The sequence below is a fragment of the Halichoeres trimaculatus genome, unplaced genomic scaffold (genome assembly GCF_033239565.1).
Source record: "Halichoeres trimaculatus isolate MK-OKI-2021-1 unplaced genomic scaffold, fHalTri1.1 fHalTri1_scaffold_2, whole genome shotgun sequence".
NCBI classification, from domain to species: domain Eukaryota; kingdom Metazoa; phylum Chordata; class Actinopteri; order Labriformes; family Labridae; genus Halichoeres; species Halichoeres trimaculatus.
The window spans coordinates 187,207-257,415 of record NW_027437180.1 but is presented as its reverse complement, the minus strand read 5'-3'; the positions used below and the strand labels follow the sequence as shown (position 1 = coordinate 257,415).

General features: G+C 46.5%; 3 protein-coding genes across 4 annotated transcripts in view; all 3 read left to right on the top strand.

Moving 5' to 3' along the window:
• The window catches only part of LOC141801656 (uncharacterized), a 24,477-nt gene extending 3,105 nt beyond the window's left edge, over positions 1–21,372 (top strand). The window contains exons 3-24 of one of the 2 annotated variants that reach the window (XM_074684801.1): positions 900–961; positions 1,173–1,202; positions 1,421–1,617; positions 2,148–2,353; positions 2,476–2,688; positions 3,057–3,155; positions 3,268–3,302; positions 3,400–3,440; positions 4,599–4,630; positions 5,602–5,721; positions 6,005–6,136; positions 6,330–6,371; positions 6,653–6,790; positions 7,742–7,906; positions 7,996–8,460; positions 8,744–9,244; positions 9,332–9,517; positions 12,074–12,251; positions 12,367–12,612; positions 14,079–14,204; positions 14,283–14,404; positions 21,150–21,372. In XM_074684801.1, coding sequence (XP_074540902.1) covers positions 900–961; positions 1,173–1,202; positions 1,421–1,617; positions 2,148–2,353; positions 2,476–2,688; positions 3,057–3,155; positions 3,268–3,302; positions 3,400–3,440; positions 4,599–4,630; positions 5,602–5,721; positions 6,005–6,136; positions 6,330–6,371; positions 6,653–6,790; positions 7,742–7,906; positions 7,996–8,460; positions 8,744–9,244; positions 9,332–9,517; positions 12,074–12,251; positions 12,367–12,612; positions 14,079–14,204; positions 14,283–14,404; positions 21,150–21,203 — 3,390 coding nt within the window. In that variant the 3' untranslated portion in view covers positions 21,204–21,372. Of the gene's footprint in view, positions 1–899; positions 962–1,172; positions 1,203–1,420; positions 1,618–2,147; positions 2,354–2,475; positions 2,689–3,056; positions 3,156–3,267; positions 3,303–3,399; positions 3,441–4,598; positions 4,631–5,601; positions 5,722–6,004; positions 6,137–6,329; positions 6,372–6,652; positions 6,791–7,741; positions 7,907–7,995; positions 8,461–8,743; positions 9,245–9,331; positions 9,518–12,073; positions 12,252–12,363; positions 12,613–14,078; positions 14,205–14,282; positions 14,405–21,149 lie in introns of both variants that reach the window. The other variant, XM_074684791.1, reaches the window with a different exon arrangement.
• Positions 21,373–39,332: 17,960 nt separating this feature from the next.
• LOC141801529 (E3 ubiquitin-protein ligase TRIM21-like) lies at positions 39,333–65,977 on the top strand. The gene is made up of 10 exons (XM_074684581.1): positions 39,333–39,904; positions 42,799–42,979; positions 43,482–43,577; positions 50,664–50,753; positions 50,857–51,000; positions 53,128–53,275; positions 61,960–62,004; positions 62,124–62,150; positions 63,173–63,348; positions 65,307–65,977. Exons 1-10 carry the CDS (start codon positions 39,333–39,335, stop codon positions 65,670–65,672), a joined length of 1,845 nt encoding a protein of 614 aa, XP_074540682.1. The 3' UTR covers positions 65,673–65,977.
• Positions 54,931–55,896, top strand: LOC141802206 (uncharacterized). Its single transcript, XM_074685717.1, has one exon. It carries the CDS (start codon positions 55,000–55,002, stop codon positions 55,894–55,896), a length of 897 nt encoding a protein of 298 aa, XP_074541818.1. The 5' UTR covers positions 54,931–54,999.
• Positions 65,978–70,209: the final 4,232 nt, after the last annotated feature.

The window sequence follows — 70,209 nt, the reverse complement described above, 5'->3', positions numbered from 1 at the left end:
TAGCCACACACTGCTAACCACTTTGGCCTTGTCTAACCACAGATTTAGTGAGCCTGTGTTTAGCTGTGTTACATTGTGCCGAGTTTGACAGTTTAAAATACGTTTTTTTTTTCACCTTTAGACTAGTCTGACAGTCAGGGTTTATATTTCTGTACAAACAAAAAGAACATCTGTAGTTCTGGTTTTAATCTCAGAGTTCTGACTTTTTCTATGTTCTGAAATTAAAGTGGACTAAAAAAAAAGACAAATTGAAGAGTCAGTGGCCTTTATCCTCTTCTGTAAAACCAGCAGGTTAGCTTGTGTTGGATTTTCTAAAGGGCATTTAGTCATTGTTATTTCACATGTTTTCCATGTAAGGTATTGATCTTGTATCTTAAATGTTTTAAGGTTATAGCTCTCAGTCTGCTGATTTGTTTGAGTTAAACATTGTTACCCCTGGATGTTTATCCTTGTGCTCTGAATTCAGTGCTCTGCATTGGTAAAGGGTTGATAAATGAGCAGCCAGTGGACTGAAGGTCTCTGACAACAACAGCACTTTATAAAACCTGTTTCGTTTTGTGTGTGTTTTCTTCTTTGTGAGTATTGTATCATGTGCTCATCTTGGAGGTTGGTAGTTACTCTGACATAATGGTCTGTAAGAGAGATTCAGACATGTTAAGCCAAAAACAAATGACTGAATATCCAGAGTAGTCGGTCAGAGGCTGTAACTCAGTTTGAATGTGAATATGATAGCAAAACGTTGTTGGTCAACAACAACATGATGAAAGCTCAGAGCCAGCTGACCCTTTGTCTCAGAACGACTCTTTGTTTGGTCCTCACTGTGCAACAAGTGCGTGAAGCTCTGTTTAAATTGTGTCTGATGATGTTTTCTTCCCATACCATTTGTTGTTTTTCTCCAGGACTGGGTTGACCACATTAACACTGTCAACCACACAGCTGCCTGCAGAGATCTGCGCAACAAGTGAGGACCTTTTTATACTACAACACACCTGTCCTATCTGTCAACCAGCCCTCTGTGCTATGGGTGCTAAAGAAGCTTCATGCTATTCAACTTTAGATCCTCGTTAGCTAAACGTAGAGGAAAGATGGACAGAGAGATGGGGTTTACAGTTTGGGGTTACCTCTGAGCAGGTCTGTGATTGTGATGGATGTTTGTGTGTGTGTCTCTACAGGTACCCTGACTGGAAGCTAAACACACCAAGGTCAGTTGGGGTCTGAGAGTCCTGTCAGCTGACAGGTCATGTGTTTGTTATGGTTTTTAAAGTTCCACAGGGTGGGAGAAATACCTGCACACAGCATGGAACTATGAGTGGAAATAATGTAACGTAACGTAACGCTGTGTAACGTCCCTGACTCTGAGTTAACCTGCATCAGTCTGTTCTGCAGTCCCGTCACTTAATTGAAGTTCTCTCTAATCCAGTGGGAGTGGGCAACATGGCAGCAGAGGCTCACGGGAACCCAAGACTCACTCTCCTTCTCAGTCTGTGTCCCCATCTGTGTCATGTTCGCTTTCCCCGAGCCCGCCTCACAGCAAACACAGGGTGAGGCCCCCCCACCACAGACCGCACGAGAGGCCGTACTTACCTCACCATCAACCTCGCCATCAACGCTACCCAGGTACACCCTCACTTTCCATGGGTGAATGTACAAATACATTTAGTTTAAGCTTCAGATTTTTTTTCAGATAACTGACGTGTCCACCTGGTTTGATAAGAATTCAGTTTTATCTCCTGAAATGACAACCTGACAACACCACTCCAGTGCCAGAGACAGGGAGATAAGCACAGAAAAAAAGATGATCTATGAAGGAGAAAAACAAAGAAAGAGTGAAAAAAAGACTTACTATGATAAGGTGAATGAAAAGTCAGCTTTCTTGGTTTACCTCTTTTTGGAACCTTTTTTTAAAAGGGTGAAGAGAGATTTGCAAAGGGGTTTAATGAATGTTGAAATTTAAGTGAGGCACACAGTTTATCATTGATATGCAGTGGATAAGTCTTCAGGTGTTAAATGTTTATCTGGGTTTCTTGCTGATGTTGCGGGCAGCGAGCAGTCTTTTTGGAAATGTGTATTTTTTACCTGAACCCTCTCTCCACGCTGTTTCGTTTTGCTCTCCCATGTTCCTCTCCTCTGTTATGGTGTGTCTTCAGGTGGTGCGTCCCACAGTGGACTGAAGCGTACTCATGATGAATCAACAAAGTTCTCCACTGATGCCAGCCGACATCCATCCTCCTCCTCTAGGGCGGGTCACGGCTCCAAACATGGACCGTCACAGTCCTCCACCAAGACTGCCAAGAGCGGGACAAAACCTGGAGTCAAAGCAACAAAGACAGCAAGTGGCAAGGCTGCAGACTCAGTGGGTGTTACTCCAGCTCTGTTAAAGAATCACTGTTTCTTAACCACGTTTGCTCACCAAGAGATGATTCATTAGGTGAACCTCCTCGTAAAACCCCTAAATTCAAAGTGTTTTGTTTCCAGTCTGCCAAACCTCCTCCTACCAAGAAGAAGAAGAAAGTGGTGGCTCCAGCCCAGGACTTGTCTGTGGCAGATCGTCTGGTTTATCTCACAGGAATACCAAACGATGCATCAGAACAGGAAGTTACAGATTTGGTGGGATCCTTTGGCAGAATCAACAATGTGATCCTCATGCCGTGCTCAGAGGAAGATAGCGAAAAGAGCGAGGGACAGAAGGTGCATTTCAAAGTTGCAGTTGTACAAAACCTTTTTGATGCATTTTACGGGAAATTTAACTTTGGTTTGTTTTTTTTTAATTCTCACAGTTACTTAGAGTTTAATATTTGTCGGACATTTTAAAACCAACAGTCAAAAACATGCAGTTATAAACAGTTCAAACTCCAGCCACTACCTGCACAGAGGCAATAAGAGCAGATCAAGGATCAGGCTACAGCTCTCTGCATTTATTCATTTAAGGTGCCATGGGATCTTGTTAATGCATGGACCCCCTTATGTCACAGTCCTGCTCGCCCGGTCAGGGTCCTGCTCACAAAACCCCCTGCTCATCACACACTGTCATTTATCATCTTGCTCCTCTGTTTCAGGCATCTGTGTGCATGATGAAGGCTGAAGACGCTCAGGCTCTGGCTAACTCCACAAACCTGTCCATCAGAGAGCAGCAGATCACTGCAACCACAGCACAGGTGGAGACACACACACATTGCTCTGATCATCCTAAAATTCAGTCTGAGGAGCACACGTCTTTTTTCAGGCCCTCACTGTCGAAAACTGAAAAAGGTTTTTTGTTAATTTTAGAAATCTGGAGAAAAGAAGTCCTCTGAAGACAGCAGGTTTGTTCCAGTCACTTTATCTTCTTATTCATGTAATGTGCACACTCACCTCATTCCTCACGAACCAACTCAGGCATGAACACTTCTGTCTTCACAGAAGACCAGCTGCAGAAGCAGACAAAGGTGATGCCAAGGAAGGTATGAAAACAATGTCTCTCTGTCCGATTCCATGACGACTGGTTTTTACATGTGAGATATATAAAATGACTATGTTGCAACCATCGAGTACAAACAGCAACCTAAATGTTTTCAGATGTCAGAACGTACTTCTCTTCAATGAATCACTCGTTTCACTCTCTGCTGCTCGTGCTCCTCTCACAGCGAGCACCACACTCCCCCACCCAGAAAAATTCTCCTGTGCCTGCATGTTTTGGTACTGGGAGAGGAGGAAAAAAGTCGCCTGCAGGTCTTATCAGTCACAGGTTGTGGGTTCCAGGGCTTGTTTTCTAGAGTGGACCTGCTTATTTGGGTTTGCTATGATCCCTGATTCTCTCCCAACTCTTTACAGCGAGAAATGCAGGCAACATGTTTTTGAGTTTCACTTTCGCTTTTCAGCCCACTCAGAATGAATTCTTTTACTGGAACTAAAAGTATTTACCTACATAAAGTTTAGTTTAAAGTAAAAGGTTTGCTCAACTCTACCTGATTGAGATTTCCTCTTTTTGCATTCAAAGGTTAAAAATCCAACTAAAAGGTCTGATTGAATTATTATACTGATGTCATTTTATGCATCAAAGGGTTGGATTTAACAATAATGAAGTGATTCAGAGGCAAAATCAGGATATCGAGATATATATCGTGTATCAAGATATAGCCAACAATTATTGAAATATTGGATTTTGGCCATATCATGCAGCCCTAAATATAGATCAGTATGACCTAAGGTCAGTCTGAACCAATGTATGGCTGTTCCCAAGTCAGGCTGATCCCTGGTCAGTCAAATCAAAGTTCAGTCTGATCCTTGGTTAGTCTGATCAAAGTTCAGTCTGATCCCTGGTTAGTCTGATCCCTGATCAGTCCCCTTGTTTGTGCATCTTTAAAGCAAAGACTTTTTAGGTGTAGCTGCTGGTTGCTCACGGAGGATTTGGTTTCTTTGTGTTTCAGTTTTCTAACCCTCTCTGTCAGCTGAAACCGTCCACTCTAAGAACTGTTTTCACCCTTAATTTTCTTCCACCGCTGTTCATCCCTCTTTTAACTTAATGTCTAATTGAAAATCGTTGCTGAATCATGAAGTCCTTAAAGCATACTAACTTGCTATTCTCTGGGTTTGCCTTTCTCTCCCCCTCCCTGCTGCAGGATCTGACGCTGAGATGAAAACTACAGAAGAGGTAAACACAACCCCCCCAAAAAAACAAAATGAAGCTCCAGGTGTTCAGGTAGGACAGTCAGTTAACCTGCTGCTATCATTTAATATTCAAACGGAGCTGTAGCTTCAGGTTTTCATTCAGTTTCAGGTAGGACAGTCAGTTAACCTGCTGCTATCATTTAATATTCAAACGGAGCTGTAGCTTCAGGTTTTCATTCAGTTTCAGGTAGGACAGTCAGTTAACCTGCTGTTATCATTTGATATTCAAACGGAGCTGTAGCTTCAGGTTTTCATTCAGTTTCAGTTAGGACAGTCAGTTAACCTGCTGCTATCATTTAATATTCAAACGGAGCTGTAGCTTCAGGTTTTCATTCAGTTTCAGGTAGGACAGTCAGTTAACCTGCTGCTATCATTTAATATTCAAACGGAGCTGTAGCTTCAGGTTTTCATTCAGTTTCAGGTAGGACAGTCAGTTAACCTGCTGTTATCATTTGATATTCAAACGGAGCTGTAGCTTCAGGTTTTCATTCAGTTTCAGTTAGGACAGTCAGTTAACCTGCTGCTATCATTTAATATTCAAATGCAGCTGATGCTCCAAGTGTTCAGGCAGTTTCAGGTAGGACAGTCAGTTAACCTGCTGCTATCATTTAATATTCAAACGGAGCTGTAGCTTCAGGTTTTCATTCAGTTTCAGGTAGGACAGTCAGTTAACCTGCTGCTATCATTTAATATTCAAACGGAGCTGTAGCTTCAGGTTTTCATTCAGTTTCAGGTAGGACAGTCAGTTAACCTGCTGCTATCATTTAATATTCAAACGGAGCTGTAGCTTCAGGTTTTCATTCAGTTTCAGGTAGGACAGTCAGTTAACCTGCTGCTATCATTTAATATTCAAACGGAGCTGTAGCTTCAGGTTTTCATTCAGTTTTAGGTAGGACAGTGAGTAATGCCAGTGTTGGGTTATGTACCTTGTACCCTGATCTTGTTTTCCTGCAGAGAGGCCTCGTGCTTATAACAGGACTACCCGATGGGGGCTGGTCAGAGAGTGACATCATCTCATTGGTCCAGCCGTTTGGGATGCCCTTTGACATCATCATGGCAACACAGATTGGACGGGTTAGTTCAGCTTTATCTGAAGTGTGTGTCAGGAAATACTACATATCTCCTCTCCTCTCCTCTCCTCTCCTCTCCTCTCCTCTCCTCTCCTCTCCTCTCCTCTCCTCTCCTCTCCTCTCCTCTCCTCTCCTCTCCTCTCCTCTCCTCTCCTCTCTAGTAATCGATGGTCTCTCAGGGAGGGTTTGGAGCATTTATATTCTCCTCTCCTGTCTTAAGAGCAGATAGTGTCTGAGTGTAACTACTCTAACTCAGCCTGTTGATGTGGAACAACCTGTGTTTGTAGGTGCTGCTGTCAGTGCCAGATGGGGAGACAGCACAGGAGATGGTGAAAGTGCATTCATTCAGGCCTGCAAAGATCAGGGACAGTGAGGTGAAGATGACCCACATCAAACAAAACATTGGCCTGAGCACACCGGTAAGGTTCTGTGTCCTTTAGGAGTTCTGCAAATAAAATCCTATTACTATTGCCCATTGTCTATTACCTAACACTACTGGATGTCTGTCAGTCACAAGTGAACTGTTAGCTACCTGGAGCTACCTGTTCTTCTTCCTGTGTTTAGTTTTGAAAATAACTGATGATGAAAGTAACAATGACTCTTTTCACTTAGGTGGCTCTTTACAATCTTCTGATGGCATCAGGGGCTCCATTCGTGAGTATTCCTCCAAGGAGCTTCATGGGCCTGAACTTTCCTTTGAAACAAAATAAATCAGGTTTCAAAGCTGTGTGTGTGTGTGTGTGTGTGTGTGTGTGTGTGTGTGTGTGTGTGTGTGTGTGTGTGTGTGTGTGTGTGTGTGTGTGTGTGTGTGTGTGTGTGTGTGTGTGTGTGTTTGGAAATAATAAAGAGTCTGAGTAAGCTGGCAGCACTCAGCTGGTCCTGAGTTTAATTAAGATGCACTGATCAAGAACCAAATGTTCGTCTGGGTCCTGCAGGACAGTCCTGCTCCTGTTGGCTGGAGCAGCCTGTTGGTGATCAGTAATGTCCCCAGCACCACGTCAGGTCCCTCTGAGGTCCAAAAACTGGTGCGACGCTTCGGCACCGTTATAAAGACCCTGGTGCTCAACAGCATGGTGAGGCTGCATTCACACCTTCACCTGTACATTACCCTGTACCTTGACCTGTGCCTTAACCTGTACCTAAACATGTACCTTAAACTGCAACTTAACCTGTACCTAAACATGTACCTTAAACTACTTAACCTGTACCTTACCCTTGACCCTACCCTAAACCTGAACCTGTACCAAACCCTGTACCTTACCCTTAACCCTACCCTAAACCTGAACCTGTACCAAACCCTGTACCTTAACCTTACCTTACCCTGAACCTTAACCTCTACCTTACCCTGAACCTTACACTGTAATTTCACTTTTACCTAACTCTGTTCCTTACCCTGTACCGTAACCTGTTCCTCGACCTGTCTTACCCTGTTCCTTACCCTCTACCTAAATCCATTCCTTAACTTGTGTCTTACCCTGAACCCTAAACTAAACCTTAAACTGTACCTTAAACTTTACCTTAACCTATACCTTAACCTGTTCCCTAAACTTAACTTTCACCTGTACCTTACCCTGTGTTTTAATCTTTGCCCCACCTCGTACCTTAACTGTCCCTTTACCTTAACCTGTCCTTGGGGCGGCTTTTGCTCAGTGGTAAACCAGTCGCCTTTCAACCTGGAGGTTAGGGGTAGGATTCCAGCTCCTGCAGTCATATGCCAAAGTGTCCTTGAGCAAGACATTGAACATATGTGGATGGGTGTGAATGTGTTAGATAAAACTGATGGTTTCCATTGGAAATCCTCTACTATCAGTGTGTGAATGTGGCGTGTATGGGTGAATGAGACCAGCAGTATAAAGGGCTTTGAGTGGTCTGAGAGACTAGAAAAGTGCTTTTTACGTGCTGGTCCTTTTACCATAACTTGTACCTGGTCCTGCGTCTACTGATCACCTTAGGGGGCACTTGCGGCCCACCTCTCCTCAGGTGGAGTGTTGCTCTTAACCTGGCGCTCTTTTTTTGTCTTTCAGGTCATTTGTGAAATGGCCACAGCAGCGATGGCTCTCTCGGTCTACAAACGTTTCCAGACGTTTCCGTGCATCATCCACAACAAACCTCTGTTCTTCTCCCGCAAGGCTGACCCCAGAGCCAACACACAGTCCAAAGTCATCTCTGCATACCTCGATCCATCAGAGGTCAGTAGCTTTGAACATTGTTTAGCAATGATTGTGAATTGACTGTCATTAAACCCTGACATGAAAAGTTGTCTGCAATCTGGTCTCAGGAAACACCTGCAAATGGAAAAAGCAGCAAAACATCAGCAGCTGGAGAAGAAGAAGAAGAAGAAAAGCATGCTAAAGAGGATTCTGGACCTCCATTGGAAGTGACGGAAAAAGGTTTTAACAGAAAGGAAGAGAAGATGGGGGGCACCGAGGAGAAGGCACTGTTTGTTGGGGACAAAGCGTTGGAAGAAAACCAGAGCAAAGACCAGGAGCAGGAAATCCCAAAAGAAGAGCTTGTTTCTGAGTCTTTGGTTCCACCAGACACCACGCCTGAACGAGACTCTGAGACAAGCCAGATGAACAGAGCAGAAGAGGAGAAAGATGGTGATGAATCAACAGATGAAAGAGAGAAAGCTGCTGCTGGTGACAAGACTGAGAGAACCACCCCTGATGGTGGAGCAGCTTCCAAAGAGACACCTGTGCCAGAGCCTGCAGAGGTCAAGAGCACCCTGCAGACCCCGAAAAAGGCAAGTCTCTCTGGAATCTGTGGTCACATTTGAAGTCAAGTGATGGAAAACAGGTTGATTCTCTCAAGTTGTTCCTACACATCTCTCTCCAGAGAATAGGTTTGTGTTTCTGATAGTGCACAGGTTTGCACTATCAATGTAAATGGTTTTAAAGAACTGTGCTATTTGTATTTATGATTAGTGTTTTTTTATCAAGGCCAATTTAAAAACTCAGCCTGTTAATGTTGATGTGCCTCCCCTCACAACACCAACTGACCTAACAGCCTTTAATCTGTTTGACCAGGCAAGTCTGGAGACGGTGGACACAGTGCAGGAGGAAAGCAAAACCAGTACAGTCAGCAGCTCCAACAACCGCTTTGAAGCTCCAACCAAAGGCAAACAAGAAGAGACTCGAGGAGAGAAAAAGCAAGCCCAGAAACCAGCACCAGAGCCTCAGCAGCCAAGCAAAAACCAGGCCGAGGACGAGGCCAAGAAGCAGGAGAGGGAGCTGAAAGAAAAAGAAGCAAGAAAGGAGAGGGACAGGAAAGACAGGGAAAAGAAGGAGAGGGAGAGGAGGGCCTGGGAGAGCAAGGAGAGGGCCCGAAAAGAGAGGGAGCGGGATGAAAGAGCCAGGAGAGAGAGGGAGAGGAGGGAGGAGGAGAGGAGAGAGAGAGAGAAGAGGGAGAGGAAGAGGATGCACAGTGAAGGCTCCACAGGACGGAGGTCGTCCAGCAGGTCAGAGGGAAACAAGCAGAACTCTGAAAGGGATGGACAGAATAAGAAACCTGAAGCTGCCGTTAAAAAGGTGAGACCAGGAGTCAGACCTGAAGCTGGAGGATGGAGTCTGCTCTGTGGAACGCTCACTGCTGTCTCTGTTCCTCTCCTGCTTTAGGTGGAGGAGGAGGAGGACTTCGACCAGTTTCCCTTCAACATGAGTGACTTTGTGACAGTGGATGAAGTTGGAGATGTGGCGGACCTCCCTGACTCTCCTCCTCCTCCTCCTCCTGCTACTGTTTTCATGGAAAAGCTGGAGGGGGAGGCAGGAGCTGCTTCATCAGTCCAAAGAGATGTTTCTGAGGTACAACCCCCACCCCCACCCCATTCAGAACCTGGAGGTTAGAGTCTGTTGAGGAAATTTCAGGAATCTTGACCTCTTTGACCTTTGTAAATAGCAAACGCTGCAGTTAAAAAAAAAAATCATGTACACAGGCCTGGAAGGAATATGGTGACCAGTACTTGTTCTTCCTTAAAACCAGCAAAAGTTAATCTGCTGTTTTTTGTGGGTGGCTTTGTTCACTCTATTCTGTTTGGTTTGTTACTCTCACTGACAACTGGAGGTCAGTGAAATTCCACTGTTCCCTTTTCAATTAAGAAGTGCAGCAATGACTTGTTTACATGTTGACAGTATCCTTTGTCGTGTTGGTCGTACTTTACTACGTACTATAGGATGACTGACCCCCCCCCCCCAAAAAAAAAAAAAAAATCAAAAAAAAAAAAGGGAGAAATCACATGCTGAATCGCAATCACAATATTAGAGCCAAAGTATAGCAAACAGATTGTTTTCCAAAATCATTCAGCCCTGGTCCGAGGCTTTTTAAGAAGTCTAGTTGTGACTTGTAGCTGATTTGAATGCAGTGACAGGTCCCCCTGCTGGCTGATAGGAGGAACAATAAGAGGTGATGTCCTTTGCTTATCGTGTAGATAGAGGTTTGTTTTGAGCTGCAAAACAAACTGGTCATTTTGAGGTTAATCCACTTTGTTCTATCGATTGGGCTTACTTGTTGTCTCCTCTACCCAGCCCCTGCTTTAACTGGTTTTAGTGGTCCCTGTTTGATTTCTGTCTCATTATACTAAGCCCTTGTTGTGAGCCGAGCTGACTCTTAAGTAGACGTGTTAGAGCATGTGAAACCTTATGCTTTCCTGGGTCTTGATCATGGAGTTAGCTGTCTCTGTGAGACCCTCAGACGGCCTCTGCCTCAGCTCCATCCAGGTGTCTGGTTGTGCAGATTGTCAGAATTGGGCCGTGGGGCCCGGTTGGTGCTGGGGTTGAGGGTGAGTCGCTGAGGCTCACTGGCATTAAAAAAACTCTCGTCATTTTGAGCAGACTCTCCCTTTATGACCTCATTCAGATGTATCCAAACAGCCCAGTCAGGACGGTTTGGACTCCTGAGTAGGGATGGGTGCCTTTCACATTTGAAACAATACAGTACATATGCCTGGTACCTGGTATCGATACTCAAAGGTACCGATTTTTGGTACTTGTTTGTGTTTATGTGGTAAAAAATATTGATTTGTTTAATAATGGTATAAAACAAATATATATATATATATTTTTCAATTTAACATATTCATTCTTCAGTATATAACCTTGCAAAAAAGATACCTAAACATGGTATCTTTTGATTTTACATAAATCGGTACCTGGTACTTTTCGGTACCTACAAAAGAACCTAATTTGGTACCCATCCCTACTCCTGAGAGTGACAGTGTTCACTACTAACTACAAATTGCTGTGTGATGCTGAAACAACAACAGTAATTATAATTTATTACGCCTCCCCTGGGTCGGCTTTTGCTAAGGGGGGAGGAGTGTAGCGCTCCTGTCACAAACCCACTCATGACATAGCCCCCACCATCCTGTGCACAGTCTTCACTACTCAGTTTTCCACACCCACGGGCTGGGCAGCACCACTCCCATTCACCAATGCCGCGCTGTTCAACTGCGCGATGAGGAAATGGATAAAGGAGCATGTCCAGAGAGTCCAGGGGGGAATAGTCAGTGAAGGAGAAGAGACGTGTGCGTCGAAGCGTCGGAAAGTTTATGCAGTCCGCGACTCATACTCGTCGGGAGGACCTTGCGTCGTTTAACGAGGCATCCGCCGAAGTAGGAGTTAAGTCCGGAGCATTCATTCGGGGTGGATTATTGAGAGGAGCGCCTCGTTGCTGTCCAACAGGTGGAAGAAAAGACCTCTGACTTACTGACTGACCATAACTTACGAAGGCTCCGTGAGTGATACCTGAGTGTGTGTGTGTGTGTGTGTGTGTGTGTGTGTGTGTGTGTGCAGATTAAAGAGAGAGAGCGGAAAGACGCTCTCATATTATTTTCTGTTTCGGGCGAGTCGGTCTGTGGTAAAACCCGGACTGGTTTTAAAGCCCAGGGTAATTTTCAGTGGTTTTTTTTACTGGACCGAGCTGTGTGGATAATTTATGTTGAAGACTGGAATGGACTTTGCACTCAAACTGAACTGAACTGAACTGAACTTAAACTGAGTTTACCTGGCTCACACCGCTGGTTTTTGTTTGTTTTGAGGTTGTTTCTTCTTGCATGCTGCATTGAATATAATTTGAAAAATCTACTTTGCTCCATTTGTTTTTCATTTCTGGTTGATGTGCACATAATTTCTGGTTTTTGCTCCTTTTTTTAATTTTGTGCGGGTATATAAAGATTTTCTTTATTTAATTGTCAGATGTGACTCTGACTGGCACCCCAGACTAACCTGCCACAGTTTATGTTTCACCCCTGGTTCAGAGGCTACAGAAAGTTCTCAACTTGTTCATGAATTCACCCTCAGAGCTCAATTACGGCCTCGTCCCTGTCATGGCGTTGTGGTTGTCTCACTGTGACCTCATTCCAGGAAACACCTGCTGAGGGAAACACTGAACCACACACCACTGCAGCCCCAGTGGGGTCCGATGGGCATGAGCCGGAGCCTGAAGCTGTGACGGAGCAGGCATCCTCGACTCCTGACCAGCTGTCTGACTCCCCCAACAGTCAAACGCTGCAAACGTATCAACCTGCTGCACCCGAGACAGGTACCAGCCCCAAGTGCTTCAAAGGACAAAGGAGGAGCCACCTCTCAGGACATTTTTCTGATTTTAACTCCAACATCACTCCATGTCAAAGTGTTCTTTCATTATTGTTCAGCAGACCAGGCAGACCCAGAAACCCAGCGGACCATACTGGAGGTCGACCCCCTCCCCATGCCGGCTGACTGCTCCTCAAACAGCCCAGAGGTAGTGATAGTAAAGGGGGCAGAGGAGGAGCATGACGCCTTCAGTAAGGTTAACAAAGATGAGGAGGGGGAGGAGCCAGTGAACAAAACAGAGGAGAGCAGGAAAACGCTGGATGAAGATGAAGAGGACGACAAGGCCAGAGCTGTTGCTGCGCAGACAGGTACACGTTCTAGTCCTGTTAGCGTACAGCGAGACTGAAGGACCCAAGTGAGGAGATCCAGAGACCAGGACCAGGACTCTGCTAACTTAAAAAAAAGATGATAATAACCTTCCAGTACAGTATCTGCATTTGGACCCAGTCCCAGTCTCAGTTTGGCACAGGGGTCAGTCTGTAGTTAAAAGATCTACAAGAGCATAAAGAAGCCCGGTCCCGGTCCTGGTTCAGAGGGGCCAAAGTAGAGATCAGCAGGTCAGACCAGGGATGCACGATAATTATCGAACCAATAGTTATGGAGCCATTAACAGGAAATTATTATGCCATTCCTATCGGTTCAATATTACGGTGGCTAGCCTCGATAACATGTATCTTTGTCAGCGTGCTCCCACTGTAAGACATGAACGGCCTGCAGTGAGTTATGCGTTGAAGCCGTTTTTTAAGAGGTTTTAAATCACAGTGAGTTTTTCTTACCTGGTTAAATAAAGGATATTATTATATTATTAAGCGGCGTCGGCATAAAAAAACAATGCTCCTTGACTGGTAAAATTTAAGTTCCCTCTCACATCGGAAAAGACTTGTTAACTCGGTCATATTGTGGTAGTTACAGACTTGAATTGGCACCCACAGTGTTTTTTTTCGCATGTTACGCATAAACAATACAAATACAAACTCAAAAAGGCAGAAAGAAGGACTAGCAAGCATGTGAACCGTGATTTTCCATCACACCCTAAATGCATCGCAACACAGCCCAGCATGTTGATAGATAGATAGATAGATAGATAGATAGATAGATAGATAGATAGATAGATAGATAGATAGATAGATAGATAGATAGATAGATAGATAGATAGATAGGAACTTCATTAATCCCTCAGGAAGGTTACCCCAGGAAATTCAGATTCCAGAAGCAGTTGCACCAAAGAATAGAACCAGCACACAAGTAGGAAAAAATATATAGGATACAAACTCAAGTTATATACAAGCACTATACTGTACACAGTAGCTGCAGTTATAATAGTACTTTGGTTTTATTTATAGAATTCATGTCATGTTCTCAGGTTAATATATAAATGTTTGAGAGTGTGTGTTATCAGTGATCGGTATCGGCCTGTAGAAGCTGAAAATTATCGGTTATCGGTATTGGTTCAAGAAAAAAATGATCGTGCATCCCTAGGTCGGAGTTACAAAAAAAAAAAAAAAGAAAGTTAATGCTGTCACTGCATCTCTGTTAATGTCTGTGAATGTGTGAAAGGTATGAAATGGGATGGTACCAAGTCCATCAGGGTTTCTGAGGTTTGTTAGCAGCTGAAACATGCCTATCAGAGATCTGTTTCACGTGAGAGAGAGTCAGGAGAAAGTCCTGGCCGGGACGTCCCATGGAAAACAGAGCAGCTGGGGTTTACATCGTGAGCACCAGCTCCTGCTCCTCCACATCCCTGTAGCCCTGTAATGAAGTGTGTTTCTAACAGGAAAACACAAGAGACCTGACGACAACGCAGACCCTGAGGAGGAAAGTGTGAGGAAGAAACTGAGAACAGAGATGCCTCCCAACACAGACCACACCCTCCCCCCTTTTGACCCCAGCTCCCCAGTTGGTAAGCCAGCCTGTCTCAGCTCCAAAGACTTCATGATCTGATCCTGGCCAGCAGCTAAGGTCCTGTCTGTGTCCACAGGTTTGGAGTTCTTGGTCCCAAAGACAGGGTTCTTCTGTAGGGCGTGTAACAGGTTCTTCAGTGGGAACAAAGAGGCAGAGATCAGCCACTGCAAAACCCTCAAACACTACCAGAGCCTGCAGGTAAGCATAAAACACTGATACACTCAATCAGGACTATAAGGAGGAACAATCGAAATCTGCTCTCAGATAATCCTCCTTAGTCCATACACCTCCATCTCTGAGGTCCTGCTCTGAGATAGTCCCCTATCTCTGAGGTGTTCCTCCATCTCTGAGGTGGTTCTCATACTCTGAGGTAGTTCTCCTCCTCTGAGGTGGTTCTCCTCCTCTTAAGTGGTTCTCCTACTCTGAGGTGGTTCTCATACTCTGAGGTAGTTCTCCTCCTCTGAGGTGGTTCTCCTCCTCTTAAGTGGTTCTCCTACTCTGAGGTGGTTCTCCTCCTCTGAGGTGGTTCTCCTCCTCTTAAGTGGTTCTCCTACTCTGAGGTGGTTCTCATACTCTGAGGTAGTTCTCCTCCTCTGAGGTGGTTCTCCTCCTCTTAAGTGGTTCTCCTACTCTGAGGTGGTTCTCCTCCTCTGAGGTGGTTCTCCTACTCTGAGGTGGTTCTCCTCCTCTGAGGTGGTTCTCCTCCTCTGAGGTGGTTCTCCTCCTCTTAAGTGGTTCTCCTACTCTGAGGTGGTTCTCCTCCTCTGAGGTGGTTCTCCTCCTCTGAGGTGGTTCTCCTCCTCTGAGGTGGTTCTCCTACTCTGAGGTGGTTCTCCTCCTCTGAGGTGGTTTTCCTACTCTGAGGTGGTTCTACTTCTCTGAGGTGGTTTTCCTCCTCTGAGGTGGTTTTCCTACTCTGAGGTGGTTCTACTTCTCTGAGGTGGTTTTCCTCCTCTCAGGTGGTTCTCCTACTCTGAGGTGGTTCTCCTACTCTGAGATGGTTCTCCTCCTCTGAACTAGTCCTCCTCCTCTGTGGTGGTCCCCCTCCTCTATGGCTGTCCTTGAAGACAGTCCTGTCTGATCAATGTGAGCAATAAAAACCAGGCTGCTACTACCTGTTGGGACCTGAGAGCTGTTGATGTGAGGAAGTGGATCCAGGCTGCTACTACCTGTGGGGACCTGTAGAGCTGTAGGTGTGAGGTAGTGGATCCAGGCTGCTGCCTGTGGGGACCTGTAGAGCTGTAGGTGTGAGGAAGTGGATCCAGGCTGCTGCCTGTGGGGACCTGTAGAGCTGTAGGTGTAAGGAAGTGGATCCGGGCTGCTGCCTGTGGGGACCTGTAGAGCTGTAGATGTGAGGTAGTGGATCCAGGCTGCTGCTGCCTGTGGGGACCTGAGCGCCTTAGGTGTGAGGTAGTGGATCCAGGCTGCTGTCTGTGGGGACCTGTAGAGCTGTGGGTGTGAGGTAGTGGATCCAGGCTGCTGCTGCCTGTGGAGACCTGTAGAGCTGTGGGTGTGAGGTAGTTGATCCAGGCTGCTGCTGCCTGTGGGGACCTGTAGAGCTGTAGGTGTGAGGTAGTGGATCCAGGCTGCTGCTGCCTGTGGGGACCTGTGGGCTGTAGGTGGGAGGTAGTGGATCCAGGCTGCTGTCTGTGGGAACCTGAAGAGCTGTGGGTGTGAGGTAGTGGATCCAGGCTGCTGCTGCCTGTGGGGACCTGTAGAGCTGTAGGTGTGAGGTAGTGGATCCAGGCTGCTGTCTGTGGGGACCTGTAGAGCTGTAGGTGTGAGGTAGTGGATCCAGGCTGATGTCTGTGGGGACCTGTAGAGCTGTAGGTGTGAGGTAGTGGATCCTGGCTGCTGCTGCCTGTGGGGACCTGTAGAGCTGTGGGTGTGAGGTAGAACATCCAGGCTGCTGCTGCCTGTGGGGTCCTGTAGAGCTGTTAGTGTGAGGTAGTGGATCCAGGCTGCTGCTGCCTGTGGAGACCTGTAGAGCTGTGGGTGTGAGGTAGTGGATCCAGGCTGCTGATGTCTGTGGGGACCTGTAGAGCTGTAGGTGTGAGGTAGTGGATCCAGGCTGCTGCTGCCTGTTGGGACCTGTAGAGCTGTAGGTGTGAGGTAGTGGATCCAGGCATCTGTCTGTGGGGACCTGTAGAGCTGTAGGTGTGAGGTAGTGGATCCAGGCTGCTGCTGCCTGTGGAGACCTGTAGAGCTGTGGGTGTGAGGTAGTGGATCCAGGCTGCTGCTGCCTGTGGGGACCTGTAGAGCTGTAGGTGTGAGGTAGTGGACCCAGGCTGCTGCTGCCTGTGGGGACCTGAGCACTGTAGGTGTGAGGTAGTGGATCCAGGCTGCTGCCTGTGGGGACCTGTAGAGCTGTAGATGTGAGGTAGTGTATCCAGGCTGCTGCTGCCTGTGGGGACCTGAGCGCCTTAGGTGTGAGGTAGTGGATCCAGGCTGCTGTCTGTGGGGACCTGTAGAGCTGTGGGTGTGAGGTAGTGGATCCAGGCTGCTGCTGCCTGTGGAGACCTGTAGAGCTGTGGGTGTGAGGTAGTTGATCCAGGCTGCTGCTGCCTGTGGGGACCTGTAGAGCTGTAGGTGTGAGGTAGTGGATCCAGGCTGCTGCTGCCTGTGGGGACCTGTGGGCTGTAGGTGTGAGGTAGTGGATCCAGGCTGCTGTCTGTGGGGACCTGAAGAGCTGTGGGTGTGAGGTAGTGGATCCAGGCTGCTGCTGCCTGTGGGGACCTGTAGAGCTGTAGGTGTGAGGTAGTGGATCCAGGCTGCTGTCTGTGGGGACCTGTAGAGCTGTAGGTGTGAGGTAGTGGATCCAGGCTGATGTCTGTGGGGACCTGTAGAGCTGTAGGTGTGAGGTAGTGGATCCTGGCTGCTGCTGCCTGTGGGGACCTGTAGAGCTGTGGGTGTAAGGTAGAACATCCAGGCTGCTGCTGCCTGTGGGGTCCTGTAGAGCTGTGGGTGTGAGGTAGTGGATCCAGGCTGCTGCTGCCTGTGGAGACCTGTAGAGCTGTGGGTGTGAGGTAGTGGATCCAGGCTGCTGATGTCTGTGGGGACCTGTAGAGCTGTAGGTGTGAGGTAGTGGATCCAGGCTGCTGCTGCCTGTGGGGACCTGTAGAGCTGTAGGTGTGAGGTAGTGGATCCAGGCATCTGTCTGTGGGGACCTGTAGAGCTGTAGGTGTAAGGGAGTGGATCCAGGCTGCTGCTGCCTGTGGAGACCTGTAGAGCTGTGGGTGTGAGGTAGTGGATCCAGGCTGCTGCTGCCTGTGGGGACCTGTAGAGCTGTAGGTGTGAGGTAGTGGACCCAGGCTGCTGCTGCCTGTGGGGACCTGAGCACTGTAGGTGTGAGGTAGTGGATCCAGGCTGCTGTCTGTGGGGACCTGTAGAGCTGTAGGTGTGAGGTAGTGGATCCAGGCTGCTGTCTGTGGGGACCTGTAAAGCTGTAGGTGTGAGGTAGTGGATCCAGGCTGCTGCTGCCTGTGGGGACCTGTATAGCTGTCGGTGTGAGGTAGTGGATCCGGGCTGCTGCTGCCTGTGGGGACCTGTAGAGCTGTAGGTGTGAGGTAGTGGATCCAAGCTGCTGTCTGTGGGGACCTGTAGAGCTGTAGGTGTGAGGTAGTGGATCCAGGCTGCTGCTGCCTGTGGGGACCTGTAGAGCTGTAGTTGTGAGGTAGTGGATCCAGGCTGCTGCTGCCTGTGGGGACCTGTAGAGCTGTGGGTGTGAGGTAGTGGATCCAGGCTGCTGTCTGTGGGGACCTGTAGAGCTGTAGGTGTGAGGTAGTGGATCCAGGCTGCTGTCTGTGGGGACCTGTAAAGCTGTAGGTCTGAGGTAGTGGATCCAGGCTGCTGCTGCCTGTGGGGACCTGTATAGCTGTCGGTGTGAGGTAGTGGATCCGGGCTGCTGCTGCCTGTGGGGACCTGTAGAGCTGTAGGTGTGAGGTAGTGGATCCAAGCTGCTGTCTGTGGGGACCTGTAGAGCTGTAGGTGTGAGGTAGTGGATCCAGGCTGCTGTCTGTGGGGACCTGTAGAGCTGTAGGTGTGAGGTTGTGGATCCAGGCTGCTGTCTGTGGGGACCTGTAGAGCTGTGGGTGTGAGGTAGTGGATCCAGGCTGCTGCTGCCTGTGGAGACCTGTAGAGCTGTAGGTTGAGGTAGTGGATCCAGGCTGCTGCTGCCTGTTGGGACCTGTAGAGCTGTAGGTGTGATGTAGTGGATCCAGGCTGCTGCTGCTTATGGGGACCTGTAGAGCTGTAGGTGTGAGGTAGTGGATCCAGGCTGCTGCTGCCTGTGGGGACCTGTAGAGCTGTAGGTGTGAGGTAGTGGATCCAGGCTGCTGCTGCCTGTGGGGACCTGTAGAGCTGTAGGTGTGAGGTAGTGGATCCAGGCTGCTGTCTGTGGGGACCTGTAGAGCTGTAGGTGTGAGGTAGTGGATCCAGGCTGCTGTCTGTGGGGACCTGTAGAGCTGTAGGTGTGAGGTAGTGGATCCAGGCTGCTGCTGCCTGTGGGGACCTGAGCGCTGTAGGTGTGAGGTAGTGGATCCAGGCTGCTGTTTGTGGGGACCTGTAGAGCTGTTGGTGTGAGGTAGTGGATCCAGGCTGCTGCCTGTGGAGACCTGTAGAGCTGTAGGTTGAGGTAGTGGATCCTGGCTGCTGCTGCCTGTGGGGACCTGTAGAGCTGTAGGTGTGAGGTAGTGGATCCAGGCTGCTGCTGCTTGTGGGGACCTGTAGAGCTGTAGGTGTGATGTAGTGGATCCAGGCTGCTGTCTGTGGGGACCTGTAGAGTTGTAGGTGTGAGGTAGTGGATCCAGGCCGCTGTCGGTGGGGACCTGTACAGCTGTGGGTGTGAGGTAGTGGAACCAGGCTGCTGCTGCCTGTGGGGACCTGTAGAGCTGTGGGTGTGAGGTAGTGGATCCAGGCTGCTGCTGCCTGTGGGGACCTGTAGAGCTGTAGGTGTGAGGTAGTGGATCCAGGCTGCTGCTGCCTGTGGGGACCTGAGCGCTGTAGGTGTGATGTATTGGATCCAGGCTGCTGTCTGTGGGGACCTGTAGAGCTGTGGGTGTGAGGTAGTGGATCCAGGCTGCTGCTGCCTGTGGAGACCTGAGCACTGTAGGTGTGAGGTAGTGGATCCAGGCTGCTGTCTGTGGGGACCTGTAGGGCTGTGGGTGTGAGGTAGTGGATCCAGGCTGCTGCTGCCTGTGGAGACCTGTAGAGCTGTGGGTGTGAGGTAGTGGATCCAGGCTGCTGCTGCCTGTGGGGACCTGTAGAGCTGTAGGTGTGAGGTAGTGGATCCAGGCTGCTGCTGCCTGTGGAGACCTGTAGAGCTGTTGGTGTGAGGTAGTGGATCCAGGCAGCTGCTGCCTATGGGGACCTGTAGAGTTGTAGGTGTGAGGTAGTGGATCCAGGCTGCTGTCTGTGGGGACCTGTAGAGCTGTAGGTGTGAGGTAGTGGATCCAGGCTGCTCTCTGTGGGGACCTGTAGAGCTGTCGGTGTGAGGTAGTGGATCCAGGCTGCTGCTGCCTGTGGAGACCTGTAGAGCTGTGGGTGTGAGGTGGTAGATCCAGGCTGCTGCTGCCTGTGGGGACCTGTAGAGCTGTAGGTGTGAGGTAGTGGATCCAGGCTGCTGTCTGTGGGGACCTGTAGAGCTGTGGGTGTGAGGTAGTGGATCCAGGCTGCTGCTGTCTGTGGGGAACTGTAGAGCTATGGGTGTGAGGTAGTGGATCCAGGCTGCTGCTGCCTGTGGAGACCTGCAGAGCTGTGGGTGTGAGGTAGTGGATCCAGGCTGCTGCTGCCTGTGGAGACCTGCAGAGCTGTAGGTGTGAGGTAGTGGATCCAGGCTGCTGTTTGTGGGGACCTGTAGAGCTGTTGGTGTGAGGTAGTGGATCCAGGCTGCTGCCTGTGGAGACCTGTAGAGCTGTAGGTTGAGGTAGTGGATCCAGGCTGCTGCTGCCTGTGGGGACCTGTAGAGCTGTAGGTGTGAGGTAGTGGATCCAGGCTGCTGCTGCTTGTGGGGACCTGTAGAGCTGTAGGTGTGAGGTAGTGGATCCAGGCTGCTGTCTGTTGGGACCTGTAGAGCTGTAGGTGTGAGGTAGTGGATCCAGGCTGCTGTCTGTGGGGACCTGTAGAGCTGTGGGTGTGAGGTAGTGGAACCAGGCTGCTGCTGCCTGTGGAGACCTATAGAGCTGTGGGTGTGAGGTACTGGATCCAGCCTGCTGCTGCCTGTGGGGACCTGTAGAGCTGTAGGTGTGAGGTAGTGGATCCAGGCTGCTGCTGCCTGTGGGGACCTGAGCGCTGTAGGTGTGATGTATTGGATCCAGGCTGCTGTCTGTGGGGACCTGTAGAGCTGTGGGTGTGAGGTAGTGGATCCAGGCTGCTGCTGCCTGTGGGGACCTGAGCACTGTAGGTGTGAGGTAGTGGATCCAGGCTGCTGTCTGTGGGGACCTTTAGGGCTGTGGGTGTGAGGTAGTGGATCCAGGCTGCTGCTGCCTGTGGAGACCTGTAGAGCTGTGGGTGTGAGGTAGTGGATCCAGGCTGCTGCTGCCTGTGGGGACCCGAGCGCTGTAGGTGTGAGGTAGTGGATCCAGGCTGCTGTCTTTGGGGACCTGTAGAGCTGTAGGTGTGAGGTAGTGGATCCAGGCTGCTGTCTGTGGGGACCTGTAGAGCTGTGGGTGTGAGGTAGTGGATCCAGGCTGCTGCTGCCTGTGGGGACCTGAAGAGCGTTAGGTGTAAGGTAGTGGATCCAGGCTGCTGCCTGTAACCTTTCTGACCAGCCTGCCTGGTCCTCTGGTGCTCAGCTGCTCCACAACAGTACTCCTTCTGGCTTAGGATTCAGCGGCTCTGTAGAAACACCTCCTCTTCTCTGTTTTAGATCAAAACCTGTGTGTTCTTGTTCTGGGAGGAGAAAACATCCTGGACTAATGTATGGACCTGGTTCTTTCTTTTTCAGAAATTCCTGCAGACCAGGAAGACAGTGGATGTGAGCCATCAGGTGTCGAGCTGAATGAAATTAACTGTGGACTGAACTATCCATTCCCTTTATTTTGTGGTTTCTCTGAGGGTCCAGGTTCTGTGGTTGATGTAGAATAATCTGGTTTGAATTTGTGCTCATGATGATGGATTTCTCTAAATGTTAAAGAAATGAGTGTACTGTAAAGATGTTTGCTTTCCTCCAAACAGTGAATAAATTGTTTGTACTTATTTGTTGCTTCTTGTTTCTTTTTTTACAGTTAGCTCTATGTCACATTTCCACTGGTTTAACACTAAGGCTCTGTCTGTGGAACATTACTAACATGTTAATTACAATTACATGTCATTTACATGTGAGTGACTTCTAGTTATGATGCAGGGCCGACAGGTTGCACTTAACTTGGCTGTCCACTAACTTTATGGCAAAGTCTTTTTTAAAAGGACCAAGGTATACTGTCTTGACTACCTGCAGAGGCTTTGTGGAGGATGATGCCATCCAAAAAATGTAAACCGAGTCAAGAATCTATGAGGGAGGTGAAGACAGGTATGATGACAACACTTGCCAAAGAAGCAGCAGGTGAAGCAGGCGCTGTTACTAATGAAGACGAAGTTACTAATGATCTGCCTACAAACAGTGATATTCTGGGGGCTTCTGTCTGAATCTGTGTGTCTCTCTCTTCCTTTCTGTGTGTGTGTGTGTGTGTGTATCCCTCTCTCTCTGCCCCCCCCCCCTTTCTCTCCATACTTCTCACTCCCACTCTCTCTCCTCTATCTGTGTCTCTCTAACCCCAACGGTCTCCTCAGATGTCTGTCTAACATGAGTCTGGTTCTGTCTGAGGTTTCTGCCCGTTAAAGAGAAGTTTTTTCTTGCCATTGTAACTTGCTAAATGCTGTTAAGTCCTGTACTCATGGTGGATTAAGATAAGATAAGACTCCTTATCTTGTCTTGATGTTGGGTTTCTGCTAATAAAATTTTATCAACCTCACACTCAAAACAAATGACAAAAAAAAGTTGAACAGAAGGCACTGTGGAAATGCTGAAAATAATATCCAAGGACAAGAAGATCAAGCAAGATCTAGTTTGAGACTGGTTGGCCTCCCTGAAAAAGCAGAAGGTCCAAATAGGCGCAGCTTTCTGGAAAACTGGCTACCAAAAGTGCTGGGGGCGTTTTCATCTCTAACCCAGTTCCTGAAAGGGTGCACAGGATAAGACGGGTGGATCTGAACCCACCTCCAACACCCAGATCAATTTCTATGAAACTTCTTAATTTACTTATAAAGGGACCGTGTACAATTTATCATAAATGTCACTATTTGATTCATTGTGCTAGAGTTAGCTTACGGCTAATTTACATCTGCAGTCACTTGGCAGGTCTGTACCAAAAAACAAACTGTTCTGCTCAGAATTTGAGATGTTTCTTATCTTTTTCCTTGAGTTAATAGTTTTCCTGACATTTTTCATGTCCCTGACTTTTATAATGTGCCTGATGTGTTTCATGTTCCAATTGTTTCTCATGTTTTTCATGTTCCTGATGTTTCTCATGTTTTTCAAGTTCCAGATGTTTGTCATGTTCTTGATGTTTTTTATGCTCCTGATGTTCCTCATTTTCTCCGTGTTCCTGGTGTTTTTATTCTTGATCTTTTTTTGCTCCTGGGGCCTGTACTACGAAGCTGGATTAGCTCTTAGCGAGATAACTTCCTGGATAAATTTCGGGTTTTCCGTGCTACGTATGTGGATCTTTTTTTATCCAGACACGTTGCCCCAGTAACTGATGCTGAACGCCAAACCTGGTCCGGAGCAGGTTAAGTTCCAGGATAAGAGCTCACGGGGTGTGACAGACCACCCGCTGACCAATCGGTTCTCTCGGACGGGCATAAAAAACTGCACAGTCACCAATTTGCTGAGTCCTGGGACCACCCCCTGTCTTTTTGGCCCAACATTTTTCTTATGGGCTGTGAACAAACAATATCTTACTGATCATCATAACTGAGACATTGTCAGGGAGAAGTAGAAATGTGTGCAAATGGAATCTTTCATACTGAGCACTTTGAAGGATGTTTTTATATTTATTTTTAGTTGCTCCCACCTCTTTTTTTCCCCACTGCTACTGCAATTGCAATACAAACTGCCTATGATGAGCGTTTTCCTTGGGATTTGTAGGATAGTGGACTCTTTCTAATTACGAGGTCGGATATGATGCTGATCACACACACACTGACTGACAACATGAATGAATAAGGACCTAACTGCCCGTGTCGTCACACGATGAGATAGGTCTATTAATATCAGCATTTTGGAAATTTACTCATTCACAGAGTCTGCGATTTTTTCCCAGCAATCCCTCCGGCTTCGCCGCAGTCGTGTTGCTCCTAGCCTGGATAATACTGTAGTACTCCTCGCATTTTTGCAGTATTATTTGCTGTTCCCCCGCCTTAAAGTAGGCTGCTCTCTTCTCCATTGTGGAAAGTGCTCCGGGGCCGCTAACCACATCCATTTTATGTGTGCGCGCACAGATCCCAGCCAGATTCACTTGTCGAGTTGATAGCGAGCTTCGTAGTACATCAGATCTGGATAACGGAGATCCGGTGAAGTTCAGCGAGTTGACGCAGAGTTATCCTGGATGACTTCATCCAGCTTCGTAGTACAGGCCCCTGATGTTTCTCACACTTTTTATGTTCCAGATAATTAGGTTTTTGATGTTTTTTATGCTCCTGATTTTTCATGTCTTTTATGCTCCTGATGTTTCTCATGTTACTAATGCTCATGTTCTTAACAATTTTTTTGCTCCTTATGTTTCTCACGTTTCTCATGTTCCTGATGTTAATGTTCTGAATGTTTTGTTTTTTTGCTCCTTATGTTTCTCACGTTTCTCATGTTCCTGATGTTTATGTTCTCTTAAATACAACTGATGTTTGTTGTTTCTCATGCTTTCATGTTTCTGATGTTTCTCATGTTGCTCATGTTTTTCATTTCCCTGACAATTCTAATGTTTCTGATGTTTCTCATGCTTTCGTGTTTTTTAATGTCCCTGATAGTGTTCATAGGTTCCAGAATGAACTCGGGGACTATAAAAACCCAGCCCACTGACCAATGAACCCTCACCAAAAAATGGCTTGTCCTTTTTTAGAGGATCCCGTGGCCATCGGAGCCCAACCCACTCTCTTTTTCTGATGACCACCTTTATGAAAGGTACCAGTTTTCCAGGGAGGGGTTGGTAGTACATGACACTTTCTACAGGTAGTTAAAGGGAATGAAGAACTCTCATTGCCGTAATAAGATCTTCAATGCCAACACTTCCGTTCCATGACAATATTTGATTGCCTGTATTAAAATTGTGACAGGAATTCATGTAGGGCTCATGTGGGCTACATATCACACAAAAGATGTAAACAGGATAGGAATGAACAAATGAATAAATTCATTTAAGAAATAATTTAGGTATGGTGCATGTTACAGTAAAAGTGCATGGTGAACAGTGCTATTTCAGGATGATAATGGCACAAAAGATTTTTTTTGCACAAAACTTACACATTTAGACTGTCAGCCTTATATGTGTGCATGCGCTCATTGCCCAGCTGGATCCACTTATGAGGTTGATAACCAGCGTCATAAAACCGTGTAGCGAGACCGCTGGCTACCGCGCTCAGTTCAGTGAGGTGGCTCCAAGGCTTTCTCGCTAAGCTGAACTTGCTTCGTAGAACAGGGCCCTGCTTTCATGTTGTTTTGTTATGTTCCTTATGTTTCTCATGTTTTGAAGTTTCTGATGTTTCTCATGCTTTCATGTTTTTAAATTTCCCTGATTTTTGTCATATCTCTTATATTTTTCATGTCTCCTCTGTTTCTTTTGATGTTACTGATGTTACTGATGAGTTTTTGTTCATGATGTTTCTCATGTTTTTTATCTGTTTAATGTCCCAAATAACTTTCATGTTCCTGATGTTTCTGATATTTCACATGCTTTCATGTCTTTTTAATGTCCCAGGTGATTCTCATGTTTTCAATGTTTTTTATGTTTGTCCATTCATCCATCCTCTGCGGCTTATTCGGGGTCGGGTCACAGGGACAGCAGCCTAAGCAGGGAAGCCCAGACTTCCCTCTCCCTAGCTACTTCTTCCAACTCTTCCCGGGGGATCCCGAGACATTCCCAGGCCAGCCGAGAGATGTAGTCTCCCCAGCGTGTCCTGGGTCTGCCCCGGGGTCTTCTCCCGATGGGATGTTCCCTGAACACCTCACCAGGGAGGCGTCCGGGAGGCATCCTCATCAAATGCCCGAGCCACCTCATCTGGCTCCTCTCAACACGGAGGAGCAGCGGCTCTACTCTGAGCTCCTCCCGGATAGCCGAGCTTCTCACCCTATCTCCAAGGGAGAGCCCGGCCACCCTACGGAAGAAGCTCATTTCGGCCGCTTGTACCCGACATCTTGTTCTTTTGGTCACTACCCAAAGCTCATGACCATAGGTGAGGGTGGGAACGAAGATCGACCGGTAAACAGAGAGCTTAGCCTTCCAGCTCAGCTCCCTCTTCACCACGACAGACCTGTGCAGAGCCCGCATTACTGCAGACACTGCACCAATCCACCTCTCGATCTCTCACTCCGTCCTTCCCTCACTTGTGAACAAGACCCTGAGATACTTAAACTCCTCCACTTGGGGCAGGATCTCCTCGACCTGGAGAGGGCAGTCCACCCTATTCCGGCTGAGGACCATGGACTTGGATTTGGAGGTGCTGATTCTCATCCCAGCCGCTTCACACTGGGCTGTGAACTGATCCAGAGAGAGTCGAAGGTCACGGCTTGATGAAGCCAACAGGACCACATCATCTGCAAAAAGCAGTGATCCAATCCTGAGGTCACCAAACCAGACCCCCTCGACACCCTGGCTGAGCCTAGAAATTCTGTCCATAAAAGTTATGAACAGAATCGGTGACAAAGGGCAGCCCTGGCAGAGTCCAACCCTCACTGGAAACAAGTCCGACTCACTGCCAGCAATGCGGACCAAGCTCTGGCACAGGTCGTACAGGGAACGGACGGCTCGTAACAAGCAGCCCGACATTCCATACTTCCGGAGGACCCCCTACAGGACTCCCCGAGGGACACAGTCGAATGCCTTCTCCAAGTCCACAAAACACATGTGGACATGTTGGGCAAACAACTGTGCACCCTATAGGACCCTGCTGAGGGTATAGAGCTGGTCCACACTTCCACGACCAGGACAAAAACCACCTTGCTCCTCCTGAATCCAAGGTTCAACTATCCTACAGACCCTCCTCTCCAGTACCCCTGAATAGGCCTTACCAGGGAGGCTGAGGAGTGTGATCCACCTGTAGTTGGAACACACTCTTCGGTCCCCCTTCTTAAAAAGAGGGACCACCACCCCAGTCTGCCAATCCAGAGGCACTGCCCCCGATGTCCACGCGATGTTGCAAAGTCGTGTCAGCCACGGCAGATCCATAACATCCGGGGCCTCAAGGAACTCTGGGCGGATCTCATCCACCCCCGGGGCCCTGCCACCGAGGAGCTTTTTAACCACCTCGGCGACCTCAACCCCAGAGATGGAAGAGCCCACCCCTACATTCCCAGACCCTGCTTCCTCCAAGGAAGACGTGCCGGTGGGATTGAGGAGGTCCCCACTGAACACAGTGTTTACAGTGCACTGCTTCCCCCTCCTGAGATGCCGGATGGTGGTCCAGAACCTCTTCTGATGCAGTCCAGAGGTTCTTCTCCATGGCCTCACAGAACTCCTCCCATGTCCGGGTTTTTGCCTCAGCTACCGCCTAAGCTGCATTCCGCTTGGCCCGTCGATACCTGTCTGCTGCCTCAGGAGTCCCACACGCAAAAAAGGCATGATAGGACTCCTTCGTCAGCTGGACAGCATCCCTCACTACTGGTGTCCACCAGGGGGTTCGGGTATTGCCGCCCCGACAGGCACCAACCTCCTTACGGCCACAGGTCCGATCGGCCGCCCCAACAATGGAGGCACGGAACGAAGCCCATTTGGACTCAGTGTCCCCTACCTCCCCCCGAACACAGCTGAAGCTCTCCCGGAGGTGGGAGTTAAAGCTCTCTCTGACAGGAGACTCTGCCAGACGTTCCTAGCAGACCCTCACAATACGTTTGGGTCTACCAGGTCTGACCGGCATCTTACCCCACCATCGGAGTCAACTCACCACCATGTGGTGATCAGTTGACAGCTCCGCCCCTCTCTTTACCTGAGTGTCCAAGACATGTGGCCGCAAGTCCGATGGCATGACTTCAAAGCCGATCATCAAACTGCGACCTAGGGTGTCCTGCTGCCAAGTGCACATATGGACACCCTTATGCTTGAACATGGTGTTCGTTATGGACAATCTGTGACGAGCACAGAAATCCAACAACAAAACACCTCTCGGGTTCAGATCGGGTGGGCCGTTCCTCCAAATCACGCCCCTCCAGGTATCACTGTCATTGCCGACGTGAGCATTGAAGTCCCCCAGTAGGACGAGGGAATCCCCAGATGGAGCACTCTCCAGCACCTCCAAGGACTCCAAAAAGGGTGGATACTCAATTTGAGCTCAATTTGTTTGTGCTTTGAGGGTCTGTACTCCATGGGCTCTAATTTCATAGACCAGACGCAAGCGCAGGCGCACCTGCCCTGCGCCGGCCTTGGCGCCTTGCGGCCGAGGCGCAGTGTCTGATTGGTCTGACTGATCCCCAGTACCGCGGAAACAGTGCTGGTAGGGGAGACGGTCAGAGCCGCTGTGCCTGCAGCAGGTCAATGGAGAGCGGGGCACATCGGAGGACACGAAGCGCGTCACCTTGTGGGCCAGCTCCCGGGACAGATGTAATCTGTTCCTTTGTCATTAATAGGAATAAAAAATGAAGAGGCAGTTACACAGCTGGCTTATCCATTCAGAATACTTTTGATCCACCTGCACTCCTGGTTTGTCATCGCCAAATAGCAGAACCTTTGGTGATATACTGTATACTCTCCCAGAGTCTCCACCTCATCCTCCTTACAATAATGTTCATCATCTTTTTAGATCGCGTTAAAAATAAAGACTAAAACAGAGAAATATGGGAAATCACGGGTAAATCCTGAGTGACAAACATTTATTTTGTCTGTTTTTTCTTTGTCTTTTCTCTCCCTCTTTTCTTTGAATTAAATGAAATGAGAGAACCAGATATATACTCAGTATCAGATGTTAAGGCTGTTTATTGTTTAATTGTAAGATGTGCATCAAACTTCCAGCTGCCGTCAGGTTAACTTTCCATTATGACAAACGGCTTTAATCTGACATCAGATGTGACGGGACAGTTAATATAGATATAAATGTATATACTGGTTCAGACGGTTACATTAAATAGTGATTGCTGTGATTGTTTACTGCATTAAAATGTGCCTGACACTCTGGAAACCTGCCTCTGAGGCTTTGATGACATGTGCGCACATGTGCGCCTGTCACCAAATTACAGCTGCGTGGGGTGCGCTCCACCTTGCGCCGAGGATAGACCAGGTTGGAGCTGGAGAGCTTTCAGTGCCAGGCTTGCGCCCCCTGCGCTGCGCCAAGTGTCTGTGCTCAAAGTGTCACTGCTCATAAGTTCTGTGCTCAGGGTGTCTGCGCTCTAGGGGTCTTTTCTATAAGTGTCTGTGCCCTGTGTGTCTGTGCTTATAGAGACTGTGCTCAAGTGTTTGTGCTTGAAGTGTATTGCTCAGGGTGTCTGTACTCAGAGTGTCTGTACTCAGGGTGTTTGTGCTCAGGGTGTTTGTGCTCATAGTGACTGAGCTCAGAGGGTCTGTGCTTATAGTGTCTGTGCTCAGGGCTCTACACTAACTTTTTCACTGGTAGCACTGCCACCAACTTTCTCAGTTGGTCACACCAGCACATGATTTGGCCGCACCATTTGTTTATTTATCTATTTATTTATTTATTGATTGATTTATTTGTGTGTAATAACTCTAGCTATGATTTTGCGAAATATTTGACTGTAAATTTGAAGTGTGTCTGCAACAAGCCCTGGCTGACAAAACAGGTAATTTCTTTTATGTAACTTTAAAAGAAGACAATAAAAAAGCTTCTTAAATAAAAGCAAATACTAACAGACATGCATGTGTGTACATATCAGGGTTCTTATAGTTAACAAAAACATTTTCGTTGAAAAAATAAAAAAACAAAAACAAGGCTTTACATAAAACAATGACTAAAATTCTTAAGTGAGTTTACAAAACTTACTAAAATAACCTAAAATGACAGAGAAAATGTCTTTATTTTTTGTCTGTGTCAATCTGTGTCATACATAAACTCGTTACTTTTACCGATGGAGAGAGGGGTCTACATACAGGGCTGAGGTGGAGCAACTGGGTGATGCAGAGATAACAACCTGCTCCTCAACACAGCTGAGACCAAAGAGCTGATCATCGACTTTCGGAGGACTAAAACAGACATTCCACCCCTACACATCAATGGGGAATGTGTAGAGAGGGTAGAGGACTTCTGCTTTCTGGGAGTCCACTTAGAGAAGGTCCTGACCTGGACTGTGAACACCTCTGAGCTACTGAAGAGGGCCCAGCAGAGACTGCACTTCCTGAAGGTGAAGTTCTTTATTTTCCTGATTTAGGATTTTGTTGTTTTGTCTCTGTACAGGCTGAGTCTCTCTTCCTGGTGAGTCACAGAGCAAACAGGAGTGTCAGAGAAGCTGACTGACAGCCAGAGAAAGAGATGCATACCTGTACCTGAACAGCTCTACCTGTCGAGCAGGTTGGGTTGGATAAACTTTGCAGGTGGGGGGTTAGGAGGGTGGGGTTAAGGCATGACAGAGGAAAGAGAGCCAGAAAAAAAGGAGAGGAATGCAGCAAGCGACAAGCAAACACAAGGATTACAAGACAGAGAAGAGACTAGAGAGAGGGACAGAGACTAATAAGCTCCTTCTGCTTCCTGAAGCATATCCTCACTGAACCAGGTAAGACTGCCTGCAGCTCGTCTTCTTCATCAGGACTCTGTCTCACATGCTGTCACTTCACTGGTCATTATAATCATCATCATCATTATCATCAGTGTCCGGGCAAGGCTCTCAGGGATTTCTCCCCTGATGTCAGGTGTCCTGTGATCTGCAGAGACAGATAGGACAGTAGAAACCAGATCTGACGCCATTAACCGAAGTTCTCAGTGAGGTCACAGTGTGTGGTCCAGTGGGGATAGAGAGAGCTGCTGTTGGTCCAGATTGGAGTCATTTTAAGGACAATGTCTCTGTTATTATTGACTGTTAGTGTGAATCCATTAAATGTGTGGGTGTGAAAGAAGCGCTGTCAGTGAAAGTGGAGTGATTACTGACTCAGTGTGTGTCAGTGATGGTTTCCCTGCAGACTAGTCCCTGCAGATGCTGAAAGCACTCTAAGTGAAAGACGCCCTGATTGGGGAAAACCTCTTGAAGATTACAGTGACTGGAGGTTTTTACCTCTCCTACAGACCCTGTGACTGATCAGGGATTACATAACCCAGCACTGAATGCTGCTGCTGACAGCTGATGGAGAGTTGTGTTGTGTAACCTCAGCACAAACCTGAGACATGTGGACAAAGTGAAGCCAGTCAAAAAATGTGTTTAAGGCGTAACAGACCTTCCAGCAGGATTGAGGTGTCACAAGGTGTGCACAGGATGTCCACATTTCTTATCTAACCTGAACCCTAACCCTGCGCCACGTTTACAACCAGAGGATCACAGTTTAGTTCCCTTCATGCCCAACGTTGAACACTGATCTGGATCCTGACGGAGACCCCTGTTTGTGTCAGTTGGTCTATATTTCTGCACATTTCAATGAAGCTTACGGATACGGGCCAAATGAAGCAGTACCACAGGGAACTCTAGGGGCATAAAACAAAGCTCTCGTGAGACAGGAAGAAGAAATAACTGCAGTGATATATTTAACAGCCTCATCAACCACCACCTTCTCCAACGCTGTCTCATTTTGTCTTTATGCTAGAGCTACATTAGCAACGCTGCCTCCACAGTCTGTGTTTGAGTTTGTTGTTCAATTAAACCTTTGACTCTGCCCCCCCCCCACTGGATGTATTGGTTAGAAGCAACGCCAACTTACAGGATGCATGGAAGCAGTGACGGTGGCATGGTTTGAAAAGGACAAAGATATTTTGTGGAGCAACTACCAATCAGGATTTTATATCCCTCACCTCAACACACTGCTTTCATTCCTCATGTCCAAACAGGCCCCGCCCTCTAAGTGTGTTTGTGTTTGTGTGTGTGTGTGTTTGTGTGTGTGTTTGTGTGTGTGTTTTCTTAAGTGTGATTCTGTCGTCAGGTATAAGAAGCTGAGTAAACTCACCTCAACACACTGCTTTCATTCCTCATGTCCAAACAGGCCCCGCCCTGTGTGTGTGTGTGTGTGTGTGTGTGTGTGTGTGTGTGTGTGTGTGTGTGTGTGTGTGTGTGTGTGTGTGTGTGTGTGTGTGTGTGTGTGTGTGCGTGCGTGTGTGTCTGTGTGTGTGTGTGTGTGTGTGTGTGTGCGTGTGTGTGTGTGTGTGTGTGTGTGTGTGTGTGCATGTGTGTGCATGTGTGTGTGTGCATGTGTGTGCATGTGTGTGTGTGTGGCTCAGCCAAAAACACATGAAATGAATTAACCTCTTCAGCTCCTGTGTGTGGGTCAGCTCTGAAGCTAATGGATTAATAGTCCATGACTCACTGCAGCCACACTGACTGAGGTTCCCTTGTTCTGGCACCTTGCGCCCTGTTCCCTTCTCCCTGTACACTATGCCCTGTACCCCTTGCCCTGGCCCTTCTCCCTCAACCCTGTTCCCTGCTTCCTGCTCCCTGTTTCCTTCTTATGGCTCTGTGTTCCCTTCTCCATGCGGCCAGTACCTTTCTTTCAGTCCATCGCCCCCTGGGCCCTACTTCTTGGTCTGTGTTCCCCATTCGCTCACTGCACCATGTTACCTATTCCCTGCTGCCTTTTTTCTTCTCCCTCTGTCCTTCCCTGCACCCTGTTCCTTTCTTCCTGCCCCCTGTTCCCCGCCACCTGTTTCCCTTTCCCTGCACCCTATTCCCCTTTTCCCATCTTCCTGTTCCCTTCCCATTGCTTTCTGTCCCTGCACCTTGTTCACTGTGCCCTGTTTCCTGCTCCCTACACCCTGTGCTCTCTTTCTTGGGCCCCATTCCCTTCTCCCTGCGCCCTGTTCCCTTCTCCCCACACCGTATTCCCTGCACCCTGTTCTCTTCTTCCTATACACTATTCCCTGTACCCCTTGCCCTGTCCCTTCTCCCTCAACCCTGTTCCCTGCTTCCTGCTCCCTGCACCCTGTGCTCTCTTTCTTGGGCCCCTTTCCCTTCTCCCTGTGCACTGTTCTCTGTACCCTTCCCCCTGCTCCCTTTTCTGTGTGCCCTGTTTCCTGTGCCCTGTTCCCTTCTCCCTGTTCTCTGCTCCCTGCTCCTTGTACAGGTCTTCCTGCCCCTTGTTTCCATCTCCCTGTCTTTTTTCCCTGTGCTCTTCTCCCTGCCTTCTGCTCCCTCTACAGGTCTCCCTGCTCCGTGTTTCCATCTCCCTGTTCCCTTATCCCTGTGCACCCTTCCCTGTGCCCTGCTCCCTGTTCCTGTCTCTCTGTGCTCTGCTACCTTCCCCCTGCTCCCTGTGTTTTCTTCCCACTCTTCATCAAATATGTCTCATCAGCCAAACTGGGTTTCAGATCAGAGACCATAGCTTTAAGAAGTCAGGGTTGGCCTCAGGAGGGCGGTAGATGGAGGTTAAAACGGTGGGAGTGGTCCCATTAACTAGTCGGTTGATGGATTCAAACGAGACATGGGGAGGTATGGTAACAGATGATACTTTCCACTTCTCGTTGTGAAGTATCGCAAGACCACCGCCCTGGCCAGCCAAACAGATGGGGGTTGACAGGTGTAAACAAACCCCGGCAGGATAGTTTGATAAGATGAGAAAAGTCATTCAGCTGCTGCCAAGTCTCAGTTAAACAGAAGAAATCGAACTTACGGTTGGTGGTCTGGTCATAGAACAGTGGTCCTTTGTTGGTGAGCGAGCAGGTGTTGAAAAGCCAGAGGCTAATACCATCGGCGGGTTTAGCGTTAGCCCACCTTTTGAGAGCAGTGACAGGACGACCAGAAAGAAAACATGGGCTTTGAGTCATCTGAGATGAAGTGGCGATGAGACCCATGGTGGATGTATTTACAAAAGGGAAGCCCGGGTGAAGGTGCAGCACTGGCGGCTTGGCAAGGCGGCGTCGCGGTTGAAGAAATTCCACCGCTGTGTACTGGAGTATCGGTGTCACAGGGTAAAAGATGAAGCAGGGAATGATCCAGGTGAAGAGGATCCATGACCACGACCTGAGGATCTTCATGGTGGTTAGACTGGTGCCAGAGTGTGTGGGAGAGCAGCCCAGACAGAGAGCCAAACAGGACACAGGTAAACTTGAATGATTAATTGCAGTTTAGAAGTTATGACACATACCAATCTGTATGAGATACAAGTGGGATGAGCTGAGGTCCAGAAACGACAATGCCTGAGCAGGGGCAACAGCATCAAGCAAACAAACAAAATCCACTCAGAGTTTGCAGGGAGCAGTGTACCAGTGTTTACTCCCTGAAACCAAGGAGGGTTGGTTATGTCTCTAAATGAATCAGAGTTAATGCAGACTGGAGCAGGGGGGTTCGTGGTCCTGGAGCCGGTCTAGTTATGTTTCTTTATGACTCTGTCTTACAAGCGGTTCTAACTTTTGTATGAAGAAACAGGAGACCAGATCCTACTACTGGAGGGGTCAGTTTTTGCCTGATGGAGAACTTCATATAGTCACTAGGTCAGGGTCTGCTTTGTGGTAGTCTTCAAACTTCTAATGGGAGACGAGTCAGGACTTTCTGCAGAATGTGGTTTGTCCTGATCTCTCTGAAATCTGTCAGGTCTTCCTGAAGTCAACCTGTTGATAGAGTTCAGCATTGATGTAGCTATCATAAACCAGAAGCCCCCCATGCCATGGACTCTTCTGATCCCCAGACCATCAGGGATGCTGGCTTTGAGCTAAGAGCTCGCTGGGTGCTTCCTCTCTCCTTTGGAGCTGAGTTTCTTTGACACAGTGACTCACAGGTTGGTAGTAGCAGGGGCTCTGTAGGTGAAGATGAAGGATAAGCTTTACTGTCTCTTAAAACCTAGGAAGGCTGAGGTCCAGAAGTTAGTGATTTTCGATATCACTGATTTCCTTTCGGATTTGATCCTGAGTAAAATTCAGGCTGGAATCAGCGATACTGATCCAACACGGATACTTAGTGTCAATACATGTAATGTGTCTGGTAACTCTAGAGAAAAAAAAAATTAGTGCACTTTAAATAATACCACTAAATTAAATTTACCAGTATGTTGTTTCATTAAATAAATAAATGCCACAATAATTTCACAAGTTTAATACCTACATTTTGAAGTATTTATTCAACAGTTGAAGTAAAATTAGACAGGTTGTACATTTATAATAGATGTATTTTATAGATTTTTTTTTTTTTTCATGTTTTCTAGAAAATAGTTTCCTTAACTCCTCTAACATGACTGTTTTATTGCAATTGTTCTGTGTAATTTAATGACACCTGGTGTTTGTATCCACTTTTAATGATTAATTCTTTAGGGAACCTTTACTGAATTAATCTAGGCTTTTTTTTCGCCCATGTGAGATTATCTCCTTGACACATGTATTATTACTCTAAACAAACTTGTGCAGTTATTCATTAGAGCATGTAATTGTTTTGTTACTTATTTAATAACCATATCTATTTATTTGAGCATTAGCATCAGTGCTTAGCAACTCTTACAGCTCCACATTTTCTCCCTGTGTACCTGAATAGTGTCTGCCTGCAGCACTAAAGGACTCAATCAGAGACGTCTGCCTTGCCCTAACAGCACCTGACGCTGAGCTCTCCTCCTCCTCTGTCGACCTCGTCATAAACGCCTCGTATTCTTGGTTGTAATTCAACCCAAAGTGTTTTACGAAGTTTGCTGTGGTGCCACAAGTCCTGACTTTTTTCTTCAAATATCACAAACAGCGTCTTTGCTGTTTGTGGAGCTAAAATAGCCCCACACATGTCTTCTTTTGCACTTTACCATTCTGTCCTGTACAAAGTGCCGACTGTAGGCTGAGACTAAGTGAGTAAGTGAGAGGGAGAGACAGACTGAGCAGCATTCAGCTGCACAGACACATTACACACTTAACCAGGCAAAAGAAAAAGTAGTTCCCACAAAACTGCGTATCATTCAGAAATGTTCTCAACAGTTTGGTGACTTTTCACTGTGTTCCTGTTCATAATTAACAGGAGCTCAAATAACTGAAGTATTGAAAGTATCGATATTCTGCTTTTAGAATTGATTTGAAGGGCACAGAGAGCTGGTATCAAGAGTACCAATATTTCACTATTGATCCGCACATCACTTCTACTCGCTAAGTGGCAGACATCAGGATGTGGGCTGGTATCCACCTGTCTGATTCTGTCAAACAGGTGACAGGTTCTGCCTGATTGTGTAATCCTCTGCAGTGTCGCTCCATCTGATAAAGCACAGCAGCAGAAGGTCTTTTATAAGTCCTTCTATGGTCTTACATAAGCCAGCAGAACCAGTCGGGGTTGTTTCAGAGACCTCTTCCTGAAACAAGTCTATTGGAAGGCACGTTCACAGTCTTTGAAGGCTCCTAGGAAACCTGAAATCTGGCTGTAATCTGTCAGTTTCTCTAACATAAGCCACAGCTAGCCACTAGCTAACAGTAGCATTCCTCCAGTTCCTAGCTTACCACTGTTTGTTAGCAAGGAGGAAGAGCTGAAAGTCCTGGCTGACCTTAACGTTAGGCAGGTATTAGCTTAGCTGTTGAGCCCAAGCTGTTGAGTCAATCAATTAATCTTTGTTTGTATAGCGCCAAATCATAACAAACGTTATCTCAAGACACTTTACAAAAACATTTACAGGTCTAGACCCATAAATGGTCATTTGCTGCAATAATACAAAGTTGTAGCAGCTGGAGTCTGACAGATCCCGATCCCTATCCTGATCACGTGATCGGGATCGGGGCATCTTTTAACGATCGGAGATCGGGGGAGACAGAATCGGAAAAAGCCTGGGGCCTTAGTTCTTGTTTTTAATTAAAATGTGTAGATAGAACATCATCATTCATTTTAGAATATAACTTTATTTGTCATTATAACAAGTACAACGATATTGCAAACAAGAAGTTGCAACCTTATTGTCACACTCATACAAGGTAATCTTGTGGTGCACCACTGAGAAGCTTTATTCTTATTTTGTTGATCCAATGCTGCACTAAGTGGAGAAAAAGAGTTATATCCATGTTGGCTAGAATGATACCTTCATTCAAATAAAATACAAAAAACTCAAAGGACAACTTGTAGGAGTTTTTTCTTTTCTTTTTTCTAATACATTGCTGAAAGATCGGATCGGGAAATATTGGGATCGGCAGATATTTAAAATAAAAAAAATCGGAATTGGATTAGGAGCAAAAAAAAGGTGATCAGGACATCCCTACTCAAGACCAAAGTAGGGGTGGCAGCTGTGGGTCAGTTTTTTTTGTCAGCATTCGGATTGTAGTGTTGTGCCACAACAGTTCTGTGCATCGTGTTGAGATTTCTTCCTTCAGTTAATAAAGTTATTACTGCTCTTGATTTTTTAGTCGTGTAAAAAAGCTTAGGATTTAAGCATCTGGTTTGTCCAATAGGGGTTCTATTGAGAAAGTACCAGAGCACACCTTTGACCAAGGGCGTAGGTTTGGTCTCAACATTGGTAGGGACAATATAACAGCATACCCTGCATGTACACTTTTTGCTGGGGACTGGACATTAATAAGACCAAACAGATTGGGTGGACGGGGGTCAGGGCTACATTTCTCACAAATATGAACCTAATGGATATACAGGCTAAATGATCGATGCAAAATAAATCTGTATTGACTTATACTCACTTTCATATGTATTGGTTCACCTGATACACCATTAGATTCAAACCCTTTATTTTCAAAAACTACTATAGAAACATTTTGAAAACTTCCAGAATAAATGTCTGGATTTTATTAGCAAATTTAAATTGCAATATTTGAACATAACTTAAATTATATTAACTTACACTATACAAAGTTGTTAATAATCTCTTAACTGAATGCAAAAATAAACATTTGTCCTAAGACCACTCAACATTGTCTGTCTTAAAAATAAATTAAATATAACTGAAAAACGTCTTAGAGAATAACAAAAATAAATAAAAATGGAGCCTTCCTTCAGGTAAAACACTACTGCTTTTGTCCACAAGCACAGCCAAACTCATAGACTGCACCGCTCCTAGAACTGCATTGATCATCCAAAAACGCATGTTTTTCACCAATATTCCATCATAGTCCGCTCCGGGTTTGTTAAGCTTATGCTCCAGGCTAGAATAGGACCCTCAAACAGACCAGACTGAGTGACTGAACAAAGGTTTTTTTTCTGTATCCAAAAAACCAAGAATGCAGGAGGGCTGGGCACAGTGGCAGACTGGCGGTGAAAATGCCGAGGCTAGAGGCAAACAGACAAAAAACAAGGTAGTTAGTAAGAGCCAGAAAGTCTGACAAATCTTGAAACGCTGTTCTAAAGGTTACCAACAAGGTAGCTGATGAACTGGCGGCGAGTGAAGATTCAGACTGGGTTTCATACTGCAGAGGAGAGTGGTGGCTGATGAGCTGATGACTGACAGGTGAGCAGATGGCACAGGTGAGGTGATAGGAGGTGGTGCCCAGCCCACAGTGACAAATACAGAGGGAAACGGACAAACACAGACAAGAGGGGAGGGGCAACAGAGGAGAAACAAAGGGGGAGATACTGCAGATCCTAACAGGGTTAGATATCGATGATCTGCTGAAGTCTGTGTCACTCCAGACAGCACCGTGTGGCTGTAACGACCTCTGAACTGACGAAGACTTTGTTTACGCTTGCCCCTCAAAGAAAGAAGTCAACTCTCTAGAGAGTACTGCGCATGCGCAGTATGCTAACTCTGATGCAGGTCGCACTTTCAGTAGCAAATTTAGTGGTGTGTTCCCCACCTCCACAACATTGACGTCTTTTTACATTACTTACAGTGGCTGCTGCTGGCCGAAAAAGACTTCTAATATCCCTCCTCTTCGAAGGAGGCGGCATGTGGTCGGCACGTATTTCTGTCGGGGTGAGTGAGTGTGGGTGTGAGTGTGTGTGTGTGTGTGTGTGTGTGTGTGTGTGTGTGTGTGTGTGTGTGAGTGTGTGTGTGTGTGTGTGTGTGTGTGGGTGGGGGTGGTGGTGGGGGGAGTCATCAGCCAATCTAACGTGCGTTTGAGGAAAAAAAAAAATGGACCGGTTCAATTCCCAGCTTCCCGTGCATGAGTGGGTTCTCTCTGGGTACAATGGTTTCCTCCCACAGTCCAAAAGCATGCTCACCAGGTTAAGTGATCACTCTAAATTGTCCCTAGGTCTGAGTGTGTGCGAGAATGGTTGTCTGTCTCTTCGTGTCAGCCCTGGGACTGACTGACAACCAGTCCAGGGTGTACCCCGCCTCTCGCCCAATGACAGCTGGGATAAGCTCCAGCCACCAATAGGATAAGTGGTTCAGAAAATGAATGAATGAATGAGTTGGACCAACTCATTTTTGTTCTATTGCATGGTTCTGAGTTTGAGCTGGGGCTAAATGTATTTATTGGATGGAAATCCTGCACATTACTTAACTGAGTTCATCCAAAGAGTAATTTTTGTGAGTTTTCTTTAACATGTTACAAGTACTCAATTAAAACATGTTCACATAAGGAGTGTGATCCTAGATTAACTCATTTTATTTAAGTCAATTCAAAGACCTACCAATGCCCATTTTGGAGTGTAGATGGGTCTGTACCAAACAGGCAGAGGTGTCTGTTAAACATGAGGGACATTTAATAAGTCAGAGAACAGATAAACCAATCAAAACCAGGAGTTAACAACCTGACTGTATCTATACCAGGTACAAGGTGTACAGGCACAGAGGGAAGGCAAGACCAGGATCAGGTGTGATGTGCTTCAGTGATCCATTGTGGAAGGGTGATGCGGTGACACCCCCCCAGACGGAAACAGCATCACCCTTTCAGAATAGAGCACATGAAAGAGTGGGGTGTACCCTCAGACATGTATTCTCTCCTAATACCTGGCTCTCTCCTGTGCAGCTGAATGGCGTTACCTGCTGCCTTCCTGTCTGAAGACCAGTTCACCTGCTCCATCTGTCTGGATGTGTTCAACAACCCAGTCTCTACCCCATGTGGCCACAGCTTCTGCCAGGCCTGCATCTCCTCCTACTGGGATGGAGGAAGAAGAGGGGGTGGAGGCGGTGCAGGGACTAAGATCTACCAGTGTCCCCTCTGCAAGGAGTCCTTTCGTAAGAGACCAGAGCTCCACATCAACCGAACCCTGAAGGAAATCACTGAGCAGTTTAAGTGGCTAGCCAGCGCTGGGGTTCTGATGGATGAACCTGACGGAGGCAGAGGAGGAGCTGATCCAACCATGCACCCTCATGAGCACCAACCACTCCTGTCTCCCTCTCAGAGAACAGGGGAGATGCCTGAAAGCATCTTTGCTGAGATGATGACTCGGTTCCAGCAGATGCCGCCGCCTGGAGCACTTCAAACCGTCCACCCCCACCCCAAAAACGCCCAAAGCCCCAGTCAACTTAACACTCGTCCGTCTCTGCGGGCCCAGAACTCCGAGCATCATGACCCACCTCCACCTTACTCACCTCCACACAGGTACCCACACAATGATAACAATGACATTTCTCTCCACAGCGCCTCAAAAAACAAATGTTTACCGAACACACTGATGGTAGGAGAGCAGCAGGGAATCAGGCCGATGACTAACACAGAGTAAAAAACTGAGACAGACATCGAGAAAAATCAAACCGTGACAGAACAAACACCATGCAGAAAATACAGAAGAAGCAGATAAATCCGTTACAAGTGATGAATGAGATGGGAGGAAGGAGTGAGGTCAGTGTTCAAAGACAGATAAGAAACATAAGGGGACAGAAAAGAAAGTTTCAGGAGAGCTCAAGGAGCCTGAACAATAAGAGCACATTTATTAAAATGCTCACAGAGCTAAAAAAAAAAAGCCTGGACAATTAGAGCACATTCCCTTTAAAGCTCACAGTGCTTAAAGAGCCTGAACAGTTAGAGCACTGTCCCTTTAAAGCTCACAGAGCTTAAAGAGCCTGAACAGTTAGAGCACTGTCCCTTTAAAGCTCACTGAGCTTAAAGAGCCTGAACAGTTAGAGCACTGTCCCTTTAAAGCTCACAGAGCTTAAAGAGCCTGAACAGTTAGAGCACTGTCCCTTTAAAGCTCACAGAGCTTAAAGAGCCTGAACAGTTAGAGCACTGTCCCTTTAAAGCTCACAGAGCTCAAAGAGCCTGAACAGTTAGAGCACTGTCCCTTTAAAGCTCACAGAGCTTAAAGAGCCTGAACAGTTAGAGCACTGTCCCTTTAAAGCTCACAGAGCTCAAAGAGCCTGAACAGTTAGAGCACTGTCCCTTTAAAGCTCACAGAGCTTAAAGAGCCTGAACAGTTAGAGCACTGTCCCTTTAAAGCTCACAGAGCTCAAAGAGCCTGAACAGTTAGAGCACTGTCCCTTTAAAGCTCACAGAGCTTAAAGAGCCTGAACAGTTAGAGCACTGTCCCTTTAAAGCTCACAGAGCTTAAAGAGCCTGAACAGTTAGAGCACTGTCCCTTTAAAGCTCACAGAGCTTAAAGAGCCTGAACAGTTAGAGCACTGTCCCTTTAAAGCTCACAGAGCTTAAAGAGCCTGAACAGTTAGAGCACTGTCCCTTTAAAGCTCACAGAGCTTAAAGAGCCTGAACAGTTAGAGCACTGTCCCTTTAAAGCTCACAGAGCTCAAAGAGCCTGAACAGTTAGAGCACTGTCCCTTTAAAGCTCACAGAGCTTAAAGAGCCTGAACAGTTAGAGCACTGTCCCTTTAAAGCTCACAGAGCTCAAAGAGCCTGAACAGTTAGAGCACTGTCCCTTTAAAGCTCACAGAGCTCAAAGAGCCTGAACAGTTAGAGCACTGTCCCTTTAAAGCTCACAGAGCTTAAAGAGCCTGAACAGTTAGAGCACTGTCCCTTTAAAGCTCACAGAGCTCAAAGAGCCTGAACAGTTAGAGCACTGTCCCTTTAAAGCTCACAGAGCTTAAAGAGCCTGAACAGTTAGAGCACTGTCCCTTTAAAGCTCACAGAGCTCAAAGAGCCTGAACAGTTAGAGCACTGTCCCTTTAAAGCTCACAGAGTTTAAAGAGCCTGAACAGTTAGAGCACTGTCCCTTTAAAGCTCACAGAGCTCAAAGAGCCTGAACAGTTAGAGCACTGTCCCTTTAAAGCTCACAGAGCTTAAAGAGCCTGAACAGTTAGAGCACTGTCCCTTTAAAGCTCACAGAGCTTAAAGAGCCTGAACAGTTAGAGCACTGTCCCTTTAAAGCTCACAGAGCTTAAAGAGCCTGAACAGTTAGAGCACTGTCCCTTTAAAGCTCACAGAGCTTAAAGAGCCTGAACAGTTAGAGCACTGTCCCTTTAAAGCTCACAGAGCTTAAAGAGCCTGAACAGTTAGAGCACTGTCCCTTTAAAGCTCACAGAGCTCAAAGAGCCTGAACAGTTAGAGCACTGTCCCTTTAAAGCTCACAGAGCTTAAAGAGCCTGAACAGTTAGAGCACTGTCCCTTTAAAGCTCACAGAGCTCAAAGAGCCTGAACAGTTAGAGCACTGTCCCTTTAAAGCTCACAGAGCTTAAAGAGCCTGAACAGTTAGAGCACTGTCCCTTTAAAGCTCACAGAGCTTAAAGAGCCTGAACAGTTAGAGCACTGTCCCTTTAAAGCTCACTGAGCTTAAAGAGCCTGAACAGTTAGAGCACTGTCCCTTTAAAGCTCACAGACCTTAAAGAGCCTGAACAGTTAGAGCACATCTACCAGAATCAGTTCCTAAGGAAAAGAAAGACATTAACATTCTACAGATTTCTGAACTAAAACATGAAGTTCAAAGCATCATCTGAAGTTTGGCTTCATGGTAAGTGTCTTTTTATCACAACAGCACCCACACTCATAAAGCCAGAACCAGAACCAGAAATGGACTGAAGAAGAACTGGATCTGTTACTTAGACAGTTAACTAGTGTCCAGTGCTACAACCACTGTTTATCTTCACATGTTTAACGTAGCTTCAGAGGGTCAGAGTCTGGGTCCCGGTCTGGGTCAGGGCATGGGCCTTGGTCTGCCTCTGGCCCTGTCCTGGGTCTTGGTTTGGCTCTGGCGCTGGCCCTGGGTCTTGATCTTTCTCTGGTGCTGGGCCTGGGTCTTGGTCTGGGTCTTGATCTTGATCTTGGTCTTAATCTAATTCTGGCTGTGGGTCTGGGTCAGGATTTTCATCTTGGTCTGACTTTGGGTCTGGCTCTGGGTATGGCTCTGGGTCTGGCTCTGGGTCTGGCTCTGGGTATGGCTCTGGGTATGGCTCTGGGGGTGGCTCTGGGGCTTGGTCTGGCTCTAGGTCCGGCCCTGGGTCTTGGTCTGGCTCTGGCCCTGCCCTCACCATCTCCTCAGAAATGAGTTCAGAGCTCAGCCACTGACGATGGCCTGGAACAGAACTTGAAATCTCTCTCAATGCTATCAGGTACACCCTGAGCGGTCCTGCTGACCCCCCCTCCAACGCCCCGCTCTGTCCCGCCCACCTGAGAGGACTGGAGCTCTTCTGTCGCACCGATAACACCTGCATCTGCAGCACGTGTGCTGAGACCCAGGAGCACCGAGGACACCATGTGACCCCAGCCAAGAGAGAGTGGCACATCAAGAAGGTGTGTGTGTGTGTGTGTGTGTGCGTGTGTGTGTGTGCGTGTGTGCGAGTGTGCGTGTGTGTGTGTGTGCGTGTGTGCGTGTGTGCGAGTGTGCGTGTGTGTGTGTGTGCGTGCGTGTGTGTGTGTGTGCGAGTGTGCGTGTGTGTGTGTGTGTGTGTGTTCATGTATCTGTGTGTGTCTGTGTGTGTCTGTGTATGTCTGTGTGTGTGTCTGTGTATGTCTGTGTGTGTGTCTGTGTATGTCTGTGTGTGTGTCTGTGTGTGTGTCTGTGTGTGTGTCTGTGTGTGTGTGTCTGTGTGTGTGTGTGTGTCTGTGTGTGTGTCTGTGTGTGTGTCTGTGTGTGTGTGTGTCTGTGTGTGTGTCTGTGTGTCTGTGTGTGTGTCTGTGTATCTGTGTGTGTGTCTGTGTTCATATTCTTGGCCCTATGCCTGGCCCGTTGGTGGCATCAGGTGATCCACTAATGTGTTTTCTGAAGGTGTGTGAACTTGTCTGCCCCCTGCAGTCTCAGCTGGGTATTTCAGAGGTGGAGCTGAAGGACCTGATCAGTGTGAAGGAGAGGAAAGTGGAGGAGATCCAGAGCTCTCTGAGAGAGATACAGGTGAGTTTCTGCATTTTTCTGGATCATTCTATGTAATTTTCAGCTCTTGTACTAATTCTGAGTGTGACAGGTTGAGTCGACTGACGTGACGTGCTCAGGATCAATTTATACACCCAAGGTTTGGTAAGTGTGTGCAGGTGTGAAAGTGAGCTTGAAAAATAGGAGAACTTGTGGACCTCTAGGAGTCAGACTTAACCAACAGCTGCAGTCTGTGACATTCACCAACCAGAGTCCACAGTCAGGGTCCACAGTCAGGGTCAACAATCACAGTCCAAAGTCGGGGTACACAGTCAGAGCCCACGGTCAGAGTCCAAGGTCAGGGTCCACAGTCAGAGTCCAAGGTCAGGGTCCACAGTCAGAGTCCATGGTCAGAGTCCACGGTCAGAGTCCACAGTCAGAGTCCATGGTCAGAGTCCATGGTCACAGTCCTCAGTCAGAGTCCACGGTCAGAGTCCACAGTCAGAGTCCATGGTCAGAGTCCATGGTCAGAGTCCACGGTCAGAGTACATGGTCAGAGTCCACAGTCAGAGTCCATGGTCAGAGTACATGGTCAGAGTCCACAGTCAGAGTCCATGGTCAGAGTCCAAGGTCAGGGTCCACAGTCAGAGTCCAAGGTCAGGGTCCACAGTCAGAGTCCACGGTCAGAGTCCACGGTCAGAGTCCACAGTCAGAGTACATGGTCAGAGTCCGTGGTCAGAGTCCTCAGTCAGAGTCCACGGTCAGAGTCCACGGTCAGAGTCCACAGTCAGAGTCCATGGTCAGAGTCCATGGTCAGAGTCCACGGTCAGAGTCCACGGTCAGAGTCCACAGTCAGAGTCCACAGTCAGAGTCCATGGTCAGAGTCCACAGTCAGAGACCACAGTCAGAGTCCACAGTCAGAGTCCATGGTCAGAGTCCATGGTCACAGTCCTCAGTCAGAGTCCACGGTCAGAGTCCACAGTCAGAGTCCATGGTCAGAGTCCACAGTCAGGGTCCACAGTCAGAGTCCATGGTCAGAGTCCATAGTCAGAGTCCATGGTCAGAGTACATGGTCAGAGTCCACAGTCAGAGTCCATGGTCAGAGTACATGGTCAGAGTCCACAGTCAGAGTCCATGGTCAGAGTCCAAGGTCAGGGTCCACAGTCAGAGTCCAAGGTCAGGGTCCACAGTCAGAGTCCACGGTCAGAGTCCACGGTCAGAGTCCACGGTCAGAGTCCATGGTCAGAGTCCACGGTCAGAGTCCACGGTCAGAGTCCACAGTCAGAGTCCACAGTCAGAGTCCATGGTCAGAGTCCACAGTCAGAGACCACAGTCAGAGTCCACAGTCAGAGTCCATGGTCAGAGTCCATGGTCACAGTCCTCAGTCAGAGTCCACGGTCAGAGTCCACAGTCAGAGTCCATGGTCAGAGTCCATGGTCAGAGTCCACGGTCAGAGTCCACAGTCAGAGTCCACAGTCAGAGTCCATGGTCAGAGTACATGGTCAGAGTCCACAGTCAGAGTCCATGGTCAGAGTACATGGTCAGAGTCCACAGTCAGAGTCCATGGTCAGAGTCCAAGGTCAGGGTCCACAGTCAGAGTCCAAGGTCAGGGTCCACAGTCAGAGTCCACGGTCAGAGTCCACGGTCAGAGTCCACGGTCAGAGTACATGGTCAGAGTCCGTGGTCAGAGTCCTCAGTCAGAGTCCACGGTCAGAGTCCACGGTCAGAGTCCACAGTCAGAGTCCATGGTCAGAGTCCATGGTCAGAGTCCATGGTCAGAGTCCACGGTCAGAGTCCACAGTCAGAGTCCACAGTCAGAGTCCATGGTCAGAGTCCACAGTCAGAGACCACAGTCAGAGTCCACAGTCAGAGTCCATGGTCAGAGTCCATGGTCACAGTCCTCAGTCAGAGTCCACGGTCAGAGTCCACAGTCAGAGTCCATGGTCAGAGTCCACGGTCAGAGTCCACGGTCAGAGTCCACGGTCAGAGTCCACAGTCAGAGTCCATGGTCAGAGTACATGGTCAGAGTCCACAGTCAGAGTCCATGGTCAGAGTACATGGTCAGAGTCCACAGTCAGAGTCCATGGTCAGAGTCCAAGGTCAGGGTCCACAGTCACAGTCCAAGGTCAGGGTCCACAGTCAGAGTCCACGGTCAGAGTCCACCGTCAGAGTCCACGGTCAGAGTACATGGTCAGAGTCCATGGTCAGAGTCCTCAGTCAGAGTCCACGGTCAGAGTCCACGGTCAGAGTCCACAGTCAGAGTCCATGGTCAGAGTCCATGGTCAGAGTCCACGGTCAGAGTCCACGGTCAGAGTCCACAGTCAGAGTCCAAGGTCAGGGTCCACAGTCAGAGTCCATGGTCAGAGACCACAGTCAGAGTCCACAGTCAGAGTCCATGGTCAGAGTCCATGGTCACAGTCCTCAGTCAGAGTCCACGGTCAGAGTCCACAGTCAGAGTCCATGGTCAGAGTCCATGGTCAGAGTCCACGGTCAGAGTCCACAGTCAGAGTCCACAGTCAGAGTCCATGGTCAGAGTACATGGTCAGAGTCCACAGTCAGAGTCCATGGTCAGAGTACATGGTCAGAGTCCACAGTCAGAGTCCATGGTCAGAGTCCAAGGTCAGGGTCCACAGTCAGAGTCCAAGGTCAGGGTCCACAGTCAGAGTCCACGGTCAGAGTCCACGGTCAGAGTCCACGGTCAGAGTACATGGTCAGAGTCCGTGGTCAGAGTCCTCAGTCAGAGTCCACGGTCAGAGTCCACGGTCAGAGTCCACAGTCAGAGTCCATGGTCAGAGTCCATGGTCAGAGTCCATGGTCAGAGTCCACGGTCAGAGTCCACAGTCAGAGTCCACAGTCAGAGTCCATGGTCAGAGTCCACAGTCAGAGACCACAGTCAGAGTCCACAGTCAGAGTCCATGGTCAGAGTCCATGGTCACAGTCCTCAGTCAGAGTCCACGGTCAGAGTCCACAGTCAGAGTCCATGGTCAGAGTCCATGGTCAGAGTCCACGGTCAGAGTCCACGGTCAGAGTCCACAGTCAGAGTCCATGGTCAGAGTACATGGTCAGAGTCCACAGTCAGAGTCCATGGTCAGAGTACATGGTCAGAGTCCACAGTCAGAGTCCATGGTCAGAGTCCAAGGTCAGGGTCCACAGTCACAGTCCAAGGTCAGGGTCCACAGTCAGAGTCCACGGTCAGAGTCCACCGTCAGAGTCCACGGTCAGAGTACATGGTCAGAGTCCATGGTCAGAGTCCTCAGTCAGAGTCCACGGTCAGAGTCCACGGTCAGAGTCCACAGTCAGAGTCCATGGTCAGAGTCCATGGTCAGAGTCCACGGTCAGAGTCCACGGTCAGAGTCCACAGTCAGAGTCCACAGTCAGAGTCCATGGTCAGAGTCCACAGTCAGAGTCCACAGTCAGAGTCCACAGTCAGAGTCCACAGTCAGAGTCCATGGTCAGAGTCCATGGTCAGAGTACATGGTCAGAGTCCACAGTCAGAGTCCATGGTCAGAGTCCATGATCAGAGTCCATGGTCAGAGTCCATGGTCAGGGACCCAGTCACTTGTGGTGCAGTCTGTCACCACCTGCTGCATATTTAGGAGTTAACCACTGAAACAAAAATCTTCAGAGAAAAGCTCTTCTGCTCTCATTGTTCAATGCACAGTATCATGTCCCATGGTCCCCACCAGAGGAGGATTCTGGGAGTCATCAGCCCTTAGGATTTTCTTTTTCTTTCACTTGTGCGGCGCCCAGGACGCAGCCTTAGTGAGTCTGTGCATTAATCTGAACCGGCATTACTCTGCTTGGCTTGTGTTCTGTTCCTCCAATAGTGTCTTTTTTTTGCCTTCTTAATTTTTGTTGTTTTTTTGTTTTTTTTTTTCCGGATAAAGCAAACAAGCATAAGAAAAGTAGTACAGCTCAAAGATAATGAACAGAGGGTCATACATACATCTTCATGTCACTGTGACAAAGAAAAAAAAAATACAGTCAGTTTTTAAAATAGTGGTTCAAGCCTCTAACGTTGTATACAGAATCCATTTTTCCCAGTTTTGAAAAAAAAGTTTCTGCTCTTAGGTTATGTGAGACAGTCAATCCTTCCATACCTTCAATTTGAGACACAGTATTGATCCAGTCAGTCTTTGTTGGAGGATAGAGTTGAAGCCATTTTCATGTTACAGCTTTTTTACTAGCTGCTAATAAAATCTTTAATACGTACTTATCATTTTAATGAGAAGTGGGTAGGGATGTTACCAAGATTGATTGTGGAAAATCAGCAGTCAATCCCAGGATCAAATATGTCTTGTAATGTCCTAGTTACTTCCCCCCAATAAAATTGGATTTTGGAACAATTCCAAAATATGTGAAAGTGGTCTGCTATTTGTTCCCCGCATTTCCTCCAACATAGACCCCTACCAACCTCCGCTGTTTGGATACCTTTTATTTTTGGGGTCGTAAGGTACCTTGTTCTATTTCTCCAGCAAAAATCCCTCCAGAGACCTGAACCGGTAGAGGTGGACAGCACATACTCAGCCAATCTTCTTCTGAAATAACAAGACCGGATTCTTTCTCCCACTTTAATCGGATCGTGTTTGTTAAATGAGTTTGAGTGGATTGAATCTGTGAATATATAGCTAAAACTAGCTTCTTTGTGTCTTTACCTTTGTACACATCAACAAAAATGTCAACAAGATCAGGATCAAGTTTATCTGGAGGTCTAATTTTCTTATTGAAGTAAGCTCTAGTTTGTAAACATTGGAAGAAGTCCTGTTTTTCGAAGCCATATGAATCAGGTAATTCCTTGAAACTGACACTGGCTTCAAACCACTGCTTAAACCTCCCATCAGTCCTTGCTGGTTCAAAGTCTGGATCAAAAGCAATCCATCGTAACTGTCTCAGTTGTCTCTGAAGTGATGGTGATCTACATTCTTTAAACCACAGATCAAGAGACATTTTTGTCCTCTGGTTTACATGTTATGGTGCATCTCAAAAAGGCATTTACCACCCAGTATGGATTGTAATGGAATATTTACCTGTGATGTTTCCAGATTTTTCCATTTTGCTGTATATTGTGGGTTACAGCAGCATGCCAGGAGTCTTACATGAGCCGCTTTATAGTAGTCTGTTAAGCACGGCAGTGATCTACCTCCTTTCTTTTTGTGGAGTTGTAGGGTTTTATATGGTGGCCGAGACCCGCCACCGATGCAAACAAAAGTACCTGCAAACAATAAAGAGACACTGCAAACAAAAAAAAAAAATCGCCGCTGCAAAAAAAAGAAACACTGCAGCAAATTAAAAAGTTAACGCTGCAAATAAAAAAGGCACGCTGCAACGGAAGTGGATTACTGGGGACTATATTTACAGACGCACCGCCTGAGAGGAGAAGTTGGCGAAGAAGAAGATGGGTGGAAATTGTTAAAAGAAAAAATAAATACATTAGAATGCTAGTGTTTAATGTCACTGTGTGTACTGTCTACTGTGTTGTTTGGTTAGGCCGTGTAGCCCCAGGTTTGATGTCAAACTGGGGGATGCTGGTGTACTGTTAGCTTCAGCTAACACGGGGAAACACAGTGTTTGGCTGCAGTAAGACTACTAAACAGAGGAGAACTGAGTTTGGTAACTTTAATCGAATATGCAGCAAAACACCGTTACATGCACCAACGCACACTCTCACTCCAGGGCAGACTCTACAACTGACGGCTACATAGTTGCGATAACTTATTACTGCCATCGTTGTTGTCATTTTCATGTTTCATAAGCACGCCAACAAGCACGACAAACAAAGATTTTATTTTTTTTGCGTCTCTTTATTGTTTGCAGGTACTTTTATTTGCAGTGTTAACTTTTTAATTTGCTGCGATGTTTCTTTTGTTTGCAGCTTCTCTTTATTGTTTGCAGCAGTTTTTATTTTTGTTTGCAGTGTTTCTTTATTGTTTGCAGCAGTTTTTATTTTTGTTTGCAGTGTTTCTTTATTGTTTGCAGCAGTTTTTATTTTTGTTTGCAGTGTTTCTTTATTGTTTGCAGCAGTTTTTATTTTTGTTTGCAGTGTTTCTTTATTGTTTGCAGCAGTTTTAATTTTGTTTGCAGTATTTCTTTATTGTTTGCAGGTACTTTTTTTTGCGTCGGTGGCGGGTCTTGGCCACCTTAGTTTTAGATTGAAATCTAGGTTGTTTGCTACACAATATAAATCTTGATATCCATTTATTCCATTCATTGAACTGTTTTAAATTAACTTCAACTGGTAAGGATTGGAACAAGTAAAGAAGTTGGGGTAGTACATTCATTTTTAGCGTTTCAATCCTGTTGTGCATATCTAAAGGGAGATGAAACCACCTATCAAAATCTGACGTTATACTCTGATTTATGGCTCCATTGTTACTGTCATATATTTTTGATAAGTCCTTAGGGATGCAGATTCCTAGATATTTAATGGCTGCTGAGTTCTATTTGAATTCAAATCTTTGCATAATGATTTTTGAAGTGTTATAGTTATAGCTTAAGATTTGAGTTCTTTTTACATTTAATTTGTACCCTGAATAGTTTCCAAACTCATTTAATGAAGACATCAGCTTTTGAATACTAACCTCAGGTTCCGAGGCAAAAATCAAAACATCATCTGCAAACAAACAAATCTTTTGTTCTTGACCCCTTACCCTACTCCTTTTATTGTTTGATCCTCTCTGACTGATTGGGCCAAAGGCTCAATAAGCAAAGCAAAAAGGGCAGGACCTAGAGGGCAGCCCTGACAGCATCCTCTCTCTAAATTGATAGTATGGGAGAGTTGTCCATTAATTTTAATCCGAGCATTTGGGGGTGAGTATAGAGTTTTAATGCAATCAATGAAGTTGTCTTGAAACCCAAATCTTCTCAGTGTCCAGCAGTTTCTTATTAAAGAGCAGAGCTCAGCTGGAGCAATCAAAGCTGGTAACATGACTTTTGATTAATCAAATTTGTAATTCATTAAACCTCCCTTTAGAACCCAGAAGAAAACCAGAGATGAACATAACATTAACCTCAAATAAACCTGCAATAAACCTGCAATAAACCTGTGATAAACCTAAAACAATTCTGAAATAAACCTGGTATAAACATGAGGTAAACTTCATGTCATCATGTCTGGTTTTCCACACACAGGCTGCTGCTGAGAGGGAGACTGATGGAGTTGTTTCTTCATTCTCCAAACTGATCACCAGTGCAGAGCGCTGCCAAGCTGAAGTCTTAGAGGTAAATAATGCAGACGGAGAGACAGGTCTTCTTCTTTCCTAAGCAAGTGTAGCGCACCTCCATCAAAGTGTAAGCTAAGTGTTGTCCATCCTGTCTCCTCCAGGTGATAGAGATGAGTCGGCGAGCAGCTGAGCGCAGAGCTCAGAGCCTCCTGAGGGAACTGGAGGAGGAGATATCTGAGCTGAAGAAGAGGACTACAGCGCTAAACCAGCTGGTCCTGTCAGAGGACTATGAACACTTCCTCAAGGTAAGGATCTCTCAGGGGGCTTCCTTCTTTCACAGGGTGGTTACTGATATATGTTAACAGTGACTGTGTTAGCCACAGGAACAGAGTCCATAGTCAGAGTCCATGGTCAGAGTCCACGGTCAGAGTCCAAAGTCAGAGTACATGTTCAGAGTCCACAGTCAGAGTCCATGGTCAGAGTCCATAGTCAGAGTCCATTGTCAGAGTCCATGGTCAGAGTCCATGGTCAGAGTACATGGTCAGAGTCCAAAGTCAGAGTCCATGTTCAGAGTCCACAGTCAGAGTCCATGGTCAGAGTCCATAGTCAGAGTCCATTGTCAGAGTCCATGGTCAGAGTCCATGGTCAGAGTACATGGTCAGAGTCCATGTTCAGAGTCCATTGTCAGAGTCCACAGTCAGGGTCAACAGTCAGAGTCCATGGTCAGAGTCCATAGTCAGAGTCAACAGTCAGAGTCCATGGTCAGAGTCCATGGTCAGAGTACATGGTCAGGGTCCACAGTCAGAGTCCATGGTCAGAGTCCATAGTCAGAGTCAACAGTCAGAGTCCGTGGTCAGAGTCCATAGTCAGAGTCCATTGTCAGAGTCCAAGGTCAGAGTCCATTGTCAGAGTCCACAGTCAGGGTCCACAGTCAGAGTCCATGGTCAGAGTCCATAGTCAGAGTCAACAGTCAGAGTCCGTGGTCAGAGTCCATGGTCAGAGTCCATGGTCAGAGTACATGGTCAGGGTCCGCGGTCAGAGTACACGGTCAGAGTCCACAGTCAGAGTCCATGGTCAGAGTCCATGGTCAGAGTACACGGTCAGAGTCCATGTTCTGAGTCCATGGTCAGAGTCCATGGTCAGAGTCCATGGTCAGGGTCCACAGTCAGAGTCCATGGTCAGAGTCCATGGTCAGAGTCCATGGTCAGAGTCCACGGTCAGAGTCCATGGTCAGAGTCCATGGTCAGAGTCCACAGTCAGAGTCCATGGTCAGAGTCTATGGTCAGAGTCCATGGTCACAGTCCATGGTCAGAGTCCATGGTCAGAGTCTATGGTCGGAGTCCATGGTCAGAGTCCATGGTCAGAGTCCATGGTCAGAGTCCACGGTCAGAGTCCACGGTCAGAGTCCATGGTCAGAGTCCATGGTCAGAGTCCATGGTCAGAGTCCATGGTCAGAGTACACGGTCAGAGTCAATGGACAGAGTCCATGGTCAGGGTCCATGGTCGGAGTACACGGTCAGAGTCCATGGTCAGAGTCCATGGTCAGAGTCCATGGTCAGAGTCCATGGTCAGAGTCCATGGTCAGGGTCCATGGTCAGAGTCCATGGTCAGAGTCCATAGTCAGAGTCCATGGTCAGAGTCCATGGTCAGAGTACACGGTCAGAGTCCATGGTCAGAGTCCATGGTCGGAGTCTATGGTCGGAGTCCATGGTCAGAGTCCACAGTCAGAGTCCATGGTCAGGGACCCAGTCACTTGTGGTGCAGTCTGTCACCACCTGCTGCATATTTAGGAGTTAATCACTGAAACAAATATCTTTAGAGAAAAGCTCTTCTGCTCTCATTGTTCAATGCACTGTATCTTGTCCCATGGTCCCCACCAGAGGAGGATTCTGGGAGTCATCAGCCCTTAGGATTTTCTTTTTCTTTCACTTGTGCGGTGCCCAGGACGCCTTATTGAGTCTGTGCATTAATCTGAACCTGCATTACTCTGCTCAGCTCGCCCTTTGTCAAAAAGCCTCCCAGCAGCTCACTCTGACTGCCACAGACAGCCTTAGTTTAAACACTTTGATGAGCTGATCGAAGAAGGATCATTCTCCCCTCACCTCCTGTCAGTCTGACTGTTTTTAATCAATACATCCATTAATTACAGCGGATCCAACAGCTTCGGCTGTGCCAGCAGACTGTTAGCAGGAACCAGTTCTTGTCCTGATCATCGTCTTCAGTCTGAGCTTTGTGTCCTCGCCATGTAAAAAAGTTGATCTTTGCTTTGGGCTCTGATGTGGTGTGCTTGATCAGATGATTTCTCTGTTCAGTAAACGTTGGTCTCTAAATAAGAGTCAGTTTGAAAAACAACAGTCTGAATAAATCTCAGGAATAATCTAGAAAGATGGTTGACTTTCTCGTGGACTGAGTTTTTTTTTCTGCCTTTGCAGACTTTCCCTGCCCTCTCCAGCCCTCCACCAACCAAAGACTGGTCAGCCATCTCTGTGGTGTCTGAGCTGACCTCTGGGGTGATTCTCAGGGCTGCCACACACATGATGGAGCACCTTCATGAAGAGATGAGGAAGCTGCCAGAAGTCTGTGAGTCTGCAGGGCTCGACTAACTAATATAATAATAATCTTATATAAAAAAATGAACAAGGTTGTGGTCAGAAAACGAGCGTCAGTCACAGAATTATCTTGATCATGTTATTAACTGTGTGAAATGAGCGATGCATCAGCGTGTTCATCACTTCTTTGGCCTGTGTGAACTCTCCTGCATCTCCTGTAAAGATTACAACCCAGCCCATTTCAAGAGGACAAGAGCTAAAATGATATGTGTTTAAGCACAACATGTTCACCCTTCCATTCTGTGAAGTGATGAAGGATGATTGGGAGAAAGAGGAATCACATCAGGAGGAACAGAATTCACTCATCAATGTCAGATGCTCAGTTGAACGGAGGCTAAGCAGCCCAAGCAGCTAACCCAGAGTCAGCCTTGAATGTACCCCTCACTAATTCATTTGCTCACACATTCACCCACTAACTGTGTCCCTCATAAAATCGCTCATCACTCACTTTCTCTCTGTGAGTCACTCACTTGCTTATTCACTCTTTCACTCTTTCACTCACTCATGTACTTACTCATTCACTCACTCACTCACTCACTCACTCACTCACTCACTCACTCACTCACTCACTCACATATTTATTTACTTACCTTTTACTCACTAAATCACTTATATTTTCTCACCCATTCACTAACCCCCTCACTCCCTGACTCACTTACTAAATAACTGACTCATTCACTCACTTATTCACTCACTCACTGACTCACTCACTTAACTATGTACTTGCTTACTCACAAATTAGCTGACTCATTCATCTATCGAATCACTTGCTCAGTCATTCAGTTACTAATTTGACTACCTCACTTGCATATTCACTCACTTACCTATGCACTCACTTACTTACTCATTTACTCAATCAGTCACTCACTCACTCACTCACTAACTCACTCACTCACTTATTCACTCACTCACTAACTCACTCTCTCACCCACTCACTCATTTACTCACTCACTCACTCACTTACTTGCTCACTCACTGACTAACTTACTCACCTATTTATTCACCTACTCACTAGCCTATTCATTCACTCACTCACTCACTCACTCACTCACTCACTCACTCACTCACTCACTCACTCACTTACTCACATATTGATTTACTTACCTTTTACTCACTAAATCACTTATATTTTCTCACCCATTCACTAACCCCCTCACTCCCTGACTCACTTACTAAATAACTGACTCATTCACTCACTTATTCACTGACTCACTGACTCACTCACTTAACTATTTACTTGCTTACTCACAAATTAGCTGACTCATTCATCTATTGAATCACTTGCTCACTCACTCAGTTACTAATTCACTACCTCACTTCCATATTCACTCACTTACCTATGCACTCACTTACTCTCCCATTCACTCACACACAAACTCACTAACTCACCTTTACACTCACTTTGATTCACTTTGGTGAATCAATCATTGGATTGGATCTCTGCGGTCACGTGAGTGTGTGGTATCATTTCCGGTTTTTCCTTTACTCTGGGTACAGCACGGTCGTGTCGTTCGCTCTCAATCTATCTGTTGTTTTACCTGTTACGGACTTTCACTCTTTTCAAACTTACCATCTTATCGATCTATAGTAGTTTACACCAAGCACTCTGCCTTTTTTTCCCACAAGGGTGTATACTTTTTCGGTGTTTCTGACGACTGGTTTTCCTGTTAGCCTTTTAGCTCCCCAGCACTAGCGATGTCTCTCCACTCCAGCTCCAGCTCTCACTCTGACTCTCCTTCTGCGGCTCGTTTCTGCCCGATGTGTCAGATGTTTAGTTATTCCTCTTCCTCCTTTACGGATAATGATATTTGTATTAAATGTAGCTTATTTGTAGCTCTGGAGGCGAGGGTTTCTGAACTGGAGACGCGGCCCCGCACCGAAGCTAGGCCACATTTAGCTAATGCTAGCCAGCCCCCTGTAGCCGGTGCGGGCCGTCTTAGCTTAGCCTCCCCCCCGGCAGATCCCGAGCAGCCGGGATGTAGTGGCTGGGTGACCGTGAGAGGGAAACATAGCCGCAAGCATAAAAACCGCACGCCGGACAGCCGTAACGTTCACATTTCCAATAAATATGCCCCTCTTAGCAACACACCTGCTAAGAAACTCAACACTCTGGTGATTGGTGACTCGGTAGTACGGAATGTGAAATTAGCGACGCCAGACACCATAGTTCAGTGCCTCCCGGGAGCCAGAGCGGGCGACATTGAAGGCAACTTAAAACTGCTGGCAAAGGATAAACGTAGATTTCGTAAGATAGTTATACATGTCGGCGTTAATGACTCCCGACGTCGCCAGTCGGAAGTCACAAAGATTAATGTGGAGTCGGTGTGTGCTTTGGCCAAAACTATGTCGGACTCGGTAATTTTCTCTGGCCCCCTGCCAAATAGGGCAAATGATGAGATGTTTCGCCACATCTCCTCATTCAACCGCTGGCTGTCGAACTGGTGTCCAGATAATGGCGTGGGTTTTATTGACAACTGGCGATCCTTCTGGGGCAAGCCTGGTCTAATTAGCCGAGATGGCGTTCATCCCACTCTGGATGGCGCAGCTCGTTTAACTAGAAATCTGGCTGATTTTATTTGTTTACCCATCTGACAACTCAGAGTGGAGACCAGGCAGCAGAGCAGCAGTCCTACACGCTCCTCTGCGTTTCCCTTAGTGCAGTTTCCCAGCCACTCCTGTTGTAACATAGAGACTGTGTCGGTTCCCCGACCGAGACCCTTTTTCTATAACAATAAAAATAACAATAACAACAATAATTATTATAACAACAACAACTACTACTTTAATAATAATAATAATAATAATAATAATAATAATAATAATAATAATAATAATAAAAAAGGAGTGAATTATGATAATCTTATAAAAATTAAAACTTCCGGTGCGGATGAACCACATGACGTTAAAGTCAAATGTGGTTTGTTAAATATTAGATCTTTATCATCTAAAGCTGTGCTAGTTAATGAACTTATATCAGATTATCACATTGATTTACTTGCTCTGACTGAAACCTGGCTGTGTGAGGGTGAATATGTTAGTTTAAACGAGTCCACTCCTCCCAGTCACCTTAATACTCATAACCCTCGAGACACAGGCCGTGGGGGGGGGGTGGCAGTTATCTTTAACTCTAGCTTTAATATTAGCACTAGACCTAAACTAGGCTTTAGCTCTTTTGAAAGTCTTTTTCTCAGTTTCTTGCATCCAGATGTAAAAACCGCGCAACCGTTTTTGTTTGTTATCGTCTACCGGCCTCCTGGCGCGTACTCTCAATTTCTCTCCGACTTTTCAGAGTTTCTTTCTAATATCGTTCTTCTGTCGGATAAAATTATTATTGTCGGTGACTTTGATATTCATGTGGACGTCGTTGACAATAGTCTTTGTATTGCCTTCATGTCTTTACTGGATTCTTTTGGTTTCACACAGTCTGTGAACCATCCTACTCATCGCTTTAACCACACCTTGGATCTTGTTCTTGCTTATGGCGTGGAACCTGTCAACTTGGCTGTCTTGCCGCAGAATCCTCTTCTGTCGGATCATTTCTTCATTACTTTTGAATTCTTGCTGTCGGATTTCTCACCTGCGAACAAAATCATCTTGTCCAGGAACTTGTCTGACAGAGCTGTAGACATTTTCAAGGAAGCTATTCCTGCTGCCTTGAATTCTTGCTCTACTTTTGCAGAGAGCTCTTGTGCTCCCTCTCAGCTTGATCAACTTGTTGCGGATACCACGGGTTCTCTTCAAGCCGTCCTCGATTCAATTGCTCCGCTCAGACAGAGGACTCTCAGACGACATCGTTCCGCTCCGTGGTACAACGCTCAAACTCGTGAGCTCAAACAACAATCGAGGAAATTAGAAAGAATATGGCGTTCGACTAAAACAACCGAATCCTGCTCGCGTTGGAAAAATAGTCTAAATGAATATAGAAAGGCTTTGCGACTGGCGCGTGCAACTTACTACTCGACTCTTATAGAAGAGAATAAAAACAATCCTAGATTCCTTTTCAGCACTGTAGCCAGGCTGACAAACAGTCATAGCTCTACTGAGCCATGCGTTCCTCTATCGCTTAGCAGTGAGGGCTTTATGAGCTTTTTTAACAATAAGATATTAAAAATTAGAGATAAAATTAGTAGCGTGTTACATGCAACCGTGATAGAACCTTCGATCGATGGCGAATTTGCGGAAACGTCGCTTAGAGCTAATATACTCCTGGACTGCTTCCCGCCTGTGGACCTGTCAGAGCTGGATTCAACTGTCACTTCAGCCAAACCATCAACTTGTCTTCTGGATCCCATCCCAGCTTGGCTGTTAAAGGAAGTCTTTCCCTTGGTCGGATCTTCTTTACTAAGGATGATTAATGCGTCTTTACTGTCAGGCTACGTGCCCCAACTTTTTAAAGTTGCTGTTATTAAGCCTCTTCTTAAAAAGCCTACACTTGATTCAGGCTCTTTTGTCAACTACAGACCGATATCTAACCTCTCTTTCGTTTCTAAGATCTTGGAGAAAGTTGTTGCGAGTCAGCTCTGTGATTTTCTTCATAGCAACAGTCTTTTTGAGGTCTTTCAGTCTGGGTTCAGAGCTCACCACAGCACAGAGACTGCGCTGCTGAAAGTAACCAACGATCTACTTTTGGCTTCAGACAGTGGTCTTCTTTCTGTGCTTGTCTTGCTTGATCTTAGTGCCGCTTTCGACACTATTGATCATTGCATTCTTCTGCGGAGATTAGAGAGTCTTCTTGGTATCTCAGGAACCGCTTTAGCCTGGCTTCGATCGTATCTTTCGGATCGACATCAGTTTGTTCATGTGAACAACGTCTCTTCTTCTCACACCAGGGTGCAATATGGAGTTCCTCAAGGTTCAGTGCTCGGACCGATTCTTTTCATCTTGTATATGCTTCCTCTCGGCACTATATTGAGGAAACACTCCATAAACTTTCACTGCTATGCAGATGACACTCAGCTTTACTTGTCAATGAAGCCTGAAGAAACCAACCGCTTATCTAAACTTGAAGCATGCCTCAAAGACGTAAGGTCCTGGATGAGCAGAAACTTCTTACTGCTGAACTCAGAGAAGACTGAAGTCATTGTTCTTGGACCTAAACATCTCAGAGAAGCTTTCTTGAACAACATCGCCGCCTTGGACGACATCAGCTTGGCTTCCAGCACCACTGTCAGGAACCTGGGAGTTCTTTTGGATCAGGACCTGTCCTTTAACTCTCACATCCAACAGGTCTCAAGGACGGCATTTTTTCATCTTCGCAATATCAAGAGAATTAGACACATCTTGTCTCGGAGCGACGCTGAGAAACTGGTCCATGCTTTCGTTTCTTCTAGGCTGGACTACTGTAACTCTCTTTTATCCGGCTGTCCTAATAAGTCTATTAGGACTCTTCAGCTGGTTCAGAATGCTGCCGCTCGGGTACTGACTTGGACTGGGAGGAGAGAGCACATCTCTCCAGTGTTAGCGTCTCTACACTGGTTACCTGTAAAATCTAGGATAGAGTTTAAAATTCTTCTTTTGACTTACAAAGCGCTTAATGGCATCGGGCCATCGTATCTTAAAGACTTAATTGTTCCGTATAATCCGTCTAGGTCTTTGCGTTCTCAACATGCAGGTCTGCTCGTTGTACCTAGGGTCTCTAAAAGTAGTATGGGAGGTCGAGCCTTTAGTTATCAGGCTCCTCTTCTTTGGAATAACTTACCGGTTGAGGTCCGGGGAGCAGACACGGTATCAACCTTTAAGAGTAGACTTAAAACTTTCCTTTTTGATAAAGCTTACAGTTAGAGCTGGATCAGATCTGAACCAGCTCTTAGTCATGCTGCTATAGGTTTAGACTGCTGGGGGGAACTGACACACAGGGCTCCTGTTTCCCTCTTTTTCTGTCAGTCTAACTTCTAGTCTTACTGTCCTGTTATAGTTACTGACCATACACCTCTCTGGGAGGGTCTGAGTTTGGCTTGTAGGTTCCTGGGGATCGGCGAAGAAGACGGCCTGCTGCTGTGCTCCTGTACGACACCAGCTACTACAGCTTTGGAGTTGGCCTGCTGGTTTCACCTTAACTGTCGCCACAGCGCCAAACTTCAGACTGCGTCTGTTTCTCTCTCTCTCCCTTTCTGTGTGTGTGTGTGTGTGTGTGTGTGTGTGTCTGTGTGCGTGTGTGTGTGTATCCCCCCCCCCCCCCCCCCTCTCTTTCCCACTCTCTCTCCTCTATCTGTCTCTCTCTAACCCCAACACAGTCGAGACAGATGTCTGTCTAACATGAGTCTGGTTCTGTCCGAGGTTTCTGCCCGTTAAAGGGAAGTTTTTCCTTGCCATTGTAACTTGCTAAATGCTGCAAAGTCCTGTACTCATGGTGGATTAAGATAAGATATGACTCCTTATCTTGTCTTGATGTTGGGTTTCTGCTAATAAAATTTTATTAACATTTACGGGTCTAGACCTGTAAATGTTTTTGTAAAGTGTCTTGAAATAACATTTGTTATGATTTGGCGCTATATAAATAAAGATTGATTGATTGATTGACTTTCTCCCTCCCTCCCTCCCTCGCGCAACACTTTCTCACTCACTTGCCTATTTACTTACTCATCACCTTACTTACTTACTTACTCACTCACTCACTCACTCACTATCTTACTCATCTTTTCACTTGTTCACCTTCTTGCTCCCTCACTTACTTACTACTATATTTGCATCACTTACCCATTTACCCACTCCCTCACTCATTCCCTCGCCCATTCACTTACTCTCTCTCTCGTTCACTCACTCACCCACTAATTTAGACACTGTCTCACTCCCTCACTCCTTACCTGTTACTCACTGTCACACTCACTCAATCACTTAACTATTTACTCTATAACTCACACAATCACTAATTTGTTCACTCACCTTTCCAATAATGTACTCACCTTATCACTTGATCACTCACTCACTGATCCTCTTACTCACTTGTTTACTCACTCACTCACTTACTTTCTAATTTACTCATTTACTTACTTACCTATTAACTGACTTACTCACTCATTCATTCACTGGTTGACTGACTGACTCACTCATTAACTGACTTACTCACTCACACATTTTACTTGCTCCCTGACTCATTAACTTTCTGCCTTACTCCCTCACTCAAAAACTCACCCAATAACCTTTTCACTCTCTCAATCTCTCACCCACTGGCTCCCTTAATTACTTACTTTTTCACTTACTCACCTATTAACTCACTCAGCCACTCACCGACTGACTAATTTACTCACTCATTCACTCAATCACTGTCTTACTCACCTTGTCACTCACTCACTTACTTGTTCTCTCACTTACTCCTATATTTACTCACTTACCAATTGACCTACTCCTTCACTTATTCACTCACCCATTCACTTACACACATTTACTCACTCACCCACTAATTCAGTCACTCTCACTCCTTCATGTTTTCTCACTTACTCAATCACCTGTATACTCACTCACTTCCTCACCCTCTTCCTCACTCACTCACTTACTCACTGACTTACTTACTAATTCACTCACTCACTCACTCACTCACTCACTCACTCACTCACTCACTCACTCACTCACTCACTCACTCACCTTTTTACACTCACTCACCCACTGGCTTAATTACTCAATCACCTTTTCCTGTACTTGTTCACTAACTTACTAATTCACTAAATCACTTACCAATTCACCCGCCTATTTACTCACTCCCTTACTCATTTACTCACCCAATTACTCACTCCCTCATTTATTCACTCACTCACTCACTCACTCACTCACTCACTCACTCACTCACTCACTCACTAAGTCACATACCTATTCCTCACTTACTAATTCATTCACTCACTAACTCACTTACCTATTTACTCACTTACTATCTCATTCATTTATTCACTTACTCACCTTCTTATTCACTCATTCACTCACCTATTTAACCACGTACTCACCTATTTAACCACGTACACACTTATTCACTTTAACTCTCAATCACGTACTCACTCACTCTTTCTCTCACCCATTCACTCACTCACTCACTCACTCTTGTCCTCATTTACATGTTCACTCACTGACTCACTCACTGTTTTGGAGGTGTGGTCCAGCTCAGTCCATTCATTTAAAGTGAACTCAATATGCCTGCTGTGTAAGCCAGCCTGTGTATCACTGTTACTACAGTGAAGCACCACAGCCTGCATCAACATTACCTTTACACTAAAATGAAGGCCCGTTTTTTCCTTTTTTTTTTCATTTCCCAACTTTTCCTGTCTCTGGAGTTGAAGAGATTCAAAAATCAAGTGAATGATGCAAGTGTAAGGGGGGAGGATAAAAGTTTTGAGCTCTGAGACACACCTGTCATTCTCCTGCTGTGACAGTGGCACAGACTGATTGCTGGTTATAGCTACTTTGTGGCTTGTTTTGCCTGTTTTGTGTAAAGAGAGAAATATAAATAAAGCTCTGGTGTGGACAGGAACTGATGCTTTTGAGCTGAATGGAGAGAAAAGTGTGTTTTAAGGAGGTAGACGTGATGAAAACACATCACCTGTTGTTCATTGGTTTCTAAATCGTGCTGATGTCTTTGTTTGATTGCTGGCTCTCACGTATCTACAGGTTAATGCTCCTCTGAGTGACATCCAAACTCTGACTGTCAACACTGATATTTTTGATCCACAGGTCAGCGATCCCTGTCAGAGCAGACTGTAGCCAGGCCCAGTCCAAGTAAGGTTCTTCTGTTCAGAACAAAAGTTCCCTTCAGTTCAATTCCCAAGTCTGTGTGAGTTGCTCAACTAACATGGCTCCAACTCTGAACTGTAATTCTGTGCTGTTCCTCTTCACAGAGACCAGGAGGGTTCAAGAGTACGCAGGTAGGGAAATGCTACACTAATGACTGTCACAGGATGACGTCATGATGCCATTACTGTCACATGGATGAAGTTGTGATTCTATTCAATCCAATCCACGTTATTTATATATTGCTCATTCTAAAAACAATTAAGCTACCAAAGCGCTGTACAAATCAAATAAGAACATCAATCAAACAAAAAAAGTTTATTGAATGAGACATAAAAACCAATAAGAGTCATAAAAACACAAGGCTTCAAAATATTAAAAACATAAAAGGACAAAGATCACACAGCTCACATGCTGAATTAAAAGCCAAATAATAAAAATGAGTTTTTAGATCAGGTCAGAGAGATGTGGTGAGGCGCTGAGCCACTTAAAGATCTAAAATCAAACAATACGTTTAAAAAACAAAATCTAAAATGAACAGGAAGCCGATGAAGGGATGCCAGAATCGGGGTGATGTGTTCCTGTTTTTGCGCAACTTTTAAAAGATGAGCAGCTGCACTTCAGACCAACTGCAAGCGTGCAAGGGAAGCCTGGTTTACACCAGCGTAGAGAGCATTACAGTAGTCCAACTGTGAAGACATAAAAGCATGAATTAACCACTGAAAATTGTTAAAAGATAAAAACGATTTAATCTTGGATAAAACCTAAGGTAAAAAAAAATAAAAATAAAAAAAAAAACTGGATTTAACAACTGAGTTAATTTGTTAATTCAATTTCAAATCACTGTCAACCATTACACTAAGATTTAAAACTGGGTTTAAAAGAAGGTAACAGAGGGTCCTGGTCCCAGAGAGGGGCCTCCTGGGCTCCACTAGGGCCAAAAAAGATCAGTTTGGTTTTTGATGTCATAACTGTCACATGACTGATATCATCATGCCATTACTGTCACATGAAGGATGCCATGATGTCAGTACTGTCACTTGGATGATGTCATTACTGTCACATGATTGAGTCATGATGTCATCACTGTTACATGACTTCTCTTATGGCTGTCAGAGGTGTACTCACTAACCATCTGTCTGTCTCTCTTTGTCAGATGACATCACCTTGGACCCCCACACATCCCATCCTCGTCTTATCGTCTCTGTTGATGGAAAGCAGGTGCATTGCGGGGACCGCCATCAACTGGTGCCCGACTATCCAGAGCGCTTTGACCGGGTGGTGTGTGTGCTGGCACGCCAGGGCTTTAGCTCAGGACGCCATTACTGGGAGGTAGGTGGACAGGAAGTGCTGTTCCCACACATGGTTTGTCAATGAATTTACTGAGAAATCAATGGAACAGAGCAGGCAGCTCCAGTTCATCTGGTGCTGGATTCACTGATGATGGAGGACAAAAATAACAGGCGCCTGTTCAGATATGGTGACTGCAGCAGTACCTTGGATCTATGTCTCATCTTTGAGGTGCCAGTCTGATGATGGTCATCATCTGGAGCCCTGATGCTATAAAGCTCTTCTCCAATCAGAATTCACCCTGATCCAATCCCCATGTCTACGCAGACTCTCTGAAGAACCAGAGTCAGGCTGAGCATTAAACCTGATCTGGCTGCTCCCTGGGTGGACACATTCTGTTTCTGAAGCTGCCTGCTGCACTGGCAGGACTAACTTCTACTAGACTGAAGAGTGAACAGTGAACCACGCTTTGTTGAGTCAGTGTGCTAACTCACACTGACTGCCTTCAGCTGGGTCAGTGTGCTAACTCACTGACTGCTCCTGTCCAGTCAGTGTGAGTTAGCACAGGGAAGATAAAAGAAACTACAGGTGTCTGCCTGACTCTGAAACAAAGACAGTCTGCAGTGGACAAGTTTTCCAGTCATACTGTTTCCCAAAATGCACAACCTCAACCTTCTTCTGTTTCTACAAACATTTATGGTGAAAGACACTACTGCCACTTGCTGTTACAGCCAAAATGCTTCAGAACTGTCTGCAAAAACCTTCAAAGCACTGGTTCTGCTAGGCTTTAATTGTTTGTCAGTGTGCTGACTCATTTTGGCTGCATTCCGTTAGGTCAGTGTGCTAACTCACACTGACTGTGCTCTGTTTGGTTGGTGTGCTAACTCACACTGACTGTGCTCTGTTTGGTTGGTGTGCTAACTCACACTGACTGTGCTCTGTTTGGTTGGTGTGCTAACTCACACTGACTGTGCTCTGTTTGGTTGGTGTGCTAACTCACTGACTGTTCTCTGTTTTGTTGGTGTGCTAATTCACACTGACTGTGCTCTGTTTGGTTGGTGTGCTAACTCACACTGACTGTGCTCTGTTTGGTTGGTGTGCTAACTCACACTGACTGTGCTCTGTTTGGTTGGTGTGCTAACTCACACTGACTGTGCTCTGTTTGGTTGGTGTGCTTACTCACACTGACTGTGCTCTGTTTGGTTGGTGTGCTAACTCACACTGACTGTGCTCTGTTTGGTTGGTGTGCTAACTCACACTGACTGTGCTCTGTTTGGTTGGTGTGCTAACTCACACTGACTGTGCTCTGTTTGGTTGGTGTGCTAACTCACACTGATGTGCTCCATATTGTCTGTGCGTTAACTGACACTGATTGCGCTCTGCTGGGTCAGCATGCTAACTCTCACTGACTACACTTTGTTGGTTCAGCATGCTAACTCTCAATGATTACACTTTGTTGGGTCAGCATGCTAACTCACACTTACTACACTTTGTTGGGTCAGCATGCTAACTCACACTGACTACACTTTGTTGGGTCAGCATGCTAACCCTCACTGACTACACTTTGTTGGGTCAGCATGCTAACCCCTACTGACTACACTTTGTTGGTTCAGCATGCTAACTCACACTGACTGGGCTTTGTTGGGTCAGTTTTCCGTCTCACACTCATGAGCTCTGTTGGGTCAATGTGCCAGCATACACTAGCTGGGCTCTGTAAGGTCAGTGTGCTGACTCACAATGACTTTGCTCTGTTGGGTCTTAATGAGCGGAGCGAGTCCAGGAGTCAACAGGCCCTTGGTTTCACAGCCCAACATTAGCTAGGAGAGGATCCTCACTAGGGTATGATGCCTCTTAGTTTTATTCCAGGACAGATTTTCCTCAAATTACCTGGACACTCAGTTGAATCCTGCAACACTTTTAGTCTACCTGAATATCAGCGTATGGACTCTGTGCTGAGTCAGCAGTATTCATTGTTCTGTCACTACAATTCTTTTTTCCAGGTGGAGGTTGGAGGAAAGACTGACTGGGACCTTGGGGTTGCTTGCTGGTCTGTCAACCGGAAAGGCAAAATTACTGTCAGCCCCGCCCACGGCTACTGGTTCCTGAGTCTGAGGGATCGAACCGAGTACGCATTCAGAACAGAGCCCTCCACCAACCTGACCGTCAACCCCAGACCGTCCAGAGTAGGAATCTATGTGGACTATGAGAAAGGGCTTGTGTCCTTCTACAACGTGGAGGCCAAAGTGCTCATCTACACATTTACAGATACCTTTTCTGACACCATCCATCCCTTCTTCAGCCCCTGTACCAATAAGTCAGGAAGGAATGAGGCGCCGCTCACCATCTGTCCGGTTTCAGAGGGTTAAGGCAAAGACCAGAGGAATGTCCCAGATTTGTTAGGAGACCAGGATTGCTCACCATTAACAGATTTCATGTCACTCCTCCTCTGCACTGTGTTGGTGATAAGCCTGGTTATTTATCTAAGCTAGCATCTCTCATGTGTCCAGTGTTTAAACTTGAATCATCACTGTCCCTTACGTCTGTTTGGACTTTCAGAGTCCTTTAGTGAAATGCTGAAAAATCAAAGTGCTGACCCCCAGCTGTCTGATTCTAAGGCACAACAAAGCAGCTCAGTAAACCCTCCGACACCATGAAGCTTCAGCTCTGGATCTGACCCCGACATCTGACAGTTTAGATTCAAAGACATGTCTCCTTAGAACAGTCAACCGTTAGGGGAGAGTAGGACATGATCAGGGAGTGGGTCAGCTCACCCACTCCCTGATCATGTCCCACACCGCAGGTGGCACTATGCAACCTGTCATCGTACCAAGAAAGGAACAGTCACATGAAAGTTTACAGATATTTGAAGCAGTAGCAGCCACAGCTAGCATTAGCACAGCAAGCATTAGCACAGAGGAAACAAAGAGGGATGAGAGCTGCAGGAAGTGTATCAGAGACAGTTTAAAGCTAAAGCTGCTAATGAGTATATCAGTGGATGTATTTGTTAGCAGCTGGTGATCCACCTTCTGCCAGGATCTGCCTGGTGGATCTGGACACACAGCACCCTGAGACAAATCCACTGGCCCCATTTGATGTGATCTCTGAACACAGTCTGATCCACAGGGACAGGGGCAGGGACTGACCACAAGTCCACAGGAGGCTGAGTCTGAAGGCCCAGAGGTGGGATGCCGGCTAAAATAGACCAGATGCATCTGCAGTGTGTCTCTGTTCCTTAACTGCAAACAGATCAAATAGGTTTGATTTAAATCACCGTGTCAACTCACACTGGATCCGTTCTGTTGCAGTGCGTCTGCGTGGCTGGTCCATCCTGTTGCAAGTAATACACAGCCATCCTATTTTTGATAGTCGCAGAGCTGTGACCCATAAATTCAGCGTAGGGAAGATCAAGCAGGACCAGAAACTACCCAAAAACACCAAGTGACTCTTAAAATAAATCAAACTGTGTCAAAATCAGTTTGTATTTAGCTTAACTACATTGATAAACGGACACAATGAGCTGAGCAAGACCAGGAGTCAACAGGTTTGAGGTTTTACAGCTCAACATGAAGAGAGACTTATCATAATAAGTAACGATGTTTAACAATGCTTTTATCTTTTGTTGTAAGGTGACCTTGGGTGTCATGAAAGGTGCATCCAAATAAAGTGTGTCATTATTATTATTATTATTATTATTATTATTATTATTATTATTATTATTATTATTATTATTATTATTATTATTATTATCAATGGAGTGAGAAGAGTGGGAACTCCCGGGTCTATGACTCCAGCTATCTGTCAGTCACGCTGCTTGTCGGGCTGAACACACAGCCGGTGTGAGTTGACAAACGCAGTCAAGACACAGCGCAATGGAGTCGCACTGCAGATGCATCTGGTGTATTTCAGGCCTGAGGACTTTACCCTGAAGAAGACTTTGTAGCAGCACGGGGGAATCTCCTTTACAGGACCTGCACACAGAGCGTCACCCAATTTTTGTTTCTGTGTGTCAACAAAAATGTTTCAGTTAAAAACATGAAATATCTTTACATCAGTAAATCTTTGCTCACGTTAACAACACTGTTTGAATGAAAACTATAAAATGCAGAGGTAATCTAATGAACGCTGGCCATGGGGAGCAGGGTGTCACTGGTAAATCTGCACCGTTTGTGGTTTTCCTTGTGACGCAGTCTGTGATGCTGTACCTGGATGAACATGCTGTGTTCTGTTTAACAGAGGAGCAGTTTGTACCTCCTCTCCTCCCAGAGTGGAGAAACTCTCTGTTAGTGACGCACATGCTGCAGAAAGAAAACTCACATGCCAGAGTGAAATATCTTTAAGATGTAGCCTTCGAACAATGTGTGACTCCGAGTCTGAATGGGAGGGCTCTTTAAACCAAGAATCATCAAAGAGTGGGTTTGAAGGGTGCAAAGACTGGACTGACTGAGAGCAATGACAATGTCCGCAAGCTGGTGATGTTTACAGCAGTGTTGTAGCACTCAGGCTCAGGACTCAGCCTTGATTCCGACTTGAGCCCTGTTTTTCAATCCTTGTGACTTGACTTGACTCCTGCACTGATGACTCAGACTCGAACTGTAACTCACTGACTGCTGCTTTAGAACCTAGAACCTATACTTTGAAAAGCCTTTTTGTTCTGATGGAAGTTGTTTGATTTGTTTGTATCATTCACTGATTTCCGCGTGAGAGCTGGCATGTGTGTTTTTGTGCTACTGCAGTCGATGCCAGAGCTAAGAGATGCTAGGTACCCTTTTTATAACTCTCAAAAATTTTAGACAAATGCAAACCAGACCAGAGCAACATGTTGGGTAGATGAACTAACAGAGAGAAGACACAGACAGACTCAAAGCTAAGTAGACATCTGTCCAGGACAGCCCAGAGAAAGTGAAAGAGATGCTAAAGATACCAGAGACGTTCGTCTGGTTGGTTGAGCTTTCTTTGAGTGTGCTGGATGGCTTTAGCAATCCCACTACAGCAGAAGTGATAAGTTCAGCCATTAACAGAAGCACAGTTATGCATAGAACACAGCGCTCTAAATTCATGGTCACTTCAACTCTCAGGCACACCAACAGGTTCTGTTTCAATCTTTGTTGTTGATTTACAAAAAGAAAGACTGAAACGAAACCAGCCACATGGAGGGAAGGACAGACACAAGACCACAAAAATCATAAATGTCCAAGAAAGACATTTAATTTCTCTGCTCTTTCATTACAAAAAATAGTTCTTATGAGAGGTTCAGCCCTATCACTAGGTTCTCACATCTCATAGCAAAACAACCACAACAAGCAAGGGTCCAGCAAGTGCACAACAAGAGTCCAACATGTGTCCAAAAAAGAGGCTTATAAGAGTCCAACAACAGTCCAACAAGTGTCTGAAAGAGCCAACAAGGGTCCTACAAAGGTCCAGTAAGAGTCTAAAAAGTGTCCATCAAGAGTCCAACGACTGTTCAACAAGTGCCCTACAAGGGCCCAACAACTTTCCAACAAGAGTCCAAAAACGGTCCACCAGGGAGCAAAAGCTTTCAAGAAGAGTCCAGGGTCTATATCTAGAGGACAACAGGTATCCAAGAAGGGTCCATCAAGTCTCTGACAAGAGTCCAGCAAGTGTCTGAAAAGGGGTAAATAAGGGTCCATCAAGTCTCTGACAAGAGTCCAGCAAGTGTCTGAAAAGGGGCAAATAAGGGTCCAACAAGAGTCCAACAAGTGTCTGAAAAGGGGCAAATAAGGGTCCAACAAGAGTCCAACAAGTGCTTAACACGAGTCCAACAAGCACTAAACAAGAGTCCAACAACTGTCCAACAAGTGCTTAACAAGGATCCAACAAGAGTCCAACAAGAGTCCAACAAGTATTTAACAAGAGTCCAATAAGTGTTGAAAAATATACGGATAACTTACTGTGGACAGCAACTTATCCTTCACCACCCCCAGACAGAATCACTGGTACAGGACCAGGAAATCCCAGACCCTCAACCTAATCCTCCACCACCACCACCACCAGACAGAATCACTTAGACCGCAGTCACACTGGTCATCTGACCAGTGCTTTGTTCAAGCACGATTGCCCCCCATAGCACTGTTCCACTGCTGCAGATTATACTAACGCATGGCCCACATAAGTCATTGTGAAGCATCTGTTTACATGAAGTGTGATCTCATCAGAGTCAGCACAATGAGACACAGAGAACACAGCTACAATTTTAAGGGACTTTTTGTCTTATGGTAAGTCGTTTTGGTCCAACACAGCCCTCTAACACCCCCACTTTGTTTAAAAGGATTGTCAAGAGGTGCACTTGCGGTGATATACATCATGGATCACATGTAATGTCTGCGTGCTTGTGCTTGTGCATGAGGTAGACCATGCTGAAGTGCACCTCTCCAAAGTGTGTCAAAGCACGGCACGGTTGTGGTCATGGTATGGTTTTCCAGTGTGACCACGTTCTAACACAGGACCAGAAAGTTCCAGAGCCTAAACCAACACTGTTAACACTGTTGATGAAAGAAAGGGGTTTCACACACACAGTGCCTGACAGTCAAGGTCCACACAGTCCAGATCCATACAGTGGGTCTGTGTTCATCCCCTAATTCCTTGGCCCTTTCAGTAGGTCCAGTGCCTGCCCCTTAGTCCAAGTCGCTGTGAATCAGCTCCTCTTTGGCCTTGTTCACATGTAGCCGGGTATTTTCAGAAACAAACATCTCCCTTCATTTGTTTTATAAATACTTTCATCCACGCACATCAGGTTTGAAGCATGCCAAACCCATACGTGTCAGTGTTTCTCAGATGTGACCTGTGCAATCAGAATGAACCACCATCATTCAGCTGTGATGTTTGAAAAAAAACTCTGTTTCCTGGCATCTACATGAAACCAGAGTTTTCCAGAATCTTCGCTTC

Coding starts and splice junctions, on each gene's coding strand:
- LOC141802206 (XM_074685717.1), top strand. CDS start 55,000: ATGTCTCTCCACTCCAGCTCCAGCTCTCACTCTGACTCTCCTTCTGCG.
- LOC141801529 (XM_074684581.1), top strand. CDS start 39,333: ATGGCGTTACCTGCTGCCTTCCTGTCTGAAGACCAGTTCACCTGCTCC. Junction 50,754..50,856: donor GCCAAGCTGAAGTCTTAGAG/GTAAATAATGCA, acceptor TGTCTCCTCCAG/GTGATAGAGATGAGTCGGCG. Junction 51,001..53,127: donor ACTATGAACACTTCCTCAAG/GTAAGGATCTCT, acceptor CTGCCTTTGCAG/ACTTTCCCTGCCCTCTCCAG.